At 31.4% G+C, this 72,089-nt stretch overlaps 2 protein-coding genes across 2 annotated transcripts; both read left to right on the forward strand.

Moving 5' to 3' along the window:
• Window positions 1-9,444: 9,444 nt before the first annotated feature.
• Window positions 9,445-24,252, forward strand: LOC129307682 (ABC transporter G family member 32-like). Its single transcript, XM_054948538.1, is given in 25 exon segments — window positions 9,445-9,912; window positions 10,192-10,312; window positions 10,428-10,516; window positions 11,537-11,621; window positions 12,573-12,732; window positions 12,807-12,883; window positions 12,967-13,020; window positions 13,797-13,887; window positions 13,979-14,065; window positions 14,068-14,279; window positions 14,973-15,254; window positions 15,643-15,959; window positions 16,760-16,920; window positions 17,013-17,116; window positions 17,863-18,022; window positions 18,134-18,253; window positions 18,807-18,898; window positions 18,982-19,314; window positions 20,000-20,290; window positions 21,071-21,154; window positions 21,252-21,385; window positions 21,872-22,099; window positions 22,789-22,960; window positions 23,088-23,342; window positions 23,721-24,252. Coding segments are annotated over 25 exon segments (4,257 nt in total). The 5' UTR covers window positions 9,445-9,637; the 3' UTR covers window positions 23,994-24,252.
• Window positions 24,253-55,200: 30,948 nt separating this feature from the next.
• Window positions 55,201-67,442, forward strand: LOC129309467 (uncharacterized). The gene is made up of 6 exons (XM_054951057.1): window positions 55,201-55,543; window positions 56,312-56,479; window positions 58,034-58,250; window positions 59,408-59,605; window positions 66,288-66,559; window positions 67,039-67,442. The coding sequence occupies exons 1-6, from the start codon at window positions 55,280-55,282 to the stop codon at window positions 67,246-67,248; spliced, it is 1,329 nt and encodes a 442-aa protein (XP_054807032.1). The 5' UTR covers window positions 55,201-55,279; the 3' UTR covers window positions 67,249-67,442.
• The last annotated feature ends 4,647 nt before the right edge of the window (window positions 67,443-72,089 follow it).

Genomic DNA, 72,089 nt, shown 5'->3' on the forward strand with positions numbered 1-72,089 from the left:
ACTTTTCAATTTAACACATAATTCCGGACAATTCTCCACCCATAGTAATAAATTACAAGTAATTTCACAAAACATCAAGGGTGATAGAATCAAGGTTTTCTCTTTCCCAAAGCCATTTCACAATCAAGTATTTACCAATATGCATCATCAATTTAAACTCATAAATCATATTTCACAAACACAATTAACAATCAACTATAAAAATTAAGTTTTCCTCGGTTACCTTAAACCTTTGAGAGGTCAAAGGTTTACCCCTCACTATATTAACTTTTCAAAGCTTCAAAAAGCTTGAATGGTGCCAAGACGAATCTCTCTACAACCATATCACAAGGATATCATCATTATCTAGCTCTTTAAGCTTTATCAATATAAAACTCCTCATACACTATTTTAATTGACTCATAATCACTACCCATTTATACCCAATGGGCTCATTAGATTCTATTAATACACATTATCATTAATAACACCTCAAACCATCATTAATGCACATTAACCTCTCTTAAATACCTCATAAATACTAATTTTCAAGCATTCAATACTCCCAAGACCAACCACTTGCAAAATCATCAATGTGGTATTCTAATAAATTAAATCACTCCCATTAATCTTATTTTAACTAATAAAATCAAACCTATACTCCTATGGATCAAAAATCCAACTCCTAACTCAAACCCTACCATAAATAATTATAAATGAAGGAGAGAAAGGAAGAAGAAAGCACCATGATCTTACCTTAGGTGTTTGAGAGCTTCAATCTATTAACAATAGGACCAAAAGTCATGCCCCAGTAGAGCCAAAACCGAGCTCTTTATTTTCTTCCTCTTTTTCTCTTCTGTTTTCACATAGCTCACGAGCTGATTTATCTAATTTTTTATCGTGTGCCACAGCACACGATGCCCTTCGCCGCGACACATGGTATAGAAGAGCCGGTTACGTTTGAATTGCCTCTGTGTGCCATGACAGACCAACCACGCGCCGTGGTGTGTGGTATAAAAGACAACTCTTCAGTTTTTCGTCCTCTTTCCTTGCCCGAGTGGCTTGCCATCAATCCAGATCCACTTCTAAGGCTAAAATCACATCAATTATGCCAAGTTAAGCCCCTCTAGCCATACCTCATTAACTCACTAACTACCTTAATTAGGTTAATAAATCAAGGTTAAAATTTTTTAGATGTAGACTACACTGAGACTTTTACACCAGTAGCTAAGTTAAATACCATCAGAATAATTCTCTTACTAGCAGCCAACCTTGATTGGTTGTTACATCAATTAGATATAAAGAATGCTTTCCTAAATAGTGAGTTGAAAGAAGAAGTATATATGAAGCTACCTCCTAGGTTCTTAGGGAATAAACCAAATCAAGTATGCAAGTTGAAGAAGTCCTTATATGGGCTAAAGCAATCTCCAAGGGCTTGATTTGAAAGATTTAGACAAGTACTCAAAAAGGCAAGGTTCACACAAGGTCAAAGGGATCACACGATGTTCTTCAAACACTGAGGTACTAAAACTACTATGTTGTTGGTTTATGTGGATGATATGGTCCTTACAGGTAATGATCTTAAAGAGATTAAAAATCTTAAAAAGGCACTAGCTCAAGAATTCTAAATAAAAGATCTTGGAGAAATGAGGCACTTCTTAAGTATAAAAGTGGCAGATCCAAGAAGGGAATCTCTATTTCCTAAAGAAAATATGTACTAGATCTCTTAAAGGAGACTAACATGTTGGGATACAGACCCATTGATACTCCTATCTGGATTGACAAGATAAGCAATGAAGAGGACCTTGGCAAGTCTGTTGATGTGGGCAGGTATCAACATATGGTGGAAAAACTTATTCACTTGTTGCATACTAGGCTAGATATTGCCTTTGTAGTTAGAGTGGTGAGTCAACACTCACACGACTCCAAATAGAAACACTTGAATGAGGTCTATAGAATTCTTAAGTACTTAAAAGGTAATCCTAGAAAAGGTTTATGGTTTAAGAAATCTGAAAAATAGAATGTAGAAATATTCACATATGTAGATCGGGCAGGTGATCAAGAAGATAGACAGTCTACATCTAGATACTGTACATTTGTCTGGGGGAACTTGGCTACTTGGAGAAGTAAAAGGCATAGTGTTGTTGCTCGTAGTAGTGCAGAGGCAGAATTTCAAGCCATTGCTTTAGGAATCTATAAAGGTATATGGATTAAGAGAGTACTTAAGGAACTAACAAAAGCTGTCAGCTTGCCTATTACTTTGTACTCTGATAGCATGGCAGCAATTAGTATCTCACACAATCTAATCCAATATGATAGAACTAAGCATGTTGAGATAGACAGACATTTTATCAAAGAGAAGATTGATAATGGCATCATCAAGATGAGGCACATACCAGCAAGGGAGCAAACAACTAATGTTCTCGCCAAAGGATTTCCTAGAGATAAATTTGATTATTTCATTAGCAAGTTAGACATGATCAACATCTGTGTTCTAACTTGAGGGAGAGTGTGGAAATATATAAATAATATTTATTGTAAATGTTTTTCTATTATTAGATTTTATATGATAGGATCATATAGGATCAGATATATTAGGGGATTATTCTATTTTTTATTTCTTTTCATTGTAAATCCCTATAATCTCAACCTAAATAAAGGCTATCACCATGTATATAGTCTATTGACTCCTAAGAATGAAAAACAATTCAGTTTTGTGCATTCTTCTTCACATATAACTCTCATTAGATCTTAATGAAGTCATAGAAGCGACCATTGTACTCATTAGTTTTGGACAACATCAATCCCAACTCCAAAATGAAAAAAACCAAAGAATTAGGTATGGCTTACCCAATGATCTAAAGGCTCCAAAACGCTCCAAAGATGCTTTCCAACGAAACCCTAGTAGAGCACTATCGCCTCCCTCTTAAATCTTTCTCAAAATCCTCAAAATCTATCAACACGAATAACAAAATTGGGCTTTAAAAATTTCATTGTGCTCACCATAGTGAACAACCCAAAATAGGCAACTTCACGTAAGCCTTAATTTGGCCCCAAATCCCAATATGTTACATTCTAAATCCGCTAGAGGGTCCAATAGACCTAAGTAGACATCCACACCCTAATACGAACTTATAATCACTCCAATTAATTAATTAATTAATTAAACCATTAAATTAATTAGGTTAACCCTTAAATTCATTTTGGGATGTTAAAACATACTTTGGACATAATTGCTCCTGGAAACCATTAATCATGATTTATAACCTTGTTTTAGATTTTAAAGTCTTGTTTTAATGGGATCCTATTCGGTTCTCTTTTAACTAATTTAGTTTCTTCCTAAATTACCATGCTAGACCTTATTATTATATTTAATTCTTTCTACCATGGTAATTAATTATGGAAAATGATTTAATATTATGGAAAAGCCTTTTCTACCACAATAAGATTTTATAAAATTGGTTCGAATCTTAATAGCTATGGTAGACTTTTTTTTTTTAATAATGATAGGCTTTTAAATTAATATATTTTATTCTTTCTACCATGGGATTTGTTACATAACACAGAATCAATACAATAAGGAGAAAGCGGGCATGAAATGTGACAAAAGGATAAAAAGAGTAACATATGGAAAGAGGAAACTGAACAATCAAATAAAATTAGAGGGGTGACGTCAAGATTTAATAATAAGGGGGCTGAGATTAAAACAAATATATACTACTAAGTATTCAAATATTTTGAAGAACCGGAAGCATATAATGCTTATAATGCTCATATAAAATTAAGAAAAAAATTAAAATTTTGAGGGAACCATGACCCTATTAGTCCCTCTCCTTTCGCCCTTGAAAACAGGGTCCATCAATCTTCCAGCCAAGTAGCTTCTCGTCTGCCTCTTTATAGTTTAGATTATTGCTCATATAAGTTTTGCATTTCTTCTGTGACTAGCTGGCTGGATCATTTCTTCTCACAAACTTCTTCACGTCATTACTCATTCATTTCACACACCATATCATCACGACACACAAACACCACTAATTCTTTAATTGAAGTGACCCTTGTCATCCATCATTTATTTTGAATATTTAACATCCAAGGGCGTGTTTCACGTGATCCCTTCAGCCACATACTTATTTCAATATCTGTTACAACATATCTAACTATCTCACCAGAATTCATAAAAAGTAATTAAGTTATTAATTTTATTTAAAAATAAAATAAAATAAAATTTTATATCAATTTAAATGAAAAATTTTTAAATTTATATTACATTATAGTTAATGAATTTAAAGAGGGATAGTATTAAAAAAACTTAACCAATACCTATTAGAAATATATAAATAATTAATGATTGATATTTTGTAAATTGCCTTACACATTGAAATATAAAAAATTCCTTGTATATAAAAAATATTAGATATTTTTAATTGAATTACTCCCTCCAATAAATTATAGTTAATTGTCATTAAATTAAATTAATTTTGTCTTTCTATATTTATTCTTATTTTATAGGATGTCTCGCTTAATATTAAATGATTTAGTGATTTATTTAGGATTAAAGAGTAAATTAACTTCAAAACTATAAATTCAGGAGTGTTTAAAACCCCAAACTCAATTTTTGATATAATTTTTTCTTTTAACTTTTAAAAATGATGAAATTTGACCCTACTATTAATAACTTTTACATTTAGTTAATGAGAAAAGAACCTTGAAAATTGCAGAAAAAGACAAAAAAGTTACACTAAATGACTTAAGAACTATGAATAAAGACTCAAATTATTGCAGAAAAAAGACAAAAAAATTATTTTGTCTTTTTTTAATTTTTTGAGGTTCTTTTCTATCATTTATTATTAACTAACAATTAAAATTAATTTTTATTAACAATAGAAGCTAGACTGCACCATTTAAAGGTTGAAAGAGAATATTGCACAAGAATAAATTTAAAATTCTAGATGCTTTTAAATTTATAATTTAAAAGCTAATTAATTACACATTAAAAATTAATAATATCTTATATTTTAAAGTATTTAATTTAAAAAAATATTTTATATTTTTAAACGAAAAGAATTGGGCAGAACTACTAGATAGTTTGTGCAAAGGAAAAGAATTGTAATGTTCTTGCCTAGTATTTTGTTTATATCGGCTTCAGGATCAAATGGACCCCTTTGCGGGTTAATCAAAACGTTCATATTATCTTTTCTGCATTGCTCAAGTGGGTTTGCTGAATCCTCATTTTCCAACCTTCGCCTTCTGCTATTATCACAACTAACAACGCAGCGCATCACATGGATGGAATTTAACGGTCCACGATCACGTTTGTTTTACCTCCATTGACATAACATATACATTCCCTGTAAGAAGAGGTGTCTTGGGACTCGTTTGACACGATAAAAAAATATGAAAAAAAAAAATAACGGAAAAACAGGGGCAGAACCAGCCCAAGATCTTTTTTTTTTTTTTTTCGTTGGGGGGGGGGAATTTAAAGCTTCACATACTCATGTATATGTTAAAAAATTTTATAACTTATAAAATATCATTAAATGAAAAAATTATTTCTAATTATATAAATATTCAAAGATTCATATTTTAAATTATAAAATACTTAGATATAACTTGTTTAGGAAAGAATAAAACTTTGAATGATGCTCAGATTTTTTAAAAATTAGTTTTATAGTCGTCAGATATAAAGATACCTTGAAAATTGAAAAAAAAAATTATAGGATCTAATTAAAATTTATTTTAATGGACAATAAAAAATAATTAAAATAAAAAACTAAAAAATTGAAATGACCTTAGTATGATATCATTGCAAATAAATATAATGAAATATCAACGTAAGAATAATACATCATTTCCTTCAATAAACTTTTAACTTTCTGGGCCAACAAAATAAATATAAGCTTATATTTAACTTGACCCCACCATCATTCCCTCCTCTCCCACTGCCTCCTTCACACGCCATTGATGAGATGAGAAAACACAATGGTCTCGAGTCTTAAGGTCCTATGAAGTTTGATAAAATCTTTTTAAGTCCCTTAAAATTTTTCTAACATTAATAACTTTTACAAAATGACTATAACGCCCCAAATTTAAAATAAAAAAGAAATGATTCAATGACTAAACAATTAGCAAACAAAACTTAGCATTTTCTATCTAGTTTTGGTTATTATTAAAAAAAATAATCATTATTTAAACTAAAGTAATCACTGATATTCATAATATTTAAATTTCAATGATTAAAAAAATTTGTAGATAAGAAGTTGTAATTAGTTATCCAATTTTAGTCATTGCTAATAAAAAAGTAAGCACACTTAAATTAGAATAGTAGATGATCTTGGATTTCAATTAAAAAAATTGCACAACAATACTTGTCATTTGCTATTATGTTTTAGTTATTACTTAAACTAAGTAGTTATTTATATTTTAAATTGATGTCATTATAGTCATTTATAAAAGATATCAATGTTATAAAAGTTTTAAAAGACTTGAGAAGAATCATATCACATTTTGCAAGATGTTATTGTCATTTGTATGTATCAAAAGATTATTTTTTGTCATTTCCTATGAAATATTTGTAAATAATAACTTTAAAGATTTTTTTAATTCATTTTCTAGAAACAAAAAAGATAATTATTAAAAATATTATAAATATTACTCGAACGTACTACAGCACCAGACTGACCAGAGTATCCTTGATTTCTTGTTGAGTTATAAATGGTTCCTTATAATAAGGCAAGTGGGCCAAAAATAAAATAATATTCTTCGTTATAAAATCTAAGTATTCTTATAATTTTTTCATTTTTATATATCTTTCAAAGAATGACATAACTATATTGCTCCTTATAATTTTAACATATTTTAATATAAGTCCTCATAATTATTTTTGTCACTTCATGTCCCTCCAATTTATTTCGCATGCAGGTAATAGTCTCTCTATTTTTTAATCAGAAAAATTATATAAGTCATGTGAAGTTGACTTATTTATAAATAAATTTTATAAAATTTAAAAACTATAATCAAGGCTCTTGAGACTTAAGTGTAATTTAAGATTGAGATAAAAAAATAATAATGCCTATAAACATATATATATATATATATATTACATCAATCATATTCGATAATTTATAATTTCATATATTTAATAATTATTAGATTTATAAAGTTATATTTGTAAAAAGTTAAAATTATAGCTATAAATTATTGATGAAGTAATTATAAATAATTTAATATTAAATTTTGTTAGTAACATATATTAGATATATGAAATTATAGTTGTAAAACATTAAACTTATAGTTATAAATTGCTGATGAAAAAATTATAAACTTATAGGAGTTTTATTATGTTTACAGTCTAATTTTAAATTACATTTAAATCCTAAGAGACTTAGTTATAATTTTTAAATTTCGCGAGATTTATTTATGAATAAATCTACCCTAAAGAATTTATGCATAATGTTTTCTTTTTAATATGTTCAAAAGGAGGATAAGTTGGTACTAACAATATTAAAAATATTTACTTGTGAATAATATTATTATTTTATATTGAGATGAAATTATTATGTGACAGATTGAATAATAATTTCACCACAGCCCAAATATTAATAGCATCAGTCATAAATCAATATATTTAACACTATTAGTACTATCTCATCATTCTTTTGAAAAATTTTAAAAATAGAGAGATTAATATTGCAAATCAAATAAACTAGAGAGACCTAAATTAACTGTAAAAAGCTATAAGAGCTTATATCAAAATACATTAAAACTATAGAGACTAATCCTTGTGTTTTTCCAACTTTTTATATGGTCAAAACAATATTTATTAAGATTTTTTCGGTGATACTATTATTTAATTCCTTCCATCGACTTTAAAACAACATTTATTAAAATTTAAGCAAAAATTTAGTAACGTGGCCAACATTCTTATATGTTGGATTATCTGCCTCTGATGGATCAAACCTAACACAAGCCCATGGAGTTTTATTAGTATAATAAGAAAGTTTGAGTCTTATATGTAATAAACGCGAGTCTTTGAGTGTGATTTTTCCTTCCTGCCGAAGGAGGGGACGTTTTCACAACCGCACAATGCCCGTTCCACTTCTCACATTGTAGGTGAGTAATAAAAGGGGACAAAAAGAAACCGAAATCTCAACTCCTGACAAATTGTGATCTAAGCGTTCTCTTTTCTCTTCTCTTTCTACGTTTTTGGGTACGTGCACCTAAATTGAGTTTTACAGAATAACACTCTTTCTGCATAGGTCCCAGCCATTGATGCAATTTACAAGGTGTGCTTTCAAACTCTATAATATATATCATTCTCTCTTCATATTAAATTATAATATATTTTTAAATAAAATTTTACATATTAATAAACTTTATTAAATGTACTTAACAACTTTATTGTTTTAAAATAAAAATATAAATCTTTAAAAATACTTATCATTTAATGTATTAAAAAAAGGATATAAATTAATTATAAAGAAATAAAGGATAATATTAAAATTAGTGCATTTAATGAAACCTTAATCTATTCAAAGTGTTTTATATTTTGAGATATAAAAAATCTTTTAAAAATGTCTTATAATTTGAGATGTAGGGAGTATAAATTAAAATTGTATTTTTTTGACCTAAGTGAAAGTCCCTTAAGATATATATATATATATATATATAATGTAGGATATTTTTAATTTCTTAATAAAAATTTTAAAATTATTTAAAAGTGATAAATGTTTAGATATATTTTGGGCCAAAGGGTATATTTTGAAACGAAGCAACAATATAACCAAAATCTGTAAAACTGATAAAAGTTCCCATCATTTAAATAAATAATTAAAATTATAATTATAATATTATAGTAACTTAGTTAAGAAAATTGCATCCTTTTATCACCCCATCACGAGGGAGATAAAAAAGGGAGAATAATAAAAAAGTATTAAAAAATTAATTAATTTAAATTAGTTTTCAAATATTAAATTTTAAAAATTTATAAGTCTATTTTTTAATTTTGTAATTATACTGTATTAATTTATAATTTATTTTTTAAATTTTAACAATGTTGAAGAATAAAAAAATTATTTTTTATGTTAAAATTTAGAATATAAATTATAAATTTATCATAATGGATAGTAAATTAAGAAATTGAGTTATAACTTTTTTAAATTTAATATTTAAAATTTAACTTAAATTAAATAATTTTTTTAGATCTCTGTATCATTCTCGGTGAAAAACGGAGCGGCAATACTAATAGTAAACTACTGGTCAAAAATAATAATAGTAAACTAACGGGAGTAAAGTGGATTATAACACGCGAGCGCGCGTGAAAGAATACCAATAAACGCGAAATTTGTCTTTCCCGCGGCTATTGAATGAGGGATGTCACTATACGTACTGTGATCACCTGCAACACTCTTAAACGGAGTCAACTAACTCAATGAAAGAAAGGAAAGGTTAAGGGCGGCCATTAATTCTGAGCTCAACCACCAATCCGCTCTTGGAATTTAGAAGCACTCTCTCTACACACACAGCACACTCCCACTCATTCTTACCGCAACACACTTCATTCTCTCTCCATCTCTTTTTCTTTCTCTTTCTCTTTCTTCGATTCTCATCTTCTTTCAAATATTGAGGACTGGTGGTGTTTGGGAGATCTACGGCGGCCACCATGTGGAACTCCACCAAGAATGCCTTTGCCAGATCGTCGTCGTTTAGGGAGGACTTGGACGACGAGGAGGCGCTCCGGTGGGCTGCACTTGAGAGGCTTCCGACGTACTCGCGGGCTCGCAGAGGCATTTTCAAGGACCTTACAGGTGAGAAGAAGGAGATCGATGTCAGCGACCTCGAGGCACAAGAACGGATTCTTGTTTTGGAGAGATTGGCTAATTCCGTTGATGATGATCCTGAGAAGTTCTTCGATCAGATGCGAAGCCGATTTGACAAGTAATTTTCTCTCCTGATTTTTCTTGGTTACTTTCCGGGAAAATGTGGGATTAGAAGAATATAATGCATAAGTCATTTATAACCTCTCGTTGTCTGAGCAATTCAACAGAAGATCATTGCCCTTGCGCTTCTACATAATGTTCTCATCCCCCCCCCCGGCCGGGGCAACCCCACATTTCTTCTCTTCTACATCTTTTGTTAATACCTTTGCCTTTAGCTTAATCATGTGAAAAGAATTTTCCATTATCTTCTTTCTACTCCATAAATGATCTCTCTCAGGGTAAAACTGAGGTTTCCGAAGATTCAAGTTCGATTTCAACACTTGACAGTTGAAACTTATGTTCATGTGGGAAGCAGAGCCCTGCCTACGATTCCTAATTTTATCTGCAATATGACAGAGGTATTTTCATTTTTCTGTATTTATTTTGGATTTTTATTGGGCTTCTATTTAATCGGGGTGGTTGTTTGGTCATCTGATGACATGGTAGTCCTGTAATTTTGTTATTGTCGTTTAGGCTCTTTTAAGACAGTTGCGACTGTACAGAAGAAAGCGAAGTAAATTGACAATTCTAGCCGACATTAGTGGCATTATTAGACCTTCAAGGTAGGTGGTGAAATACTTTTGATCGAGTTTGGGTTAATATCTTTTTTTTTTTTTTCTCCCGGGTGTGCTGATCCTAGTTTTATTTTATTAATCTTGTTTTACCGAAACTGTATCATTGAAATGACAAAAGCTATTGTACATGCTACTTTGATTCATATGCATGATTAAATTTTATACATAAGACCAACGTTTTGTATTTCAAAATATCTTTGGAAAAAAAACAAAAAGAAAAATGAAAGAGAGAGAGAGAGAGAGTGAAACATTTCCTTCAGTTGCGATTTTGGGTACTTGGTTTCTAGCTTTTTATCAGTATTACAAAAAGTAATTTTTTCTTTCTTTTTTTGAGAAAAAAAACCAACCAAATTTGGAAGAAAAATATTTCTCTCAAAATTTTTCTCAACAAATAGGAGAGTAAATTTAAGAACAAAAATATATTTTCTAAATAAATTTAGAAAGTTCTCTCAAAAAATTTCAAAAGAATTATACATACGAGAATTGTTTAAAAGAAAATATTTTTCATATATTTAAAATTGATGTGTTTCTTCGGTGGTTCCATTCCTAATAATAAAAATTTTAGAAAAAATTATACTTAGGCTTTATACAAGAGAATTTATTATTACGAGTTCTCATAAAATTCATAATATATTTTTAAATCTCAAATTCTATACATTTATAATTTGATTAAAGATATTCATAATTAGATAATAGACATTTATAACTTATTATTATAAATTGTCATTTTTTTTACAAGTTATAAATGTGTGTTAGTTAATTATAAATGTTCTTAATAAAATTGTAAATGCATAATTGAAAATTTAGTAGTATTTTATAAATTTTATAAAATTTTTTAATAATAAATTCTTGTCTGTGAGGTGTAGGTGTAATTTTTTTTTTTTTTCAAAAATTTTACACGCTGCTTTGTGTTACTTGTCACGTTTGTGCATCGTGCATTAAATACTTATGTTGAAATTAGACAAGTTTCATGTTTGATTAGCTCACGTTGGTCTTGTTCTCTTGAAGATTGACTCTACTGTTGGGTCCGCCAAGCTCTGGAAAAACAACACTACTTTTAGCTCTTGCTGGCAGGCTGGGACCTGGTTTGCAGGTACTCAGTTTTTCAATGCTCCAAGTGAGCTGGAATTAGACTTGCTATTTAAAGCTTTAACCCAAGCACACGCATCTTTATATCAATCAAACGGTTCTTTGGAATATTTAATACCTGACTTCGTACCTGGAACTACTATGCGACCTAGACTTTGCTGCACTGGCTTCCATGTTATCCTTGATATATTCATGGGATAAAAAATCTTTTAGTCCCTTATATTTAGAAGTTTTATCAATTTTATCTTCTAAATTTAGTTTATATCATTTAAGTTCTTAATGTTTGTTTTAGTTATGGAGTCACTCATTTGCGTTTTGTAAGACAAAATAACCCTAAAAAAGTTAATGTGGAAATTACATTGCTAACTTGGAATGTGCATGTGGATTAGATAAAACACATTAGCAAAGTCTTCCAAATTGTAATTACTTATCTGTTATTTATTTTGTTATTTTATAATTTTTTTAATTATATTGTCATCACGATCATGAATTTCTGATAAGTAATTAAGACTTAATAGATTTGGCTGATATGCTTTATTTCACCCACGTATATATTATATGTCAACAATCTAATTTCTACATCAATTTTTTTTAGGGTTATTTTGTCTCACAAAATGTAAAAGAATGAATTGATAATTAAATGAAATGTTAAACACTCAAATAACAAATTTGATAGAATCCCAGAATGTAAGGGACTAAAAATTGCTTTATCTCCTATATTCAATTTTTAGCACAATGAGGTTTAATTTTGTATATCTGCCTTCTTAATTTAATTTATTCACGTTATTGACCAAAAAAAGTTTAATTTAGTCACATTGCAGGGCAGTCTAAGTAGTCTAATTCACTGGATGACTTAGACTAGTCTTTAATAATCTGATTTAATTTGATATGTATAGTTAATTCTTTCTTCAATTCTCGTCCGTCTTTGCTTATTTATGTGGTGTGCCCGTCGAAGATGTCAGGGAGCATCACATACAATGGACATAAACTCAATGAGTTTGTTCCTCAGAGAACGGCTGCTTACGTCAGCCAACAAGATTCACACGTGCCAGAAATGACTGTAAGGGAAACTCTTGACTTTGCAGGCCGCTGTCAAGGCGTTGGATTTAAACATGGTATGCTTTCACGAGACCTCGTTAATTAATTTCCACTTTTAAAGGCTAAATTCTAAATTCTCAACCCTTGACAGAGATGCTGCTGGAACTCGCCAGAAGAGAAAAGAATTCTGGGATAAAACCTGATGAAGATCTTGATATATTCATGAAGGTGCTTCCTATGTAATGTTGCTATCATGGTAAATTACTTTAATTTATGGACAATACTAAGTTAAATATATTTTCTTTCTGTAGGCATTAGCTCTTAGTGGACAGGAAACAAATCTTGCGGTGGAGTACGTCATGAAGGTATTCTCTTGTTGCTGTTAGCCTTTTACTTCTGAATGCACAAAGAACTGACAAAAAATGTTGAAAACACAAATATTGGTCCTTATAATTTAATCATATTTTATTATTGGTTCCTATATTTTTTTTTCCTGTTGTTTCAGATCCTTATAATTTTTTTTTATCTATAATGTCAGTCTCTCTATTTTTAAACATTTGCAAAAGAGTTATAATGTAACACTAACAGTGTTAGGTTATCTTATGTATCATTAACATCATTTACTGTCCGTCAAATAGAGGTCAGGTTTTATCTCAATTTTTTTTTTTTTACAGACTTTGAGCCTGTCTCTTAGCCTCTACTTTGGTTTAGTTCACCACTCCAGTTGATCTTGTTACTCTATATTTTGTGATTGCTCTTTCTTCTTTCTTATTTTAACATTCAATTTTCAATGTTAGTTACACGTTAAATGATTTAATATTATTAGTACCACATCATGAACATGAATTGTCCCACACTTTCTTTAAAATTATTCATCATACGTATTAAAAATTATTGTCTACTCTTCTATTTAATATAAAAATAAATTTATAATAAAATGAACTATTATATTTTTTAAACTCCTTATACCATTTATTTAAATTTTAATTATTATTTAAAATTATATTTTCTTCAAAAATATTAGTATTTATGTAAATACAAATATTGCCCCTCTAGTAATTTTTTCTGGATCCATCATATCAACTGTCTTTCTTCTTTATTTCTATAAATCTTCTGAAGCACTTGGATATTTCTGACAAAGACACTAGGTATGGACATATGTGCTGACACATTGGTTGGAGATGAGATGCTCAAGGGCATTTCAGGGGGCCAGAAGAAGCGCCTTACAACAGGTAAACATGCGCGCGCCCGTAGCTTTATTTCGTGCATCATCAAATCAAATGCATTTACAGGATTTTCACTTGGTATGTGTCATTACTATAGGGGAGTTACTGGTTGGTCCAGCAAGAGTGCTATTCATGGATGAAATATCAACTGGTCTTGATAGTTCAACTACTTATCAAATATCAGATATCTTAAGCATTCGACCCGTGCACTTGATGCAACCACTATCATTTCTCTTCTGCAACCAGCTCCCGAGACATATGAGCTGTTTGATGATGTCATTCTTTTGTGCGAGGGTCAGATTGTTTATCAGGGACCTCGTGAATCTGCTCTTGAGTTTTTCAAATTGATGGGATTTACTTGTCCTGGACGAAAGAACGTAGCAGACTTCTTGCAAGAAGTGAGTGGTAAAGATATTTGGTATTAGAATTTACATCAATGGAAAATCACATGTGAAATCCCCATAGTCATTCATAATAATCAAAAATTCACGTGAAATCTCTCGATAGTTGTTAGGTTCTAGGTATTTAAGGGTGAATAATATTGAAATGAAAATGACCAAAACATTCATATTATAAGATGACATGGTGGCAACTTAACAACAGCCATTTATTTTAAGACAAAGTCTATTGACAAATGAGGTATCTACTGGTAATAAGTGATAATTTATTAGGTGTAATAGTTTCCGTCAAAAAAAAATTGGCACTGCTAGCAGATACTTCACTTATTAATAGCTTTTGCAGTAAATAATTTATTACCAAGTTGTCACCACATGGAATCATATGACATTGACATTTTGGTCGTTATGATTTCAAATCTTGTTCACCTTTGAATCTCCAAAACTTCTCATGTATTTTTTGATTTAAGTGGGTCCTTTAATTATTTTGAATAGTTGTTGGGGTCTCTGGTGATTTTCCCTTGTATTAATCACGATCCAAGACTTGTCGCACATATCGAAGTAGCTTAAACTATTTTAAAAAGACTCGCCACATATTCGTATATTTCTCATTAATTCGCCAATTAGATGAGACTAATTTGAACATAACCTCCTATTCTATAATCTTTTAGTCATTGCTCAAGTTCTGGTGAACAGGTTACATCAAAGAAGGACCAAGAACAGTACTGGTCTGTCCTCGGCCGTCCTTACCGGTACATACCTGTTGGGCAGTTTGCTGAAGCTTTTGCCTTATATCGAGATGGCAAGAATTTGTCTGAGCAACTGAAAGTTCCTTTCAATAAACGCTTCAATCATCCAGCAGCCTTGGCAACTACTAACTATGGAGCCAAAAAGCTTGAACTGCTCAAAACCAGCTACCAGTGGCAGAGGCTACTCATGAAGCGAAATTCATTTATTTATGTTTTTAAATTTGTTCAGGTAATCTTATCACCATGAAACCTCTCAACTGTCAAAGCCTAAAAAACAGTTGCCGATCGATTCACATAGGTTATTTTTTACAAGGTAACTCTAATTGTTTTGTCACTTAAAAACAAACAATATAATTCTTGCCCTGCGAGCTAGGTACCTTTTTTTTTTCTCCAACTATTATTATTTTTTTTTACAAGGATACTTAATTTTAATTTCTCATTTTTTTACCCCTTGTTGTCTTTTAGATGCAATTGCTTGCCTTTCTCTATGTCGGTTGGTTTATTATTACTTATATACTTATACGCTCTTGATTATATGGATCCTTTTCCGTGTTGAATCAATTACACTATGGAGTCTAAGATTTTAAAGTTGACCTCAAGTTCAATACTATTTTCAGCTTCTTTTGGTTGCGTTGATCACAATGAGTGTTTTCTTCCGGACAACAATGCATAAAAATACAATAGACGATGGAGGCTTATATCTTGGGGCACTGTACTTCTCCATGGTAATTATTCTCTTCAATGGTTTTACGGAGGTCTCAATGTTGGTTGCAAAGCTTCCAGTAATTTACAAGCACAGAGACTTGCACTTTTACCCTAGTTGGGTTTATACACTTCCTTCTTGGCTCCTTAGTATCCCAACTTCCCTAATGGAGGCCGGATGCTGGGTGCTAGTCTCGTACTTTACCATTGGATATGATCCAGCTATTTCTAGGTAAGTCTAAAGTTATCAGCCCGTTGTTGTATATTACAATTGTTAGGATATATTATTTATGAAAATTTATTGTGTTAAGATCCATTGAGGTTTATATTTTGTTGAGATTTAAGATTATTTTGTATTCATTAAATATTATAAATATTCGTTAGTTATTATTAGATTAATCTATATATTAAAAGCCTTTCATATCAATAGATCACAACACTTTCCTAGTCTCATTTCCTTCTCTTCTGATTTTTTTATGGTATCAAAGCCAGGTTAATCAAGTTTTGATAGTTGTTTGGGCTGTAGTTTTATATAGCAAAGCTCTAGCCCTCCCTCTTTATTTAGCTTTTAGTGTTTGATGATTCAATTTGAAATTTTATCTCGTAATTCGTCTATTTGAGAATCACTCTTGAGTTTTTCTACCCAATGATTCATTCTTTCAATAATCACTCCCGAGTCTATTGCCAAGTGATTCATTCCTCTGCAAAGCAATGCAAGTCCTTGCAAACTCAAGGGCAATTATGGAGATTTATTGTGTTAAGATTTGTTATTTCTTGAGGTATATATTCTATTGAGATTTAAGATTATTTTGTATTCATTAGATATTATTAAGATATTCATTAATTATTATTGGGTTCATCTATAAATTATAAACCTTTTCTATCAATAAATTACGATACTTTTTCAGTCTCATTTCCTTCTCTCTTTTGATTTCTTTCAATACTACTAGTTTATAATGAGTGACTATTACATGACATAAACTTGTGTTTCTTTTTTGCTAATCACAACTATATGTGCTTCTGGATGTGCAGATTTTTTAAGCAGTTTTTGCTATATTTCCTTCTACACCAGATGTCAATTGGTCTCTTCCGTTTGATAGGGTCCTTGGGTAGGAATATGATCGTATCCAACACTTTTGGATCGTTTGCCATGTTGATTGTGATGGCTCTTGGAGGGTATATAATTTCAAGAGGTGAATGAAACTGGAGTTGTAACTTTTACATGTCCTTTAATTTATTTTGACAACTTAATTTTTCCCGCTTAATATTTCCTCCTGTTAAGCAGACCGTATACCTCCTTGGTGGATATGGGGCTTTTGGATTTCTCCATTAATGTATGGACAAAATTCGGCTTCTGTAAATGAGTTCCTTGGACATTCGTGGCATAAGGTATTATCCTTATCGCTTGGAATTATTAGAGATAAAAGAAGTCATATATTTAAAAATAAAAAGATACATAATGAATATATAAAAATTAAGATATGTCTAACTAAATGGCTTGTCATTTTTTTTTTTTTGATAACCTAGCTAACCCTATCCCCATAGGGTGGGGGATCCCATGCACATGCATTCCACACACCCATCATAAATCACACAACAACCAACACACATAATTATTTTCCTCTAACCACCAATGGGGTTTGATCACAGAACTTCTTGCTACAAGAGGGAGGACCATAAGGATGGCAATGGTGTCATTAGACCAAGGATTCATTGGCATCCTTAAGCATACTTAATATAAAAAATCTAATACGATATCAAGAGCTAGTAATTCGGAGACCAAAAAAAAAAGGAAAAGGAAAGAATGAAAGATGAAGAAGAAAACAAGAGATTAAAAAAAAAATTAAAGAGAGGAAGAAGAAAATTGAAATTAGAAGATATATAATGAATATATAAAGTTTGGAATGCATCTAATCAAGTGACTTAAGTTATTTTAGTGAAGCAGACTATTCTTAAACATATTTATATTTCTAACTATAATTATTATCATTTGTGGCATTTTCTTTGCAGCTTACGGTACCTTGAAATTATCATTTTGCGTTGTAGAGAAATGCAGATGCCATTGTTACGTAATGATGATTAGCAATTTCTTTATTGCATTATTGAAGAACATACTCTGTTTTCTCGTTTTATAGAGAGCTGGAAATCATACCACCCTGCCGTTGGGTAAAGCAGTATTAAGAGAGCGAAGTTTGTATCCAGAGAGCTATTGGTATTGGATTGGTGTTGGCGCAATGGTTGGATATACCATTTTGTTCAACACATTATTTACTGTCTTCTTAGCTTACCTTAATCGTAAGACAACTTTGTGTGAAACTCCTCTAATAATCTAATATTACTTTGCCTTATGGTGCTACTAAGAATCTGAAATATTTACCTTAAAATAATCTCTTATAATTTCTTCAGCCTGGGGAAGGCCACAAGCTGTCGTCTCAAAGGAGGATCTAGAAGAGAGAGAGAAAAGAAGGAGAGGGGAAAGTTCTGTTATTGAGCTCAGAGAGTACTTCCAGAAATCAGCATCGAACGGTTTGTCAATTATACATTGCATTTTATGTTGAAAGTATCTCAATAACTAATTAGAATAATCAGAGTAAAATTTAATGGACGTACTTGTGAAACAGAGAAAATCTAGACGTAAGTACTGATCTTGATTACCTTAAGAGTGGACTTACTAGACCCCTTAGCCTTATAAGGATATAGAGAAACATGAGAGAGCGTGGAGACCGTGAGATATTGAACTTATGTGAAACATGATTATCTGAACTTATATATATGATTAATTAATTAATTTTAATTCTATTAAATCCTCTCGACCCAGTCAGCTAAAAGATAGGAAAAATTACAAATAGTTAAAGGTTGTAGGTTGGGTGGCTTCTGCCCAAATGGTTTCACTTATATGGTCCTATTACAGTACACACAAAATGATAAAAAGCCAATCTATTTTAAGCTCAATAACTAATTAATGCAAATTCATAATATATATAAATATTTTATAAGTATTCCAACGTTTTGTCCTTTTGTATTTTCTGCTTCAATACATATTTGGGAAGTGACGTGTTATCCAATTGTCATTTTATAGGAAAACATTTTAAGCAACGAGGCATGGTTCTCCCTTTTCAACCGCTTTCATTGGTTTTCAGCAATATCAATTACTATGTGGATGTCCCTGTGGTTAGTAAAAATGACTTCATTTCTGGATATTTGCTTTGTTGTTCATTAGAATAATTCCTTTTTTAATTCAAATATTGCTTCAGGAATTGAAACAACAAGGGATATCAGAGGACAGATTGCAGCTGTTGGTTAATGTTACTGGAGCTTTCAGGCCTGGTGTGTTGACAGCGTTGGTTGGAGTCAGTGGTGCCGGAAAAACCACTCTCATGGATGTATTAGCAGGAAGAAAAACTGGCGGAACCATAGAAGGGAACATATACATATCTGGTTATCCAAAAAGCCAAGTCACTTTTGCAAGAATTTCCGGATACTGTGAGCAGACTGATGTTCATTCTCCTTGCTTGACCGTCTTGGAATCACTACTATTTTCTGCTTGGCTTCGATTACCTTCGGATGTTGGCTCTGAGATACAGGAGGTAAAAATTGATGCATGGCATATTGATGGGTATCTAGCCAGAATGGGTAACCTCACACTAAAAGCTAACTAGTGATGTGAGAGAACCAAACCACTGAGGTAGTGTTTGGGAGATTTTTCTAAGGACTGGAATGCGATGCCTAGAAGTTTAATACCACTATTTGGGATAATTTTTTAAAAGGGAGTGAAATGGCTTGAGGTAGCCCTCCAAATTATCCTTAGTGATCCTCAACTCATTTTTTGACTCTTTAATTTAGGGGATCGAGAATGGAATGATGTGATATAAATAATATTATTACAAAATTACCTTCATTCTTCTCACCCCATCTTACTGTCACTCCCTCTCATGTTAAAACTGAAAAACATAATTATATCTAATTAAAATCTATTAATTTTATAATAATTTTTTAAATAATGATTAAATAAAATTATTTATTCCTTTAATAAAACTTCTATACAATGAAATGTTCCATTTTATTGCACTCCGCCCCATTTCACTATTCCATTAATGATCATTCCTCTTTGTATCATTATATACTCCTCAAATATACCTTTAAATATTCCATTGAGCATCCCATACTATTCAAAATAAAACTTCGGCATTCCATGCTACCAAATTCTCCATCACATACCTTTTTACCATGCCATGGGCATATAATGATTTTTTCAGAGATTTTGATGGTCAGGCTTTTGTTGAGGAGGTAATGGAGCTTGTGGAGCTCACTTCATTGAGTGGAGCACTTGTGGGTTTACCTGGAATTGATGGTTTGTCAACAGAACAACGAAAAAGGTTAACTATAGCAATTGAACTTGTTGCCAACCCTTCTATAGTCTTCATGGATGAGCCCACATCAGGCTTGGATGCTCGAGCTGCTGCCATTGTTATGCGAACTGTGAGGAATATAGTGAATACTGGAAGAACTATTGTGTGCACAATCCACCAGCCTAGCATTGAAATATTTGAATCCTTTGATGAGGTATTGTTAATGAAAGAGCTAGCTTTTCAAGATTTGTTTCCTTTAATAATGAATGAATACTTGAGGCAGGATTCATATATGTAGTAGTGGCTAACCTTTGTTGTGTTATAACTTGATGTTTTCAATTAGAGCTAGGAATATGGCCTAGTTTGGATTACACAAAGTTAGGAAAAGTATGGATTTGGTTGAGTTCAACCTATTTTCATATAGGTTGAAAAAATCTCAACCCATCTCTATTCTAGTGGGTTATTAGATTAAATGAGTTAATTCACCAATCCATTTTATTTATTTTTTTCTTGATTTTTTTAAAAAATTGCATCTAAAAGAGAGGTTCTAATGCAAAATTTCATGCAATTGAAAGGATTCACATCATAAATTTATGAAATTGATCAATTCTATCATGATTCATTCAAAGATTTGCTTTTTTTTGAGAGGTATGTTTTGGCATCAAAACTCCCTCGATTTTTTAATTTTTCAATTTTATTTTTTTTTGCATAAATAATATTATTTTTATATTGGTCAATTTTTTTCCCAACCTAACCAAACCCTTAAAATAAGTTATTCGAGTCAACTCATATAATTCAATTCATATTCTCGGCCCTAGTTTTAATCATGCTTGGCCGTGAAAACTAAGCTTGCATTAATATTTATCTAGTATCTAATATTCTATCAACTATCCAACTATCCAATTAGATTTGAAGGATCATATATTACCCTTCATTAATTTCTCTAGCATTTCTATCTCCTCACTGTTTCAATCATTTTCCAAAAACACTGCAGCTTCTGTGTATGAAGCGTGGAGGTGAGCTAATATATGCTGGTCCGCTCGGCCCCAAGTCTTGTGAGCTGATAAGTTACTTTGAGGTCTGAAAATGCTCGCTTAGTTTTTATAGAATAATTCATTCATTGATTGAAGATGAAAAAAAATTCATTATTTCTTGTATGAATATTTCTTCTGTAGTCGATTGAAGGTGTTCCAGAGATCAGAACTGGATATAACCCTTCTACATGGATGCTGGAGGTTACTTCTTCATTGGAAGAAAGCCGTCTAGGAGTGGACTTTGCTGAAATCTACCGAAGATCAAACTTGTTTCTGTATATAAAATTCTAGTGTCAACTTTTTTGGTTAAAGGCTTTTAATATGCCTTTCTCTAATGTTACTTATAAAACCTTAACTTCTCAATTTTATTTTTCATTTTTTTAGATTATTGACTTTTACATAAAATAAAAGACATTCTGATATCTTAAAACTCTAAAATGATAAAATTTTGTATTTTTTATAATTTTTTCAAGAAAAATGTTACAATTACATACTTCTATTTTTGAAAAGAACAAAAAAAAAAATACAAAACTTCACTGTTTTGGAATATCAAGATATCAGAATGCCTTTTATTTTATATAAAAGTCAATAATCTAAAAAAAGAAAAGAAAAACAGAATTAGAAAATTGGGATATTATAAAGAGTATTAAAGATAAGCATATTAGAGGCTCGTGTCCTAATTTTTCTACATAAAATTAGAGTTATATAGGAAATAGCTGCTTTCTGTATATTGATACCGACTTTATTCATTTCTTTTTCAGACGAAACAAAGAGTTGGTTGAAAGCTTGAGCCGGCCGAGTGATAATTCAAAAGAATTGAATTTTCCTAGCAAGTACTGTCGCTCATATTTTGAGCAGTTCCTCACTTGTCTCTGGAAGCAAAATCTATCTTATTGGCGTAACCCACAATACACTGCTGTTCGCTTCTTCTACACTGTCATCATCTCATTGATGCTTGGAACTATTTGCTGGAGATTTGGTGCTAAAAGGTCGTCTACGTACTTTGCTTTTTATATTGTTCTCTAGATTTTCATTCTCATTAGTGTCCATTGTTACAATCTGGTTCTTCAAGACAAGTTGAAAGAAACATCATTTATTTATTTTTTATCTTTTATGCTGAAAAGGTTTGGTCAATATGAAGTAAAGACGACCAATCTTCCGTGTTGATATGTACAAGGCTTTATTGATCGATTAACAATCGAAATTACAAAAGAGCAGGACGAAAATAATTGGAACGAAGGCTGTTAAAATAATATCTTCTGTTCCTTGAATGACTTCTTAAGTTGCTACTGGTTCTAATGTTCTTGATAGTGATTATGTAGTATATGATACAAAGTCTCCTATTGAGTATTAGGGATACTCAATGGGATATTGAAGCCGATTGGTTCTCTTACTTCAATAACTAGCTTTTGAGGTAGGGTTTTTCATTCCATTTAGATACTCATTAATTAGTTAGAGCTAGGTTATCGGTGATTCTGAAAAAGGTTACCTACAGAAGGTTTTGACTGGCAGAAAGTCAAATTAAATGCCATGGGGTACAATCACTGGATTTGATAGTAAGGGATACCAAGTCCCATGTAATATAGAATGTTCAATGGGATATTCATCTCATGTATGTCACTTTTTGTTTTTTTGTTTTAATTCAATACTGATTTCGGGTATTGTTGTATTTTCACAGGGAGACGCAGCAAGATATATTTAATGCCATGGGATCTATGTACGCAGCAATCCTGTTTATTGGGATCACAAACGGCACGGCTGTTCTACCTGTTCTTTCTGTTGAAAGATTTGTTTCATATCGAGAAAGAGCAGCTGGAATGTATTCAGCTTTACCATTTGCATTTGCTCAGGTTTAATTTATTTCTTTCAAAACACACACACACACACACACACACACACACACATCTTAATGCACTTTTGATTCATAAAAACTGCCATTTCAGAAAGTCAATAAACTCGTTATATTTGGTTATGCAGGGTGCTATTGAGTTTCCTTACGTATTTGCTCAGTCTCTTATATACTGCTCAATATTCTACTCCATGGCTTGCTTTGAATGGAGTGCTGTTAAGTTCATTTGGTACATATTCTTCATGTATTTCACCATGCTCTATTTTACCTTCTATGGAATGATGACCACGGCTGTTACACCAAATCATCATGTTGCTTCCATTATTGCTGCTCCATTTTATATGTTATGGAACCTTTTCAGTGGCTTCATGATCCCTCATAAGGTATGGCAATTTTTCATTGTTTTAATTTCTTTCGTGTTTACAAATCATGATGTTGAATTTTGCTAAAACGTGGAATTATTCTGTCTTTTAATGTAGCTCATCATGTGGTTTGGTTCGGATAATTAAGTTTGCTTCATGCTTATCTAAATAGTTGAAAGCAATTTCAGTTCAGGCCAAAAATTTTGAAATCTCATTATCAAAACATTGACCAAAACATATAATTTACCTCTAATTATAGGTGGATTATCGCATATATTATACAGAATCTGAAAAATGAACTGTACTGTTTGTCATTTATATATATGTGGAGGCTTGCTAAAAATTTTAATTTTCATGTTGATATTTACATAGATTTATTCGTTTTGGTCCCTTTCTCAGAGAATTCCAATATGGTGGAGATGGTATTACTGGGCAAATCCTGTAGCCTGGACTCTCTATGGCCTAATAACTTCTCAGTATGGTGATGACTATAAACTTGTGAAGCTATCTGATGGAATAAACTTGAGACCCATAAAGCAAGTGCTGGTTGAAGTGTTTGGTTATAAGCATGATTTCTTGTGCATTGCTGCTATAATGGTTCCTGGTTTCTGTATCTTTTTTGCAATAATATTTGCTTACGCAATTAAATCCTTGAATTTCCAAAGGAGATGACAGGGTTGGACTTGCATGCCGTGAGGGTTGTTACTACAAGTGTTGTGTGTCGCATTTTTCCAATTGAGAGTTTGACATTTGTTATTTGTATAGTAAATTTGTCATTATCTAAACCAAACAAATGTTCTTGTATATTTAGGGTTTGTAAACTAAAGTGTTTACGATTGTGTGCTCTACACAATTCAAATTATATTTATTGTAAAGAGACATTATTAGTTACTATCACAAATTTATGAAATCAAGTGTCTTTTTCTGCCTATTTTTATTAGGGAAAATGACAATAAAATTCCAAAAGGGAGAGTTTATGATAGTTGTCATTTGTTGCATTTTACTGATAAAGAATGATGAAAATACTTATAATTTAATATTACGTTGTAGTCATTTGTCTAAAAAAAGTTATTATTTAATTTCCTTTTCTTAAATAGTCATTGTCCTCCATATATTTCATTAAAAATTATAAAAATGGGCTAGCAAATATGTCATCTTGCCAAAATCAATATACTTGACAAGTTTGTAGGGACTAGACTCCAAAATATGGGTTGTACTTGGTGGGCATTGTAACCTCTCTTATATTCACTCAATATAAAAAAAATTACGGTGTTACCATTACCTCACATCAATTACAATAAACAAATTTCATTTCAAAAGCTTTGGCTGAAAACTTATTTTGTAAAATCAATCAATTCACAATACAATCAAAGAAAAATATAGCGGAAGTAAATCATACACACCTCAAATATATAATGGATATAACCCACCAGCATTCATATCCTAATTGCATGTATTTTAACACAAAAATAAAACTAAAATTTGGTCCGTACGTCGTGGGGTGCGGTACAGAGCCATATACTTGCCCTTTCTGTGTTGTGTGTCGCGGCGTGCCTGTCCGAATTTTTGCTGTCATTTTAACAGCAAAATAATGAACTTCCGACGTGTGCCATTTTCACATATAACATCCAATCGAAGTTATTCAAATGCCCACACTAAGCTTAGCTCGTATACTAACTAATGAGATAGGTTTGGACATGATCTAACGATCCGATCAAAATTTAGACACCCAGGTGCAAAAAGTTACTTTTTCTAAAAATTTTGCGCACCCAAGTGCTCAATTTGATTCCTTTCTCTCATTAGACCATACTAGGCCTTAAGCCAAGGCCAAAAGGATTTAAGACACCTAATTAACCACAATTAATCACTATCATACTCATATTTTGAAATTTGACCCTTCTACGGTCAATTTTCAAAATTTACTAACTTTACACACTTCGCCATTTCTTGGCATAATTTAGCCCACTTGGCTATTTCTCAACCCATACATATTCAATCATATTCATAATACAAACTTAGCTCCAAATTACTCATTTCATTATAATTTGTCCCTTGGCTTAAGATTTACCAACACTAATAACCATATCAACACAAACATAAATGATAGCCCCTTTGTCTCAAATAATACATATACGCATAATCGAGCTTGATTTTACAAAATTTCAATTCAATACATGCATGTAACCTATGGCAACTCATATACACTTATATATACAATCTCAGTTCAGTTTATTACACAACATCAAAGTACACGGCTTCACAACTCAAGCAGTCCAGACTCTCTTTTCTTGCCCTGATTACTTCCTGGTCCTGTAAACATGTAACCACGGGGGTGAGATAAAAATCGCAGTAATAGAATAACTCATTTCTATTGATTATCACATGCAATAATATGAAAATAAACATAGTATATCATCAAAACCTGATAAAATGGCATTCATATCATATCCCATTTCCTTTCTCGACTTTTCCTTAATCACAAAGGATTCCATGTTATCTCAAGATATTTCATTATATCGCATAATATACTAGCATGATCTTTACCAACTGAACTCTGAATCACCTCGACACGAAACCATAGGCTTATCTTAGACCAATGTATACTCTCATTAGTCTTGAGCTCACCTGCAATGGTAGAATCACCCAGCCAAAGATGTTTTAATGTACAATACAAACTATGGTTTCACCCAATACACACTATGGGGCGTTGTTGACTCCAATACCGTATCACAAGGATACTAAGGAGTCTCTCATCTCCAACATTGTACCTCAATAGGCACTGAGGAGATCTTCTCAAACACCATACCTTTTAAGGCACTAAGGAGAATTGTTTTCAACACCGCACCCTTACGGGTACTAAGAAAACCTTGCCATATAATTTTTATCATCTCTTACACTCAAGCAAATCCCACCCCTATGATCATGCTTTTTCAAACCATTTAAGGTTTCCATTTATCATTTAACACTTTTTTACACATAACATATACATATAAAACTTTTCATTACAAAACATACATTTTCATGCTTATTTCAATCAAAAGCCATTTCACACACAACGATCACTCAACACTATAAAACATGCTTAGTTTAAAATCATTTCATGCACTAAATAGCGTCCTAATGTATAGTTACAATAAACAGTCAAATAAAGAAAGTTATTTCGTTACCTCAACCTTTTGTCATTAGAAAGATTACCCATAGATTTCAACTATCACACAAGCTCATCTCAAGCTTCCTTTCTCTACTCATGTATCCGATATGCCAATCTGAACACATTTGGCACATTTTAGTAATTTGGTCCATTTTGACCGCTTAGGGCTATATTCATCTGTAAACTCTTTTTCATTTATTCATTCTAAGTCCATGACTACCCAATTACTACTTTACATTACCTCAACCGATCTTATTTCACTTAAATCAAATTTTTGCCCTAACTTTCTCTCTCTAAAGGCTAACATTGAGCCTGCGGGTTCAAAGCTCTACTGTTCAGCTCTAAATCAATTACAAAGCTCTTATTTATCTTTTGAAAGTACTATTGGACAAGAACAAAAACCCTCAAATTTCTCCAATTCAATTTCCCTATAACTTATTTTCAAAGAATTTTATGTAGAATGGAAGATAAGAGTTATATGTGACTTACTTGGCAAGTTACCGATCCGAATCACCTTCCATCACTCTAAAATAACTTGTCTTAGCTCCTCAGCCCTTCTCCTCTCTCTTTCTCGTGTGTTTCTAAATTTTCACTTCTAAAAATTACCCAATTTCATGACTTAAGAAGTGATTTTCTGGTTCATCAACTGCAGTGCATGCAGCACAAGCCACAGTGCATGGCACAGTGAGATTTATTCTCACCACGCACACTTGCTTTGACCTGAAACACACTCCTATCACCCATATATGTTCATACAACATACAAACATGTCAAAATACCAATTAATCATCTAAATCTCTAATCCCACACTAACTTCCACTTCACCCTCAATTAACCTCTAACTTAATATTAAGAAATTCAGGATGTTACAGACAGCTTGTTTAAGCTCTTTTTTAAGGTCTTGGCTTAAAAAATCAAGAAATTTTAGTGTAATTGAGCTTTTAAACCTAGTCTTTTAAACAATGTAAAAATGGGTTTGGGTTCTGGCAATCCCCTCTAGGCTTGCTTTTATGTTATCCCTAAAAAAAGATATTCTTAATTTTTAGATTAAATTTAATCCTTTAATGTCAATATGTTAAAGGTCATATGCAGGTAATGCACATAAAAATCAAAGGGACACTGCAAGTGTACAGGTTACAATTGTAGTAAATGGCAAATTAAGGTCGATTCCATAGAGAATTAAGTAAATTAGCAAATAGGTATTAAATTCTCAATTTCACTCAAGTTAAGCAAGCAACTTATAGTGGTAAATTATTAAAATTAAAAATAAAAAATGTAAATGAGAAACTAAGATTTTGAAGCACTTTAAAGTCAAGAAATAATTAAGAAAGCACCTTAGAGTTCTAATCCCTCATTTGCTTTATTGCACTCAACTTACCGATTAATTGCTTTTAATTTTAGTTTTAAGGTTTGGGACACTAGAATTAATTTGAATATTTTCCAATTACCCAAAATTCTTCTTAATTCTAACCTAACAATTCCTTGCTAAAATTAGATTAAGAGCATTAAGTTTAAATCCCTTTTAACCACCTAGGTCCTTTAGGTACATTAGGTACATTCCCATCCTAAAGGCAAATTAACCATAGTTAATTCTAAGCATTCAATTCCAATGGTCCAAATAGAAATTCCTTTCCCAACTTCATTCTATTCCTCTAAATTATCACTTAATGGTGGCCAATCATCAAGCAATGCAAATAAAAAATGGAATTAAAACATAAAACGTCCATTAATCACAAAGTAATTGGTAAATCAAGATACAATCGAAGCAAATGAGTTCATAGGACTCTAAAGCATCAAGATTCAGCCACACATAGCTAAATACAATCTCAAGACAATAGAATAATGGGACCAAATTAGATACATAGGAGAAAGAAGGAGAAAAGTAAGGAAAACTCAATAGAAACATGAATGGTGATGAGTTATTTTGCTCTCAAACTCCAAAATCATCTCAAGCCCTCCAAAATCACCTCTGGACCTTCAAAGAATGTAAAAAACAAAGCCTCCTCCGAAAAACCCTAGTTTCCTTCTTTTATCAGACAAAAAAATTGATGCCATGCATTTTTGATACGAAACCCATTGTAGCTCATTGTAGCGAGCTCTGTTTCTAGTTCAAAATTTGCCTTATAATATTGATCCACTATGGCAGCTGCTGTAGCGGGTGATCATAATAATTTAATTTTCTCATTAAATTCATTATATTTTCTTTTTTCACCTCTTCCAAGCTCTTGTAGAGTTTCCTAAATCCAAAATGACTTAAATTAATAAAAGAAAATACTCTAAAACAAAATTAAAGCATAATATTTACAAGACAAGCTAACTAACACCAAAATAAACACTAAACATAAATAAATAAATAAAAATAACTAGATGACTCTCTAAAAAATTAATAAAACTCTTCAAAATATATAGAAATATAGAGTCATTAGCAAGGGTCTTCAGTCATATGTAGTGATTTTTTTGATTATATGCATTTCAACTTTCATTATATGCAAAAAAATACTTTCATTTATTCAAGTAACAACTTTTGATATTTTGAAAATTTTTAACTTAAAAGCATTTTGGATACTAGAAGCAAATGTCTTTAGTCATATGTTGTGATTGTTCCACTATATGTATTTGAATTTCAATTATATAGAAGAAAACTTTTATTTATTCAAATAATACTTTTGCATATTATAATATCACTTGTTAATTTATCTCATGAATACTTTTGGAAGCACATACAATCTTTCTTCCGTTATATGAGATTGATCTTCTTTTGTAATTTTTTTCCATATATTCAAATACCATTTTTACATATTTGAATATCCCTTGTTAAAATCCCTGGTGGATACCGTTGTATGCATATGTGATGTTTTTTCCATGATATGCAACTGATCTTTAATAAAATGCAATTTTCTTTCATATATTTGAATATTACTTGTACATATTCAAATAAATGAAGCCAATTTGCAATTTCTTGAAGGGTTCTTGCATATGGTGGAAGAATGATTGCATATGTTTGAAGATATCTACATATGATCCTAAAATATGACACTAAGTATAAATTTTCAAAATGCATATTTGAATATGGCTTAGAACTTGCGGTTGGAATATTGCACTAATATTGTGTTTTTAGTATATTACAAATACATATTCGAATATGGCTTACTTGGGGTTAGAATATTTCACCATCATTATATTTTCAAGATATCACACATGCATATTTTAATATGGCGACTTCAAAATATCATAAATGCATATTTGAATATGGTTTGGAACTTAGGGTTGGAATATTGCACCAACATTATATTTTCATAATAACATAAATGCATATTCAAATATGGCTTAGAACTTAGAGTTAGAATGTTACACCAACATTGTATTTTTAGAATATCACAAATCAAATATGGCTTAGAATTTGTGGTTAGAATTCACCTTATATTCATATTTGCATTTTGCATATTATGAAAATTGTATCATTTTTTTTATAAAACCACCAATGGTTACCTCAATTTTTAAGATATCTTTTTATGAAATTCTAAAAATTTTCTTCATTTTCTATGAAAACTTGTTTTGAAATTTCAAAAACCAAGTATCAAAAATGAAAAAAATTCCCTGAATTATCAACTCATACACTGAACAACTTTATTTCTTTACATTGACATAATGCATGGTCCATGTTTTACACTTTACATTGAGCTTAAAATAAATCTATTTTATATTCTATGTAGCAACTTTTCATCTATACAATCTTAACAAAATATCATCTATACAAACTTTGAGAATATAATTCAATGACACCAAGAAATGTAATTAAGAGTTATTTTGTCTAGTTGCTTTTTCTCAACTTCTTCAATTGGATCCTCTTTAAAATCTTCTTCTAGTTCTTCATCTCCTTTTGAATTTGAGGATCAACAAATTGCCTACCAATCAAATGCTTGGTTCCAAAAAGTTGTTTGTTAGGTTGGTCACAGCCTACCTCTTAGCTAGTATGCTAATAAACAGCTCTCCTTTCTGGTTGAAGGTCACTCCATAAGGTGTTGTATGAGCTCTTTTAGAGTTTTCAATGACTTTGGGATTTTACAAAATGTATAATATTAGACACGAATACCATACATAAAAAATATGTATGAACTATGAAAAAATCAAGAGATAAGTGAAGAATGTAACACATGAATCTAATAAGAAATAAAACTTGAATAGTTAAGACAAACTTGTCCAATTGTGCTAGCTTATGTAAAGCTTTAAGTGGGCTTGTAAGGATTGAAGAAGGGTTAAATTTCAATTGGTAATGGCAACAAAATAAATTTGAACATGGAAAACTTGTAGAACATACTTATAGCACAAAATGCTTTCCTCCAAAAAGGGCCATTAAGAATGACAATATTAACATTGGCCAAAAAAACATAGAAGTCTTAACTATAACATCATATATCTTTAATTTGAAAATTAATTATTAATCATTGATAAATTAGTAAATTAATGAATTAATTGTATGATCATGATTTTGGGTGATGAATTGATATTTTGAATTGTTAGGCAATTGATGATCAGGATCAAAGAATTGTGATCCAAAGTGGAGTGTGTGTGCTATAGTGAAAATTCCTTGACTGTGCCAAGTGCCACGGCATATGCATAATGTGTTGCAGTGCATGGGTCAAAATTGGCTTTTTATAAAGTGATTAAGTCATGATTTTTGGGCAAAAAGGGCAAAGAACATGACTAAGGAGAGGAAGAAGAGTGATCCTTTATTAGGGCAAGCAAATTCGACCATCTGAGGGATAGTTTTGACTTATTACTTGCCAGGTAAGTTTTGTACCTTCCTACTTTCCTATTTTACCCTAATTTCTCTCAGTTTGGAATATAGGAAAATTGAATTAGGGATTTTTGAGAAGTTATTTTCTAACTCAATAGTCGTGAAAGGATTCTTGGAAGTTATGTAATGTTCTCTTTATTACCTCAATACTTAGCTAAAACTTCCATGGTAAGTATGGATTAAACCATATGATTTCCAAACCATAGTTGTAAACTTTAACCAGTTATTAAAAGACTACCTATAGTAGAAAGAAAAAGACAAATAAAAGGTATATTATAATTAAAAGGTTAAAAAATGTATTAGAATACTCACTTTACAATCCAACAACAACTTCATTTAAAAATATAAACTTTTTAAAATTGGGATCTCATATTTAATAACTTAAACTTTGAAATAAAAAAAATAATTTAAAACAGAGTAGAGACATATACAAAATCATGAAAATCATACCACATAAGACAACACATCAATTTATGGTCAAAAGAGCCAAAAATAATTTTTTTGGCACAATATGCCATAGTATAAATTTTACACTAAGGTGTAAAATGTACAACCCTTGTCATGGCAAACTATTTAGCTAAATTTTTGAAGCTCCCCAAATCTCTATTTGATGTTCGATTGAGGTGATTTAGGTGTCCATAGAAAGCTCATTTAGTGAAATAGCTAATAGCACTTGTCACATTTACAAATTCTATCATATAAAAAAGTTAAATACTCAGAACCAAAACTATTACTTTCTCACATTTTTCAACTTCTAAAGTGTTCAAAACCCAACCTAAGTGCCATTTGCCCATAAAATCACCTAGACCACACTCAATAAACTTATGACAATTTTTGTAACATGCCATAATAGCCAAATATCACATATTCACAAATTCAACCCTCAACCCCAAACTCATCAAAAGCAAAGAGGGAGACATTTTAACATCAAATCTTGCAATCTTTAATTATAATCATCTTAAACTCAAAACTCATACTTGCACCAATGTTTTAGACTCTTCCCAAACTTCTCAAATTACAACACACCATTCTAGGCCCTAAAATACAATCGATCAACATAAACAATTCAATGGTCCAAGAAATATCAAAATATGCATTTTTCTAGTTGGCATTATCAAATTAATTACACATATATAAACCAAAATAAAGAGGCCTTCTTTAGGAAAAAAGGTTACTAAGCTTCTAGTGCTTTTCCTTTGTTTTGACATGAGCTAGCGCTTTTAAGATGTTAAATAAGAGGTGAATACAATTACTTAGTAACCAAGGTACATCAAACTAATGCATGTTAATTAATCATAATGATGCAAATAGAATATTCATATAGTCACAAAACTAATAATCATGTGTCATTAGATTATTTAGTAAGGGTCACAACACTAAAAACTATGTGCCCTTTATAAAACATGCAAGACTGTAAAAACAACAATCACATGGCCATATAATGATATGCATGATCGATACTAACTTTATACTCTTCTAATACCTTCGACATGAAATTAGTTGCTATTTAGTAGAACCTCATCCTTGTCATCGGACTATCAAAGCCTTTAACTTGTGAGGATTGCTCAGCTAAGGCTGTAATACTCACGTATGAGTCATAATTTTCTCCAATACTAACAACCATAGGGTGTTATACCCATAAGCTAGCCTCCTTATAAACCAATAGAGACTAATTAGGTTTAAGTCCTCTTAAGAATAAGGGGTACAATCCCTATACAACAATGGGACAATGACTACCTCTTGATTCCAAGGTTAGCAGTCCAACTACCTTCCAATTCCAATAGAAAGCTGCCAATATCATGTGAATTTATTAGTACTCCTTGTGAACACTATATTTTATCCGGACATATTTTACATTTAATAAAAAAAAATCAACCAAAAAATATAAAAATAAAAAATTTAATCCTTTTTAGTATTATATTGTTAAAATAAAAAATATTTAATTAATAGGTTTAATTTTATTTTAATCAAGATAATCTTTTGTGGGTTAGGATCTTATTTCTTTCACTTCATTAAAAATAACCAAAAAATAATAAAAAAGAAAAAAACAAAATTTAATCCTTTTTAGGACTATATTTTAAAAAAATGATAATCTAACAAAATTAAAAAATATATATAATCTTGCTTAAATCTTTAAAAATCTCTCCCAAATTAAGATCTTATTTCTTTTAGTTCATTAAAAATAACCAAAAAATAATAAAAAATAAAAAAACAAAATTTAATCCTTTTTAAATTATATTTAAAAAATAATAATAATCTAATAAAATTAAAAAAAAATAATCTTGCTTAAATATTTAAAAATCTCTCCCAAATTATCTCAATCATTCAAAAATATTGGGAGTCAATTTTTAAGAGTTAACTTTTCTCTCCTTGAATCTTAACTTTCACTTAAAAAAATATGTGTGTGTATGTTAACAAAAAAAATAATAAAAATAAAAAAATAAAATATAGGAGGGCCGGATGAAACGCTGAGTATCAGTGTTTCATACAGCCCTCAAAGGGGCCTCCTTTTATGCACACAGCCATAGAACAAAAGAAAGAAGCCACAACACTGAAATACATAGAAAGAAAGCAGCTCTAAAAGGCTTTTGCTAATACATCAAAAGGAGGAAACAAGAGTCACACAGAAATAAAAACTAGAGCAGAGCAAAAACTAGAACATATGAGCACTTGACTAGGCACAGAAGAAGCATACGTGAGCAGAAGAGCGGAGCAAAAAGCTCTTGCTCAGCGCAGTAGAAGGAAGGAAGAAAACAGAAGGAAGAGACGCATGAACATGGTAAATGGTAGACGACAAAGATGAAGGTGTAACAAAAAGGAAGGGAAAAGAAAAAGACACAGATGGTGATCCGAGGTTGAAAAGTAGAAATTGGTGAGTGATCGCTCTTCCCTTCCTACTCCCTATATAAAGTCTGCAATTGAGAATTTAAAGGGGATCTGAAAAAATTTTCAAGGAAAAGAACAAAAAAAAGAAAATATTTTCTGGAGAAAAGTCATGGAGATTTCTAAAGATTGAGAGATTTTAGATTTTCCAAAAAGAACTCTGCATTTTGGGAGGAGACGAGAAAATTTCTAAAAAGATAAGGGAAGAGACTGAGAGATAGGGATTGCCTGAAAAAAAAGTGAGCTTAGATCGAAAGAGAAAAAAAAATTTCTAGAAAGAGGGACGAGCGAAATCCAGCAATTTTTTGAAGAAGAACATGAAACAGAGAGGAAAGGAGTCGGACGAACAAGATATAGGGAGAGATGAGTTTCAAGTGAGTAACAATTTTTATATTTTCATTCTTCTATACTTATGTGATCAGAATCTCTGAACTGTCTAGAATCCATTTATATGTGAGAATGAGGCAAACAAATTGATCTCTTTTTTTGTTTGGGTGATTTTAAAATTTCATATCTACCTTATAATGTTGAAAAGAGACAATATGATATATAATGCTTGCTTTTCTTTCCAGATCAGTATGCTTAGTAGATGTTTGATCAAATGTTTGAATGTGGAATATTGTGTTGAAAGGAGTTTATGGCATGTGGATATTTATTGTTGCTAGTTTTTAATCTCTTCTTGAGGATCTTGTATTAACGGTTAATTTCATCCTCTTAGGTTGGTTCTCTCAATAAGAGATATAATAGGCTAAAGGCGCACTGTTTATGATTCCAAACGAATTACTTCTCTTCGAAAATCATCTGCATACCTCCTCCTTTATTTTGGTTGAAATTCAAGATTGAATGGGTTATATTTTATTTCCAGTAAGCCTCCCTCAAGGTTTTGTGGGATTAGCACAATGATAATGGAAGTTTTAAAAGTTTTAAATCTTGGACGAATTGTTTTTATGGGCTGATATAAAGTGATGTGTTTTCCTCCAATTTAAGCATGTTCAAATTTACTGTTGCATCATAAAATTTGCCACTCTTTTATTAAGCTTTTTAGTGGTATAATATAATTATGGCCAAACACATTTGATCCCTTCTGCAATTATAGGAACCATTTTTTTTAATTTATTTAAATATTTTAAAAAAAATTTTTATCCAGAGTGTGTTTCCACGGCAGAGAAATTTTTTTTGAAATAAGAAAATAAAATAATAAAGGATATATTTATTCATTATTTATTTGTTGTGTGAGATTTTAAAGGATCTTTGTAGGCATTAAGAATCTAGAAGGATAATCTCGTATCGTGTAAATCAATAAGGTTTTACAGATATGAGAGCAAAACTTATATGTTAATATGGGTTTCAAAGGCCCATCATTAAAATTAACTCTCTTTTTTATAATCCAAATTGATAATTTATTTAAGTCCCTTGTGAGATTTCAAAAATTTTCATAAAGACTTAAATTAATTACATCATCGTGTGGGATGATAAGTCTTCGCAGATGTAGTGATTTTTAATTTTTACAATAAATAAATGATTTTTGTAAATAATCATATAATTCACAATTTTAAAAATTAATTAATTAAATTAATGTATTTAAATTGTAATCATATTTATTGATGATACCTTTTAGTCATGTGAGGTTTTTGAATCTCCGTAGACTTCTATGATAATTGTATTATCGTATGAGTCAATAAGACTCTGTAGATATAATAATTAAGTTTTTTTTAAAAAATACATATGTAAATTATATATTAAATTAATAAAATTAAAAATATATTTAAATAAATTTAATTCTTTTATCGTGTGAGATATCAGAATCTCCACAGATATATAGAATAATTGTATTATCGTATGAGCCAATAAGGCTCTGCAGGTACTACGATTAAATTCTCAATCATAAAATATAAAAAAATAATTTTAAACCCTTTTCTTTTTTTTTATTTCAAAAATTAAGAAAATAATTAAAATTAATTACTTTTTGTAATTTAAAACGCACATATCAAAATTTTAGAAATTATTTTCTTTGCAAAATGGTGAATTATTTTTAATTAATTTCTCTTCAAAAAAAAATTTTCACCAACAATTTTTAAGGTCTGAACTACGTGGACTTTGATCGTCATTACAGAGTACGTAGGCCTAAGAGTCGGATTTTGAGCCAAGTCCTCCCTCATAAATAAATAAATATTTCTCACTTAATTCTTATCATTTTTATATCAAACACATGAATATAAAAGGGATAATTAAAATAATTTTAAAATTATATTAATATAGCACAACAAACTTCAGGTAACCGTTCTCATGAACAGGTGTTATGGGGTGCCTAAAACTTTCTCCACACTTAATCGACTCCTGAACATACTTTCTGATTTTATAGACCATCCTTATTCTCCTTTAATTGGTTTCCCAAGATTTCTCTCAAAATTTTGGTGGCGACTCTCGTTCCATCCGGTTCCCACCCCGAAGGCCGAAACCTTCACTTGCGTGCTGTCCACATCACATTTTCAAGTGCAACAATTGGCGACTCCGCTTGGGACAGTTGGAAAGTCAAGCCTATAAGTTTATTATACTCAAAATATAATATGGTTTTTTTATTAATATTATTATCCCCTTAAATTTATGTATACCTTGTTTCTTCTTCTCTTTCCTTTTGTATTTTACACCATGTTTTAGGATAGATAACATGCGAAATAAACCCTAAGATAGAATATTTTTATTTGTACATATATATTTGTCTCTTTATTTAATTTGATTGATAGATAAGGATTAGGTAGCATATAAGAATAAGATAACATGCTTGCATGCTCTCATCACACATTGTACCCTTACACAATTCGACATGCATATATTTTGGGCCTTATACCCGAGTTTGTGAGTACTATAGGTTAGTAGAGGTTAGTAATAGTTTCTCTGTGGAGTTTATGAACTCTCGGAGGTTAACATGAATACCTCACTCAAACTATTACTTGCTCAATAAATTTGGTCCCTGTAGAGCTTATTTTCTTGTAGGTCAAAATTATTAAATAAGGTCTTCACTTTTGGGTGGGGGCATCTTGGGAGCCTTTTATTTATTAGGAATATACATCTACCCTTGAGTTACACGTTTTAGATGAAAGCTAGTAGCCAACCATTCTTGCTAATGCCCGATTATGAACTTAAGTTTCCTTGAATAGGACACAGAATGAGAGTACTGATCTTTTATTGCATCATTTTCATAACATGTCATAAATGTCATAATAAAGTATTCACATTCCTTTTAAAAAAACAACAAATTAAATAATTTCTCTTGTTATTAGATGACTGAGTTATTTTGCCTTTAAAGTTGAGACTTTAGTTATGTATTAGTTTTAGCTATACATAGGCTAATTTATCCCTTTCTCCTTATAGGACAATAAGCACATTGAGGAGAAAAGGGATTTTTTCTGGTATATTTATTACTAAAATCAATTTTTTTTCCAAAAATAAAATTATAAGGCTAAACCTTTCAACATAAATCATGTAGGGGATTTAAACCTCTTGTCGATTAATTGTTTACTCCATCTCCCTATGATACAATAAGTGTCTGGAAGAGTGGATTTAAAAAAAAAAGGAACCAAATAGCTTGATAAAAATTAGGAGAATTACATATTATTAACCTTTGCTCCACTTAACAGGAACAGTGAGCTATCCAGAATCTTTGTGAAATTGACATAAGGGGTAAATGGCACTCGAAGGTAGTATAAATCTAGATCACATTGGAAAGTTATACCAGGGAAGAGGGATCAAATTATTTGTAAAAGTCGAGCCACTGGAAATCTTAAGTGAGTTAAGCCATCATATCAGAGGGAAGATCATGTAAGATTTTAAAAGGAAGTATGGAAATATCTTGGATCTTCTGTCGGTCACAAGTCATAATACATAATGATGCAATAATAGAATTAAGCCAATATTGGGATGCCTCATTAAGGTGTTTCACATTTCAAGACTTCTAAATGACAGCAACTTTGGAAGAATACGGAGAAATTTTGAGAATGCCCCTTCAGAAGAATATGGCAGTATATCTTTATCTGAGGTATTTGCTATCATGAGGTATGATAGCAAAAATTTTAGGAATTTGTAAGGAAAGATTACAAATTGTTTGCCTAGGATAGACAGAGGGTATCTCAAAAGCTGACGTAGAAGCCTATTAAAAGTTTTGGCAGAAAAAGAGGATTGGTTTACATTTTTGCAGTGTCTTTGCCTTGTGCATATATAGAATAATCTTGTTCCCATCATCAATTGGAATAATTGATTTAAGAGCCATTAGTGTATTTCAAATGGTAGAGTACCATAATGTGAATCCAGTATCACCGATCTTGACAGAAATATACTTGACCGTAACTCAATGTCATAAGAAAAGGAAAGGAAAGGTCAATTGTTGTATTGCATTATTGGATATATGGATGCTTAGCCACCTTTATGGAAAGATGCTTCCTTTTAAAAAGAAGAACAACTTAGACAGTAATCCACTTATGTCTTTTAGAGTCAATTTGTGATTGACGGAATGAACTACATGGATTGGAAAAGAACCTTCACAAAACTCAAAGAAAATTCCATCCTATAGAAACTAGGCTAGTGGTAGAAAGAGGAGATTATTTACTATTGTGATGACTTCCCGAATGTGCCTTTAATGGGACCCAGAGGATGTATCAACTATAACCCTTTTTTTGGACTTGGTTCAAGGCCCAAAGTGGTCTAATGGGATAAAGAATTAGAATTGGACACTTAAGGTGTAAGTTTTTGAAAGAAAAGTGACTTTTTGCACCTGAGTGTCCAATTTTAAATTAGATCATTGGATTGTGTTCAAACTTGTCTTATTAGATAGAATATGTTATAAGCTTTGTGTGGACGCTAGAATCACTCCAATTAGACATCGGATGTGGAAATGGCATGTGAAAAAAAATTCATATTCCGAGCTATCATACGTGCTGCAACACATTGTGTGTCACTTCACGACACATGGCATAGAGAAGAATAGAGTTGTGGCTCTGTACCACATGCTGCGGCCTATGGTGGTGTGAGCTGCAGTGCATGGCACATTTCATAGAAAATTATTTGTGCCTCTTGATTCTTGAATTGTGTTTATGCTTCGGTTAGCCCTCTTATTTAAATGTTTATGTTCTAAAAAGTTGGGATCCTACATTTTAAAAATAAATAAAGAGCTATTACTCTGATATTGATTGTGATTGTATTGTTATATGAGTCGATTGTGTGTTGGGAAGGTGTTAAGCACTCTTTAACATCCATTCATATGAATGGTTACCTTAAGTTAACTATATAAATTTATATAGCCTTAAAATATCTTAATTATCCTTAAAATATAAGGTAAAAAGTAAGAAAATTAGAAGGGAAAAATTTTATTTATTTATAAGTTAGACTTGAACTAAGATGAAACCCTAAGGCCTACATACCCTAAAAAGGGTTCGAAGTCCACGTAGTTTGGGGTAAAAATGCGTGTCCCTTGGTTGAGATTTATTTTAAAGAAAATATTAATTATTAATTAATTTTTTTTGTAAAATAATTTTAATGTTGGTTTGTAGTTTTTTATTCATGAAATATTTTATTTCTTTGTTTGCAACAAAATTTGAGATATAATCTTGGGGCAATATTTGGATAAGATTTATGAAAATTTCATGCATCCCAAAATTCACCTTCCAAATATGATTAATTTATTTTATTTATTTTTTGGAAAATATTTTATCCTTAAATTCTTTGAAATATATACTCACAATAATTTATCACCGTGGAGGATAAGCTAATTGACTTATAAATCTATGAGGATTCTAAAAGTGTCACGCAATGAACGATTTTGAAACCATGTAGATGTGATAATTTATTGCTATATAAAAAAAGTTAATTTCTAGATTTGAATATCAATAGAATTTATTGTATTCAATTATAAAATTAACCAATAAATATCTCTTACACTAATCTATATCAAGTAAACAAATAGAATTTTATAAAGTAAACTATTTTTTAAAGTAAACTAGCTATTAAATATATAAATATCATTCCTACTTCTTCTAGGTAGTTTTATTGATCTTCCTTGTGTGAGATCCACACTTAAAAAATATATTAACATTATTCTTCAATTACCTTATTTATTTTTTCTTTTTTAATTTTTTCAACGTAAGAATCATCATAATACTGTAATATATAAATGGTCTACCATAAAATAATTTTAATATATTAAATTTCTTTTGTAATTGAAAAGTGAATATTGTTAACATACCATCTCAGAAATTATGCTCTCATTATGGATAATGATGTCATTCATGAACTTCATGATGTAGAAGTAACAATCCAAACTATTTTTAATTTGTCTTGGACACTACAAATTAAAGAACCAGTAAATATGTATTAATGCATTACATTTCAATTCAATAAATGATTTTAATTACCTTTGTTATATTTCAAGTGTAGGCTACATCAAAATTTGTAAAGAACCTTGTAATTAATTGTTTTGTGTTTGTATGGTATAACAAAATCACCCTAGTAAAATAATAAAAAATACGTCAGTGTGAAATTTAAATAAATAAATAAATATGTGAAATATTTTATGCACTTACATAATCAACTCCAATAAAATTTGTTGATTCCCTAGTCGCCTTTTAAGAGAGTCGAGATAATATATCTTTAGAGTGTTGCCAAATGATTTAGCAATGATCAACATCCAATGGTCTCTAATATTAACAAGTGTTACAAAATTATAAGTAATCAATTAGATTAAAAATAAAAAAAATTAAGATAAGTGAGAAGTACGTTACCCTTCACTATATGGTATTATGAATAATGTTCCCTTTTGAGCCCTTGCTTTGAAATTTTCACTTTTTGCTTATATTTTTCTCTTGGAATGCATTTCAATTTTATCCAAAAAGAAAAAATTCACTTAACGCCTTTGCTTGTTCTAAAATTTTGTCATTTTTAATTAAGGCATGTGCACCAATCTTATGAGAATTAACGAAGATGAACTTTTTTTATAGATTAAAAGGGATAAAAATTTGTTCTAACTATCATAAATATTTTAAATGGATTAGTTTATATTCAAAATACTAACTATATATAAAAAAATTATTATATGTAAAAGCTGATAACAGTGAGGCTGGTCATATCATGTTGAAGCAATTAGGGAAGGCAACTAGGGAATATGGAAAAATTATACTAGCCTCAAATGGGATTTGCAAGGCCAAGGGATTAGACCTATGAATCGTTGCATATGCCTGAAGTAAATTTTAATATTGGCTTGGCAATTGAGGCTTTTGTTCAAGCACAATATTAAATAAATCATTCCCATGACCTAAAGATCTAAGGATATTGGAAGAAAATGAAGCAAAAAACAAAAAAAACATCACACCTTAGAGCAAAGAGGATTGAAACCCAAAGAGGAAGAAACCCAAATGGCGAATGAGGTGGCGACTTCATGCCGGAGCAATCCACGATGGTCGGCGACAGTAATGAAGGAAGATTGTGAGAGTTCTATTGATTCTGTATGTAAGTGAAGAAGAGAGTAGATGAGAAAGACGATCGGTGTGAACTAAAAAATGAACCAGAGAGTTATTAAAAAGGCATAAATGACCGGTGTTTTAAACACCCATCATTTAAAATTTAATGTTTTATTTATTTTTTGTTATTAGAAATTTGAAATGTTAACAAGCTTTAAATGACAAGTGTTCAAAACACCCGCCATTTAAAGCCCCAATAATATATGACGGGTGTTTTAAACCTTCGTCATATATTATTTAAAATTTTTTCTTTTTTAAAAATTTGGATTTTAAACTTTATATGATGGGTCTTTAAAATAATCATCATTTATTTAATAAATGGCGATTATTTTAAAAACTCATCATTTATTTCCTAACCATCACTTGCCTCTCTCATATATGATCTTTTTTTAACCGTCATTTTTTTGACATCCTATATATAAATTTTTGTAATAGTGTAAGCATATTAAGAACATATGCTTAAGTATATAAGTTTTGTCTAAATTTAAATTTAAATCATTTTTCATAATTTAACACCTATCACTTTCGCATTTAAATCACGCACCGTTCTAAAGTATTTCCAATTTCCACATATTTTGTCTGGATTTAAAATTTTTGGAAATCAATTCCATACTACGTCCATGTGGAGCACAAAAAAAAACAAAGAAAGAAAGAAAAAAGAAATATTAGCGCCCCTTGGGTTTTCAAACCTGTCTTTCTATGAATTTTTTTGTTTTATTTCATATATTCGTTCAAAAAACATCTTTTTAAATTATTTTCATAATAACCTCTTATTTACTCCATCAATTTTAAAGAGTACTCTCTCCAATTTTCATTATAAGATGTCTTCTAGAAATTGTTTTTATTCTTAATTAAGACATTTGATGAAATATTAATTAATTTTTTTCAATATTACTTTTATTAAACTCATTAATTAAGAGAGAAAATATAATACAAATTTAAAAATTTGTTATTTAAAGAAGCGTAAAATTAGAATTTTGTTATATTTTTAGGCATAGTAAATAACTTAACCACATTTCATTGATTTCTATAAAATAGTTAGAGGTGCCTTATATTGAGACCAAAGTGAGTATTTATTAAGTTTTAAAAATAAATTTAATTTAATAATATAATCAATATTTTTATATATTAATAAAAATCATATTTATCCACTTGTGTGCCTAAATTTTAGACACTGTTGTGTAGAGCCGGTAATTTGGGCCAAGCCCGACGGACCAGCCCGAACCAGCCCAAAAAATTTAGGCCCGAACCCGAAAAAAATAATATTTTTTATTATTCGGGCCCAAATAGGCCCGAATAGGCCCGATAAAATTCGGGCCAAGCCCGATCGGGTACGGGCTCGGCCCGAATACCCGAATAGGAAAAAAATAATTTTTTAAAAAATATATAATATAATAAATATTAATTATTTTTTAAGTTTTATATCATTTTATTTTAAAATACCATATATTTGAGTGTATTACTATAGTTATTTTGAAAAAAATAAAAATATTTATATTTTTCCATTTTTATTATTTTTAATCAAATAAAATATCTCAAAATAATAATTAAAATATATTTTAATATTAATTTTTATATTTTAAGACTCAATTTTTTTAAAAAAAATTGAGTCATATAAACCATTTTCTTGTCCAAAAAATTATATTTTATATTTTTTATAAAATAAGATAATTAATTTTAAATTAAAAATAATTTTAAAATAAAATTTGGACATGTATGAATTTTTGGCTCTACTACTAAACAAACATAATAAATAAAATAATATTTTTAGATAATTATTTGATTATTATCCATGCCAGACTTAGTTAAAAATTAAGAATGAACTAAAGTAAATACTTTTTGTATATAGGACTTAAACAATGTAAAAGATTAAAAAAAATCAAAAAAATAGTATTTTACCCATAATTAAATAATTTTATTTTATATAATATAATGATGACTATTTTTTCATATTCTTAAAAATAAAAAGTATAGTTTATCTAATAGTTATTAAAAACTTTAAACTAATCAGGACAATAATTTTAAATTAATGATTTAACCGTAGTTGAATTGAGATTAACTTGATCATAATTAAAATAATATGATTCAATTAAAATATATAAATATTTTTATATAACTATGATAAGAGCAATATTTAAATAAATATGACATTAATTTACAAGTAAAGCAAACATTCATGAATAAATTGCACATAATACAACAAAACAGTAACACTACTTAAATACTTAACTACAAAGTTAATAAGTTATTATTTTTTATTCATTTCAAGTTAAAATAATATGTTATGCTTAATAAAATTATTTAAAAATTAAAATTGATTAAAAATAAAAAAATATTTTTAAAAAAGTTTCGGGTATTCGGGCCGGCCCAAATAAGCCCGAAGCCTGAAGGCGTTAGGGCCGAGTTTGGCTATATGGGCTTTTTCGAAAGAGTAGGATTCTTTAAGCCCAACCCGAATAAGCCCGGCCCGAATAAGCCCAACCTGCCCGAATTACCGACTCTACTGTTGTGAAGCCATGGAAATCCATGTCTTTTGGATTTTTTGGTCAAGTCAAGACATGTGATTGTGAGTTCTGGCTGCCAAAAACAAATGAGAAAAAAAAAAAGACATGTGGTGGTGAGAAATTAATTATGGAAGTAATTATTTGGGCCCATCGTTTATCTCCACTTTCCATGCCACGAAACACTCGTGCCATCGGCCACCTTTTAATTAATTGTTCTTTAATATTGAAATTAAATTAAATTAATAAAATGAGAAATAATTTCAACCATGCAGTATATACAATTATACATATTCTCTACTGTTATTGTTACTAATCATAATATGAAACATTTTCCACAAGTTATTATTAATCTAAAACAACCCATTTTAAAACTAACAAGTAATTCTCAACATATAAACAATATCAATTACAACATGTCCAATTCTAACATGTTATTTGAGTTTATCTAATTTATTCAATTTTAAATGAATTATTGTTAATTATGAATAAATTATTGTTAAAATACGGATGTATTATTCTAAACTTCAATGCTATGTTTAGATACATATGGATTTGAGTTTGAGCCAAATCCATTGTTTGGATAAATAAAAATGTATGGATTTGGATATCCAAGTTCTCCCTTAATCTCTTTGTAATTTGTAATCCTTTCTAAACCCTTATTATTTCAAATCCTAACTCACACTCTTTTGTAATTTGACCTAAATGCATAAAGGCTTAATTGACTTACTAACAGTAATTGCACTAAACCACCAAAGTTAATGGAAACAAGCTGCTACCATTAATCGAGACGAGACAATTGACTTCTACCAAGATCAGACTGATGATGATGATTGGGACAGCACGGTCGACTTCCACCAACACTGGACCGATTGTGATAACAAGGACCGCATAGTCGACTTTCACCAAAACCGAACCGATTGGGATGATGAGGATCGAACAACCGACTTCCACCGAGATTAGACCGATAACAACGACGGGGATCGAATGGTCGACTTCCACTGAGATCGAGCCGACAACAACACTAAGACCGAACAGTAGACTTCCACTGGCACTAGACTGATAGCAATGAAGGACACCGGTCGGTCGACTTCTACCAAGATTGGACTGACAGCTACCACGGACACTAAACAACCTTCTTCCATCAAGATTGGATTGATGGCTATGACAAGGACTGGATCAATGATGACAACAAGGACTTGTCAGTCAACTTGCACCGAGACCGAACCAACGGCAATGACGTCGACCTGATGACCGACTTTCAGTGCTTGCCATCATTATCGGTCCAGCCTTGGTGGAAGTCAACTGTCTGGTGCTCGTCATCACCGTCAATTCAGTCCCAGTGGAAATCAGCTGTTCAATGCCCGTTAGTTCAGTCTCGATGGAAGTCTGCTGTCCAGTGCCTATCATCACCATCTATCTGGTCCTTGTGGAAGTTAGCCAACTAGTCCTTGTCATCCCTGTTGATCTGATCTTGGTATAAGTTAGTCGTCCAGTACTTGGGGTAGCCGTCAGTTCAGTCCTACTGGAAGTTGGTCATCCAATTGTCGCCATCAGTCTGATCTCGGTGGAAGTTGGCCATTCGATCCCCGTCATTGTCATTGATTCGATCCTGGTGGAAGTCGAAGGTCCAATCTCGGTTGTCATTAGTGCCACAGTCATAGTCTGCTTTGTTTGTCTGATCCCGTTGGAAGTTGGCTATTCAAATCATCGAGTTTGACAAATCTTTCAAGTTTTTTTTAGATTCAAATGTAGAATTTAAAATTTAAAATTTTACTTTAGATCTAAACAAAGAATTTTAATATTACAATTTGAAATTTTTTATATCATCCAAACAAATAATTTAGAATCTATGAATTTCAAATATGAGATTTTAAATATAAGATTTTAAATTCAAATTCTCAATTTAAACTCACCCATCCAAATAGAACCTAAGGGTAATTAGACCTTTTATTATAAAAACTTATTTTCATGTAAGTATCATGAGATGTGGTACCATATTAGAATTTTAAGATTTTGGATTATGTAAAACTAGTGAAAGGGGCCTGTGCATTGCGCAGGCAATTTCATGGTCAAATATTTATACCATTGGGTAGCTATATTAATTTTTCATATCATCAACATTTGCCAAATCATGTTAGGTTTCAATGTAAAAGAGATGTAAAGGTCCTATGAGTTAGAATACTCATTCATAAAATTAGGTTAAATAAAATTATGTTGAGTCATATTAGGTTGAAATATAATTGATTGTGTCATAATATTTTACTATTCAAATAATAGATGATATATATTTGTACGCATAATGGTCTAAAAAAATACATTGATTTTTACCGTTCAATTAGATAAAGTAACACATAATTTAAGGAACTATATAGAAATACTAAATTTGAATTAATTCTTCCTTTGCTAATTTCCTAGGGTAGAATAAAAAAATATTAATTAATAATTTTCTATGTGAATTCTCCCTGTTGTTCAAAAAATATATGATACTTTTAATCCAATCACACCTCAAGATCAATAAATTAATTAACTGTCTTTAAACTTTATATCTTGACATGTGATTAAAACATAAGTTAGTTTATTTAGGACCAAACCTGATTAAGGGACCAAACCTTTGAATTTAACTATGTAAAATCATTTATTTTGATCACAAACGGGTCCTTAGTGAGTTTTTAAAGAGTTTATGCAAAAATTAGATTGAAAATTTCATGCATTTTAAATTTTGTCAAATTTACTCCCTTATTCTATCAATTTATTTTATCTTTTTAAAATTTAAAATTTTTAATTTATTATAAAAATTGAAGTTTTTATAATTTATAAATAATAATTAAATATAGACTATTTATATTGCAATCTAAAATTCAATATTCTTTAAGACAATTAGAAACAAAAATATATATTATAAAATTATTATAATTTACAATTATTATACATCAAAATTTGCTTTTGAATTTTATCAATCATATAAATTAAAATTTTTCAAACCAACTTAATAAAAATATTCAAATATAAATCACATTAGAATCTATCAGCATGAAGAGAAAAAAAATTTAATGAAAATTATTTTAACAGGTTACACAACTTCAAATATTTCAACAAAAATATTTTTATTGTTAATATTTAAAATACTTTACTCAACTGCCCTATGCATTCTTGAATTTTGTTTGATGCCTTTTATCTCAATACATTTTCAACCTTCTGTTGCTCCTCCTTTGGCAAAAACAAGCAATTCATTTTGAGCTAATTTTAATTAATTATGGATTTTATTGTTTTATGGTTGAGCATGCACGGGATCCTATGAGCAACTACTACTATATTTAGTCAATTAAGGCATTTTCATCTAGGTTTCAATAAGTTAACAATTTTTGGCACCAAAATAGCCTAATTTAAAGACAATCTCTCAAAATAAAGAACCAATGAGATTGGAATTCTAGAACAATACCTGAAAATGATAAATTTTGAAACATCTAATCCACAAGGGAAACACCAAATATATCTGTTTTATACTCGACTCACTTTTCCACTCCCTACTGAGCACAACATGTGTGCGTGCGTAAGTCATGATTCGTTGATCCATGATAAGAAGGTGATAAGGTCTCTTGATCTCTTTTGAAGCCTTTCAAAATGACCACCGGATCAATTAAGAAAAAGTTCAAGAATTCATGCACATCCTAACAAAAGGAGGAAGAGAAGATCCATTTCAACAAAATATAAAAACATAATGTAGCTAGTACTAGATTCAGTTAATCAGATAGAATAAACAAATAATGCAAGAAAAAGTGAGACTATCATTTATGAAGAAAACAACATCCATTAATCAACTGGAGAAAAACAATTTCATTAGAATGTACGCTTTGTCATAACTCAAAATTAAATAACCTTACTCATCAAACATTAATCTCCAAAAAAGGTAGAACCATACCCCAATCATCGTGAAGCACCAACACTTTTAAATTAAAAAAAAAAGAAGATCACATATTCTTATTCTTTATTTCTCTCATGTTCTAAATGAAAAAGAGACCACATCAAAATAATAACATTTCAACTAATAATATGCAAAATAAACATTTATTACCTTCCAATTTTGCCTCACGCAATAGTTAAGGTCCATTATTAGAAGTAGCAGCAGCATAATATGAAGGAAATGCCAGAGCTTATAAAGTTGGATGGAACAAAGACATTTAAAATGACATAAAGCCTGTTATGTTGGATCAAGCCACATTTTGAGTTCTCAAAGTAAAATTTCTATGCCATCAATTTATGACAAAGTAAAGTGGTTTGGATGAAATCAACACCAGAGTAAAGGGAAAAAAAATCAAATATTTGCATATTCCAATAACTTGCCATGAAAAAGGTCTTCTTCAATACAAATCCAACATGGGGGATAGCTTAAAAAGGTCTCCCTCAAATTAATGACTAGCAAAATTGACAAAGTACATAAAACTTTCATATAATGGATTATGAAGTGGCTTTAATTTGATTAGTGTACATAAAAGTTTTAAGTTTCCATCATTAATGAAATTTTTTGGAATATCTAAAATTTATTCATCAAGAATACCTTAGTTTAGTGCAAAGTATCTTACTTCCTACAAATTGACATCATAAAAATAAATTATCTGCTAGAGAAAAAAAAAATAAGGAGATTTGAAGAAAATTTACCTGCGAACTAATTTAGCTTCAAGGACTCCAAGGGAAGCAACTACCACAAGCCACACTCAACCTGACAAGCATCATCAATTTCATAAAATGCTATAGCTGATAAATATAGAGGGGGAAAAGAAAATAAACAAATCAAAAAACTTTCATAAATTGGCTTTCCCTTCTGCTAAAAGCATATTGAGAAAAAAGACCATTAAATAGTCATGAAGTTGTAGAACACAAGGAGGGAAAAGAGAAGAAAATTGAATCATAAATTACAAACCCCAGTTAAAAAGAGCATTTAAAAAGAATTTGCAAAGTACTAAGAAAAAATGAACCCGAGTTCTTATATATTAGGCATAAAAGTTTTAGGAAAGTCCTAAACTTACTCTACTAGAACTTCAGTAATAGTTAGACAAGATACGCACAACTCTTCAAGCAATAATGAAGGTAAGTCATATTCTTAACCCTTATACTTGATATGCATGCATGAGAACGTACCCTTTATTCTTATTGAATATATGAGAGTTTCATTCCTTTTCTGAATTGTGCTGCTTCCTTATTTCATTTTCATAACCCTCATACTTACATCTTTCTTTGTTATCTCGGTTTCCAAACACAAATTATCTAAATCCAAAATGTAGTTAACAGAGTATCAAAGAAAATATCCAAGATCCCAACAACAGAGGTAAAGAAGAAGAAAATAGCCAAGCTTAGCATACCATCTAGTACATGCATGATGAACATTTCTCTTAAAACAAAGAGAGACTTATTTGCTCAACAAGCTTTATGTTCCTTGCAGCTACTTTGTGTTCCTTGACTTGTTGCATAAAGTTTATGCTAAGTCATGAAAATTAAGATAAAGTTACTAACTCCAGATTTAAAAAGAGAATTTAAATGGTCACAAAGTTGTAGGTAGATATGGGAAAAAGAGAAGAAAATTGAATCATAAATTACTAACCCCAGATTTAAAAAGAATTTGCAAAGTGCTTTGAAAAATTACTAGTATCCACTCCAGTGCAATGCAGGGGCAAGACATTATCTAACACAATTAGTTTACATGTGCTTTCAAATTTTTTTTTGTAGAATACACTATACTACAAAGCACCATAAGCATTGTTGTTGTTATATACTATGTATTTGGAATCGACAATATTAATATGTCATTTAGTTTTTATTTTTTTTTTGGTTTTTTTGCTATGTGTGGCCTTTATTTGGATTGCATTAATTTGCAACTAATTAAACAAACAATACATGTGAATGATATAATCATAATTAATTTTTATAGAAAAGTACAAACCATAAGCAAAATTTAAAAAAATAATCCATATAAAATATAACACAAAAAAGAACTATAATCCATTTTTAATGTTCTTAAATATCTCCTGAAATTAAACATTAGTCATTTTTTAAGATCCCTTATTACTTTTGTCATGTATCAATATCTTTAGACTTATTGTGTACAAATTTATTTTCATTTGACCAAACTAATTACATATACTGAGGAAGTTACAATGATTAATGTCTTATTTTGTAAGTATCAAATGAATTATCCAATGTCTTTGGACAATAATTATTTGTGAAATGTTAGAAGAGAATAAAAACAAATAAAAAGATTGATGTTATTTAGTAATTTAATGTTCTAAAAAATATAACTTTCTCCCATGCCCCAAAAAAATTGTAATTGTTCCATAATAATTAATCAAGTGAATCATAATCAACTATATTATCAACATATTTGGATCGAGCCCTAAGGGCCTTAGGTTCTAGATCTCTTGGAACTTCAAATTCCAGTGTTCCATCACCCTTTAGGCTATACAATTATAAAATTTAATTGAAGGCTTATGCCAATAAACTTAACATATAAGATGATGTGAAAAAAGAACATGATTAGTGTTTAAAACCAATAGTGACCATTTTGTTTTTTTTTTACCCAAAACATTCATAAGGTTTCAATCATTAAAATTTTTATTGGCCAAAGGATTCTTCATTTCTCCCAAGAAAAATGATTACACATAAAAGAAGATTGTCAACACCCCACTATTTAAAATACCCAACAATTCTATAATAATTGAAGCAGATAAATGATATCAAAGTCAGCCTATCCTTATCTTAGTTGGTCTGGTTAGTAAGTAGCTATTCCTAGGTAATAAAACTTTTACCATTAGCCATTGGAAGGAGGACAAAAGGATGCTTAGAAACCATCAAAAGGGGTGGGGAAGACAAAATTTTATGGACCACAGTAAATCACCTTTTCTTGGATGGGAATTTTGTCATCAAAAATTTGTGTTGGATCCTCAGGTTGTAAATATCTCTACCTTCCCATTTTGGATCTTTCCAATTTAGAATGACTTGAACTTACAAAAGGGATTGGATGGAGAGATTAATACATGCCTTATCCATACTAACACTTAAAATTTTATAAAGTTAACTCATTGTGAATTATTTGTCTTTGCCTAAGCTTCTTCCTTTTCCAAAAGACTCCCTTGAAAAACTAAAATGGATTCCATGAAAAGGTAACCCAACCACTCCCTATGACTATCATTCTAGCAGCATCTAAGCTCACCTATTCTCCCTTCACCCTTACTTCTTCCTTTAAAAGTTTATCATATTCTTTCTGAGTTATGACCAATTGTTCCTCTGTTATGCCCCATTTTCCAATCCCTTATGTATCCTTTTGTGTGTTTGGTTGGGACTCATTAGAAGCATAAGAAGATATAAATTTTTGATATTAAATCATTTGAAAGTAACAAACTCTAAGTGTCCATCCATTACCTGCTTAGTAAGAACAACGTAAGTCTCGCCTTCTAATTCCAAAAGTATCAACACTACTACAGCTGGTCCATATGCAAATATGATTCTTAAAACCTACTTAAGGTTTAGGTTTAACATATAATCAAAACAAAATGAAACAAACATGAGGTGCACAACATGTTATTCCTTGAAACAGAAGAAAGATTAGGTGCCTAAACTATAGGTCCACAAATAGTAACAAACAGGTGAATACTTACATCATAACACCAAGAAAAATGAACCAATTATCTGTCCCTCCTAAGTTGCTTTCTTAGAAGAAAAGGGAGAAAAAGTTAAGTAACAAATAAAACTATTGAAAGATGTAAGAATAGGAGAAAAAAATCCAAGAAGATTCATAGTTCACTACTATTGACAAGTTAACACAAATGAATGCTAGAGAAAGTAAATTTAGATGGATGAAATTTTGTGTAGAAAATTGGATACCTTTTGGCCAGTTTCTTTGTCAGCAATGTTGGCTTTGAATTTGAGAAACCCAATTCTCTTTCCAAACATATCAACTCTGTTAGTATGCACACGAAAATAGTCTAACAAATGACAAGGATTTGAAGAAATCAGTGCCACCATATTACCATATCCTCTACATTAAAATGAAATCCTTACAAAGACCATGAAAAATATTTTTACTTACTGTCACTCTATAGTCTTTTGCAATTACATTGAAAATGCATGGCAAGTTATTGTTTGTTTTTATGTGCAGTTTTAGTAATCAGTTCAGAAGAAAATTAAGACATGACCCATATTGACCATGCTTCTATCATTGCTTTGTCAAAGGACTTAATTGCTTATTTCCTCGCATCAATAAAAACATAGATGAACAACAAATTTCAAATAGACAACACAGAAAGAAACCAAAACTTGTATTTTTCTTGGTTAATTTTCAAGCTTCTTTCAATCCTCCAGAAAATATTATCCTCCTCAATGCAAGAGAACCATGTACAGAAAGTAATATAAATATCATCTTACAATGTACATATAGTATGCCACTGCACCAAAATTAAATATCAATGATAGGAAAATTCAATGAAAATTTAAAAGACAAACAATTAACTAAAAGTGCGTGCGCACTATAACTTTATTTACAGAATATATAAGAAAAGACCTTTGTTATTCTAATAGCTGAATAGATTTTGTTATTCCAATAGCTGAATGGATTTTATTATAGACAAGTTTCTTTGCCAAGAAACAAATTGGATATAATTAATATTGTGGCAATAGTTCTTTCCCATAACCAATCTAATATTGGATAGACATAGGAAAGCTGATTCCAATGCTTTGTTAGGCATTTCCTTGAAATTTGTCAAAAACAATATCATTGGCCAAAATTAGTAAAAATTATGCACAAAAAAATTAGTAAAGAAATTTAGTGTCTATAAAATTAAAAACAACATTCACATGTTTTTATAAGGTGATGATGAAAGAAGTGGTATTAGAAATAAAAGCTTAAAAGTTTTTGTCACATACGTGTCTACCACATGGACACATGGTATTGTTTAAAAATCGTTCTCACTAGATTATTGAATGTGGTCCACAATGGAGTACTTAATTGGTTAAGGATGTTATCAATCGAGCCTACTGGCATATTCATTGAGATCGAATCCAGCTACATCACCATCAACTAAAACTTAAGGTCTACATGAACTTGAAAATGCTACTATAGGAAACTTCAATTAAAAGAATTTTTTCTCAAAAGAATGCAAATACAAGTTCAAATTTTTTACTATAATCTAATTTAATTCCCAAGTTTGTGAAGAAGAGAAAGTCCTAATTTACTCATGGCATAACCTCAAAAGAAAGAGATATACTGTAACATCTAACCCAAGATATAGAACTAAGCATGGATAAAACCCACAAAAAAAAAATCTATGGAGCTTCTAAATCAAGGATTGAATACTAAACTAGAAGGAAGCAGAGAAGAAAATTCATAGCAAATATACAAGCAATTCGGTTCAGTACTCTAGGATGGTAGATAAACTCATAATAGCAGCATGTAGCCAGAAATTTTGATCCTTATAAAGACCTGATCGCTAAAGCGAAGAAAAAGTATAGTTTGTGATACACCATATTTCACTTGAAAAACACTACCATTGATACAACTCAAAAATGGTTTTACTTGTATAATGTTTCACAGACTAAAGGAAAACAAAAATCAAGTAATTTGGTTAATAATGTTCCAAATCATTTTGGGAAAAAATTGGAAGATATCAATGCATGCATTGTCCTTTATCGAAAAAATAATAAAATAATGAACTAAGTAATCAATGATGAGAAAGAAAAAGAGAAGAAACAAATTACCCTTAAATAGCACTCCTGCATTGAATAAAGAGGAATCAATAGTGCTCCTATACATGTATCTCAACTTCTGCAGCAAATTTTACAATATGCTAAATTAGTGAGCAATTTAGGATTTAAGATATTGAGCATATCAAATTAACCTCTTTAGTTCACCAAAAAATTAGATCCACGGCTTTAAATTTGCACGAGAAATGATAAATATTAGTAGTAATTGTTATAGTTTGGATAGATAAACCCAGGAATAAAGTTGACGAACACTTTGGGCACGCTCCTCCTTCGTCGAATCTCAATCAGAAGGGATGACAGTTAATAGTATTGATGGAGGGGACGATGATGTCTAGTAGCTGAAAATGACGAGGATGGTAGAGGATCTCTAAGGGTGAATCTCCTTCTACTTCTTCAAGGACTGCATTCAAGATAACATAGATAAAAAATACTACATCCAAGATAGCAACAAAATAAAATGCAACCCTATTAATGATTTATAACTACAAAAACGACCAACCACAAGAAAAATTCAAAATGTTGCCTAGTACCATGGATAAAAATTTAGGCATAGAAAATGAAAGTTTAAACATTAGTTTAGAAGAGGAGAATAAAAACCTAAACCATTTGAATGTCCAAAAACCTTCACAAAAAGACATTGATGATCAATAAAGTCATCAAAAAGTTACGGTAAGGGCTTACTGGCACCACTTGCTAACGAAACTCACGCGCCAATCTCAGATCAGGCTTTTAAGCTGCCAAATCTCTCTCTCATGCTTTTCACATTCGTGACTTTGTCTGGGAATGAAGACGAAGAGGCTGTGTGATGATAATAATAGAAGAGAAGTTTGGTCTGTGGGAGAGATGATGAGAGGGCGGATGATTAATCCCAAGGATAGAAAGGCCTAGAAGGTGAGAGTGAGGAAGATAGGATAATTTTCTGAAATAATAATAATGGACACAAAAAGATGGGACCCACATAAAAAGGATATTTAGGGAAAAACACGGTAGATGAACAACATCAAGTAGGGCCATTTGAGGGAAAACACTGTATATGAACAGTATAACAGTGAAAAATTAGATGGGCTTTAAGATATATAAGATTTCTTCAGGGGTTTTCAGATGTTCCCTAAAAATTATGCTCTGTCTATTACAAAATGGACCTGAGAAACCAAACTGCAGATGAGAAAAATAATGGGCTCAACCAAATAGGCCCAATGACATTGAACCAAACCACAGTGCGGACTTTTGCATTTTAGGATATATGTTCTCTTTTTGTTTTTGGGTTCAAATTACATGTTCAAATATGCTGAGCCTGAACTCCGTGGTTTCTCACTTTTCTCCTTTTCTCCTTCTTGAATTTCATTCACTACACTGTGGCGCTTAAAAAGATGGAGACGGCTTCGAAGGCATCGGAGGAGCCGGAAGTTGTGTTAGAAGCCCTGAGAACAAGAGGTTGGTGTTTCGGAGACCTGCAGCAAGTGAAGGCTACGATCACCATTCACTACGTTCTAGCCATTGATGCAACGAAGGTGGTTGATTCTGTTGAGTCGGAGCTATTGAATTTGGACCTTCGATTAATCGGAGGCAAGTCCTTGCCCGACCCTTCTCGTCTTCGCAAGTCTTCTTATCTTCAGGGCCCCAAAGTCCTACAGGCAAATTATTACCCCTATTTCTACTTTCTATTGAACTCTGTATGTTTGCATTTGTATAGTGGACGAATCAAAATCTGGGATTTCGTGCTTTTTTTAGATACTGTGTGGATTTACTAGTGGACGAAAGTTATGGATTGATGTTGCTTCTAAATCCTGATTACGGTTCTTTAGTTACTTTTTCTTTTAAATGATAAATTATACTTCTGATCATAGTATCCCTCACTTGTTTTAATTTACTTTAGTTCTTATGATTTGAAAACTTGTAATTGAGACCTTATAGTTTTCAAGCTTTTTAAATTAGCCCTTTCTTTTTAAATGCCAATATTTTTGTTCAATTTTATTTGTGTAATTAATAACTATATGTTGTCTTGCTATTCAAAATTCCAAACATTACGATTTGTACTCACGAAAGAGGTAAAAGTATGGATAATGAAGCAAAATCAATCGTATATTTAATAAAAAATTAACAAAACTACGACGAGGGACTACGCTAAGAATTATTTAAACTCTAAAGATTTAATTACAATTTTCTTTTTAAATTATTCGGACTAGATTAAAAATTTATTGGAACAAGAAAGGCCAACAGTTTAATAATGTTTTCATTTTTTTTGGCTAATGCTTTGGTTATTTATTCTCATACCATCAACCGTAGGCAGTGGGAATTGGTTTTCTTGAATCTTATGACTCCAGAACTGCTTTAGTTATACAGTTGCACACTCTCTCTTCATACATCATGACTTTTTTTTTGGTCCTGGTTCGTTTGAGCAGATATCTTCAGTAAGGGACATTTCTAGTAGTACTGTGGATGAATTTTCAAGAAGCTCAGGTGATCGGCGACTTCTTAGATTAGGTCTCACAGATGGGAACTCTGATATAACTGCCATAGAATATTCTCACATCCCACTTACGCCTGATAATGTTGTTCCTGGCACTAAGGTACTGAAATTCTCTTTATACTTGGTTCTCCTAGTAGATTAGACAGACGGAGGAGAGAGGAGGTAAATGTAATGTACTCTTTTCGGTCCTAAATGTAGGGATCTTCTAACTATCTCACAAGGACCAAAGGGGAGGTAGTTAAATCATTAAAATGGTCTAAGAATTAAATGACCTTCCAAGTTTACTCCAATTTGAAAGCATGAATTTTAAAAAGAAAACCCTAATTAATGTTCCACCTTTTTATGTAAAGTGGCTAATATATGGGACCATCTAATTGTTCTAGAAGGTGACTAATATATAGGATTGGAGAGAGTGGCAACTATGCTTTGTTTTTATGTTAGACTTGCATGGGCTTAATCAGGCTGGCTCCCTTAAACATATTGTGAATGTGAGTTAAGCGTGCTATAAGGCATATATTGGGGTTGTAATTCTAAGTATGTTGTCAAATGTCAGGGTAGTTCAATAGTTTTGTCTGTAATTCTAAATGTTTGACTACAGTCAATAACTTGAATTTCAGGAATAAAAATATATGTGGTTGATAAATATTCTGACATGTGACCTGGTCAAAATTAAATTTTTGTTAATGTGGAAAATTTAGAATGGTAGTTTAGTTTGATATGAAATCTGAAAATGTCAATGTTTTAATTTTTAAGTATGATAAATGGGATTAAATCTGAAGTTTGGCTTGCTTTTGGCAATAAAAGCACATATGATGATTGTGAAAAGCTCGTTTTGGTGGAATGACTAGCTTGGGTATAGAAGAGGCTATATCTGGAATTTAAAGCTCTTCCAGTTGTAGTGATGTAGTTGTTTAAGTCATTAGAGAGAGAGGTGGAAGAATTGTTCCCATGGTAGTTGAGGTCTTTGGGGAGTATTGATTGAATGATTGGTAGTTCTGTTTAGAACCAATGGAATGCTTGAGATTCTATAGAAGGGTCCTGCAAATTGATGGGCACTTGCACTTTAAAGCTCCTTTGGTATTGTTGCTCTTTCAGTTTAGCTGGGAAATTCTGGTTTATGGCTTGTAACTATGTGCTATAACGCAGTGCTTATTCACAAAAGCAATATGAAATTATTGGTTTTGTTTGTCAAGTCACTAATTTTTGCATGGTGGTGGACAATAGTAGTAATAAGAGTCAGGTAAATATTGGTGTTTTGTGCTTTGAGCTGCATTGTCAAGCTTCAAGTTGCTGATAGCTCTCATTTCTTTCTTGGGGAAAGTATAAGTTGTGTTATGATGTCTTGTATACAAACGCTGTTATAAGATAACTTCTGGTCTGTAATTTGGTAATGAAAGTTTTCATCAGTTGATGCATGTTTTGAAATATTTTAATTGATACAGTTACTATTTGTTAATTATGATTGACCTAAATATTTGTTTTAATTGGTACAGTTATATTTTCTAGGTTTCTACTACATTATATTATTGATCTATTGTTCTCTTTTTCTTTCTCTTTTACGTGTTTGTTTGCATCATGTATCCTTATTGTGTGCATGTTCTTGATTATTATCATTTTTAATTAATTGATATCGCTATCATATTCTATTTGACAGGTTCGTTTGGAAGATAAAACTGTGATTCGTGGTGGTATAGTTTGTTTAAATTCTGGAGTATTGACCATATTAGGAGGTGTTGTTCAATCGCTTTATGACGAATGGCAGATGAACAAAAAATATTCAGGATTCTCTCGATCATCTTTAAGGAAGGTAGAAGAAAGTGAAGCAGACAGACCTCCTCAATTTGTGAAGCTGCATGTTGGATCTCCCTCAGGTCAGTTTTGCTTGAAAGCATGTTGGTTTTATGCTCTTCCTCTTCTATGGGAGTAAAGCTAAAAGTATAAGAAATTAAGGGAGACTTTCGCATGGGAATTAACGTGGCAAATCATTGTGGCAAGTGCTCAAGCAGAATAATAATAGTATGATGAAGGGAAACTATTAAGAACATAAAGTGAGAATCTCACTCTAAATAATCTTAATAGCCAAAAGCCTAGGAGATTCTCCAAATATGGATGAAATAACTTTTGTTTCAATCAAAGTAGCTTTTGAAGTTTCTAGCCTACTTGTAGAGGTGGAAATACATTAAAATAATCAAATAAATTCAGAAAAAATCCCCTAAAATCTCAGAACAGAATGCAGCAACCAAAGAAATAACAGAATTGAACGTTGGGGGACCTCATAAAGACTCCTAAAATGTCTCGAAAATAATTATTGCCAAAACAGTCACAAAAATATCTAATTCAGCCTTTGACGTATTCTTCTAAAATGAGCCTGAAATGGTCTCTCAACACATTGCCTATACTTGGATAAGGTATTGAGCTTGAATGCCTGATAATCTGTGATCTGTGAAGTTCTCTAGCTATTTAATGTCCAAACTTGATGATACAAGTATACTTAGGGTCTAATATTGGAACCAGAATTGAGGGCTGAAACCTAGGACATTTTCTATTATATGAAAAAGGTAGTATAAAAAAGCACTATAGCTACTACTCTTGGTGCCAGAAACCCAGAAGTGATTCTTCCGTTAGTTTATTGAGAGTTTTATTCATTTTTAAATGATTCTCTTTTGAATATTCTCCACTAGAGTGTGTATTTTTTGCGAATGATGATGGACCTGCTATTAGCATTTTAACTGCCTTAGGTATTATTATTTTTCTTTTTTAATTAATTTTTTGGTTATTAGTCATTGTTCTCTATGGTTAACAATTATGATCTTCATCGGCATTGAATTAGAACATTGATAAAGATGTTCCAGCTTGCTGTTATCTTATTTTTGAAATCCATTTGTTGTTACAATTCGAAGTTTGAATGTATTATGGATTCCTTGTTGTATTAAACTGTTAACAGACATTCAGACACCTAATGGATTTTATGCACTTCAAAACACATGAATAGCTGCATAGAGCTGACAATGAGTGTGATCTCGTGCAGGACCTGCAGGTTATGGAGATTCTAACTTTAGAACACTTAAGCCTATTGCTGTGGCTGGCAAAACTGGGATGGGGTCAACTGGTAGCCAGCAATACCCTCGTCAGAAATCAGAAAGCATGGATGTAAATCAGAAATCTAGATTGCCTCCAGAATCAGTTGAAGATAAGCCTAGCAGTTCGGGGACTAGACCAAAAGAAGGTGCTGCTTTCCTCTCATTCCTTTCTCTGATAACTTTCCATTGTCATGGTTTTCCAAAATTAGATTCATCTGGAGTTGATATCGTTGACTAATGTCTCTGTTGCTCTTGCTTCTGAACTAAGAGAAGAGTGTCTATGTAATAGTCTATTAATTGGGTTGCAACTCATAAATCCCCTAGGAAAATGTTGGAAGCAGCTGTGCAAAAAGGCAGTTTATGGATGGGGTTGCATATGGGTATTAAACCCAGTCGATGCTCCTATTGCCCCATAAATGCTACTTAATTCGTAATTGAATTACTGTTATTATTGATTGAGAATATTGTGTTACTTAGAGATAATATATTTTTGCCGTGGAAAGGAAATATCGGCATAAGTGATAATTTGGATCAAGGAGAATCCACCAGAGAATTGTCAATTATCTTTGAGAGGAACCTTAATGCATTTAGAAGTGAGGAGTGCCCATATATGGAGGCTCAAGGCATAAGAGAATTTACACCAATAAACTTTGGGATAAGGAAAATATACAATATTGTCCCTAGTATTTAACTTATTTAAAATAGCCTTAATACATAAAAAAAGCTTCTAACAAGAATGAATGACGATCTTAAATGCTATAAAGATAAAGTGTAGCCGAGTTAATTAACATCATGCATATGCTGCGCACATAATTATTCACAAGAGAATGACATTTGAGTCCCCTGTGAGGTACTTTAGTCTCTTGAAGCAATGACCCTTTTGAGATCAACAACTATGATACTGTATTGACAACTTTTTTTTTTTTTGGGTTTTTGGGAGTGGCCAAACTGTTAATAATTCCCTTACAAAGGTCCAAATGTCATCTCCCATTATTCAGGAGTTAATTTTTAACCAATTATGAGATGATTGTATTTTGCTTAAGAATTCACCATGGTTTGTAGTAACTTGACTAACTTTGCTCGTATTCAGAAAAGTGAGTTAATGTTAAGCGACATTGAATTTAGCATAATAACAACTAAATCTGGATTGGGAAAACACTCAAATTTAGTCTATTGCTATCAAATTAAAATGAGTTAAAGTGCTATTTTGTCCCTTGATTGTTTTTTATTTCAGGTGCATTGGGCACACCCTCAGGTTAAAGGCAGTGCAATGTCGCCTCTCATGTATTAAAAACGGAGTAATGTTGCTCCCTCATTAAATGTCCTTTAGTTTGACTGTTAGTTAATTTAGAAAATTACATAAATGGGTTCAAAAAATTACAAATTAATACCCTCTAAGAAAATTAATGTTGATAAAGTCATACAAATTACAAATAAATCTTAATTGACCAATGTTATTTCTTACTTACAAAAGACCAAAATATCATTTTAACTAATTATTTTAACCAGTTATTGAGTGATTATCAGACTACCATTGCTGACTGATGAGTAAAAAATATTATATTTGTTTTAAGAGCACCTTATTAAGATATGATACTTTAATATTTAATAATTTAAATTTAAATATGATTATTATTTATAAATCTTCCTCCAAAATTTATAAATGAGAGTACTTTCACTGATAAGGGAGAGTACTTAAATTGAGAAGGATCAAGAAAACATAGCTAGTTTAGAGCTTGGAGTTTGGTTGTTAGTAGTGGATTGAACAAAACGAGAAAATTAATACAGGAACGATGAAAATAGTGAAAGGCTCATAGAAAATTGTTGCTATAAAAGTCTTAGCATTTTTCACTGTATTTTATTAAGAGGTTTTGGCCTGTTAGTTTATCCAATGTTATATATTCTTTCTAAATGCCTATCAGGAAGCTGGGTTCGATCTAAACCAGTCCATTAAGTCATTCCTTTTGATTGACTGGGTGGAGTTGATGTAATTTTTGAAGTATCAGTAGGTTGATGCTATTCCTAGTTGGCAATTTTTGTTGCTAGCTAGTTGTTAGATTGAATGTCATGAGACTTTCTGTTTCTGTTAGCATCCATGTTGTTACAAATAGTCATTGACAATGAACTGCTCATCAGACAATTATTCAAATTATTTGAATGATGCGAAAGTGGAATTATGAGCATGTTTTAAATCATATATAGTGCCCAAGCCTTACTAGCTAACTTAAATCACAGGACTGGCTTCAATCCCTTTTCATTTTCATTTTTGATTATTGATTCCAATTATTGGAATGATATAAAAGTAAAATTACAAACTGATGGGTATGTGAATAATAGTGGGATTGGCATGTCAGCCCAAGTTTATAGGAGATAGAAAAAGATAAAGGTGAAAGGTGAGTTGGCAAAGGAGGAGGAAATCATGTAACGGGTTCTAACATATAGTGGTGGTAGGGAGTGTTTGGAGAGGCATGACAGAATTGGTGAGGAGAGTATTAGCCTCTCGAATGCTAGTGTGGGAGTGAGACCAGTGTGAGGTTCCATTTTGCTTGATGTTTTTCTTTGTGAGAAATCCTTTACTTTTATGAGCCATAAGTATAGGGAATATTTATTTTTATTGTGAGCATTGATTATAAATATTTTTGCCTGCCAAAGAAGTTCCCATACCTTGTAGAAATGGAGGTAATGAATGAAAATACAATTTTCACTTCTCCAAAATTTTTCTCTAGGTCGCATGATATTAGAGTGCGAGGTTCATACATAGCAATTTAGGGTTTTTGGGTTATGAATTGTATGTGGCCTCCTCAACTATGTTTTGGTGTGTTCATTTGCATGATGGTGGATGCATTGTTGACTTCTACTGCCAGCCCCATGAAGAAGAGGAGGTTCCAATCAGCCAACCCAAGTAAAACCTCAATGAATGGTGACATGTGTAGCTCACATGCTCCACCTCAACGTTTTGCACCCACCAACTGACTTCTAGAAGTGCGTGGGCATGCAAGTAGTTCAATAAGGCACCATGACTTGCTTCAGTGATGACTTGGTGATTTCGGCCAGATCCCAACATTTCCCAAGTCTAGGCAACTTTCTTTCAACGCATCTTGGTCATTTGTTTGCCATTTTGTGCTATGGCTTCAAGTTGTGGGGGCGTGGCTTCTAATTTGTCTGTGCTATGAGGGTAATTTTCTGTTTGATGTTGTAGGAGTGATAATACTCTTAAGTATCATGACTAATGTTCTTAGATCTATACCTATAGCATCAGTGGTGGAAAGTGGGTCCTTTCTTCAAGCCTAGAAGGCGTCTCAAAATGCAATAATATGGATTGTTGATTTAGGGGTATCTGATCACAGGACTAATTGTCATTTGTTTTTCACCGCTTACACCCTTTGTGTTGGGAATATTGAAGTAAAGATTGTAAATGGTTCCTTAGCACTGGTTGCTGAGAGAGGAAGTGTTCGTATATCATGTTCTATTGTTTTAGAATTTGTTCTCAAGGTGCCCAAACTCGATTGTAATTTGCTTTTGGTGAGTCAGAATATTGGTAAATTCCAGTGTGAGGTTTGTCAACATTCTAAACACCATTAAACTTTCTTTCTTAGAGCTAAGCATACACCTGCTAAACCTTTCACAGCTATACATGATGGTGACTTGTTGGGACCTCTCGTGTTGACAACCACACCAATAACAAGTGGTTTATTACTTTCGTAGATGATCTTCTTCGTCTTTGTTGGGTCTGCTTGTTTAAGGAGTGATAGTAAATTATAGGTTTAAGGTTTATAAGGTTTCATCTGTGTTCCCCAACTTTTATGCTATGATTAAGAATAAATTCTGATCAGCTATTCAAATTTTACACATTGACAATGGCATTGAATACTTTAACTAGTCTCTGAGTATGTTTCTTTAGGAACATGACATCATCCATGAAAGTACCCATGTCCATACCCGCCTAACAAAATGGAATAGCTAAAAGAAAAAAAAAAAGACATATTCTAAAAGTGACATGAGCCCTCATGTTCACTTGTAATGTTCCAAAATACTTATAGGGGGATGCTGTTCTCACTGCCATATATCTCATAAAAAAATGTTAGGTTGTGTATTGTCATTCGAGTTACTCTCCAAAATTACACCATGTATATCCTGCATCCCATGTTAAGACCAATCTTACCCTTCGAATTTTCTAGTTTACATCTTTTGTCCATCTTCACCAAAGTCCTAAACTTGACCCTGTGTAGTTAAATATATCTTTTTGGGTTATTCACCAACACAAAAGAGTTACAAGCGTTATGAAAGTGAGGAGCCTGATAAAGATAGAGATCCCACTTCAAAACTCACCTCCATTGCTTGAACCTTGTTCAATTGTGCCTGATTCCACTACCCATCACTAGTCCATCTACTTAGGTCAAAACTTGAGGAAAATAGGAAAATAAGAGAAGATATAGAAAAACTACAAAGGGGAATTGTCTCTTTATACTTGAAAGAACAAATCGTAAAATAGTGAGTAACTTTTACCTGAAGCACCAAGAGAGTCATACCAAGAGGCTGAAGTACTAGGAGACTTGGAACCTGGGGAAAATCTTGAGCACCTAGAGGCTGATTCATCCAGCAAGTCAGATGGTCCAAAACAAGTAATCGAATTTACTGATCTTGATCTTCCCATTGCTTTAAGGAAGCAACCTTGCTCATCTACTTTCTATCCTATAAAGATGTTTGTGTCTTGTAAGGCTCTTTCTCTAAGATTATGTGCTTTCACCACTATTATTGATAGGGTAAAAATCCCTAGCAATATCCATGAAACTCTTGAAATACCAAATGGTAGAAAGCTGTTTGGAAAAGAATAATACCTAGGAAGAAGTTGATTTGCCAAGAGCCCAAGAGGAAAGAAGCTTGCTGAAGGCAAATGGGTCTCTACACTAAAGTATAATGCTGATGGAATTTTGAAGGAATATAAAGCATGTCTTGCTGCCCAAGGGTTCATGCAAACCTATGGCATAGACTACAATGAGACATTTGCCTCAGTTGTAAAGCTTAACATAGTTAGAGTACTATTATCTTTAGCTGCAAATTTTGATTGGTCACTTCATTAACTAGAGATTAAGAATGCTTTCCTTAATGGTGACTTAGTAGTAGAAGTTTATATGACCCTTCCTCTTGATTTTGAAAACCAGAGCAAAAAGGGAACGATTAGTGAGGCCAATCTAACTATGCACTCTTTATAAGACAAAAGGAAGGAAAAGGGCCATACTAATTGTCTATGTGGATGATATTTTCCTAACTAGTGATGACATTGAAGAGATGGAGAGACTAAAGAAAGTGTTAGCTTCTGAATTTGAACGAAACGATCCACATCAAATGCATTATTTCTTAGGTATGGAAGTTGCTAGATCAAATAAAGGAATATGTATCTCACAAAGAAAATATGTCTTGATCTCTTGATAGAAACTAGATAATTGGTTGCAAGGTCAAAGACAGGAATGCATATCTCACAAAGAAAATATGTTCTTGATCTCTTGATAGAAACTGGAATACTTGGTTGCGAGCTATGTGATACTCCCATTGCAGTAAAGAAGAAGAAAAAGAAGGTAGAAGAAAGCAAAGATGGGGAAGAGGAAGAAGAGTGGGAAGAAGAAGGCCAGCTAGTTGATGAGAAGAGATCAGAGTTTGGTGGGTAAAGTAAGATACCTATCACTTGCGAATCTAGATGTTGCCTTTGGTGTAGGCTTTGTTAGTCAGCATGCGCACTCACCAAAGGAAATCCACCTACGAGCTGTGTACATAATTTTGAGGAAGGTTCCCCTGTAAAAGGACCATTCTTTAAAAAGGGTGAACAACCCAATGTAAAAATATTTACTAACACTGTTTGGGCACAAACTTCAAAGGATAGAAGATCCGCATATGGGTATTATACCTCTGTATGAGGAAACTTGGTAACTTTGAGGAGCAAGAAAAATGTGGCGGCCAGAAGGGCTGTAGAAGCTGAGTTCAGAGTTGTTGCTCATGGAATTTGTGAAGGCTTGTGGTTGCAAATACTTCTGAAAGAATTGTAGATTGATGTGGAATTACCTGTCAAGCTCTACTCTGATAGCAAGGCAGCCATAAGTATCTCCTATGATCCAATTCAACATGATAGAATAAAACATGTGGAAGTGCAAAGACATTTCATCAAGGAAAAAATTGAAAGTGGAATTGTGTGTCTAATATATGTCCCAACAAAGAAGTAAGTTGCTGACATCCTCGCCATGGGACTTTTAAAAGAAAATTTTGATGAATGTGTGAGCAAGTTAAACATGATCAATATCTATGATTTAATTGGAGGGGAAGTGTGGAAAATCATTTACTTTTATGAACCTTAAGTATGGAGAATATTTACATTTATTGTGTGCATTTTTTGTAAATATATATTTCTCCTATTAAGTTTCCATGCCTTGTAAATTTGGAGGGAATGAATGAAAATACATTTTTCACTTCTCCAAAATCTGTTTCTAGCGCGTACTGTTCCAGTGAGGTCTTCGGCTAGGCTGTGTTTTCTGAATTAAACCTATCAGTTTCTCACTGAGGTGGTTGGTTTGATTGTAATTACTCAATAGTTCACAGTTGTTAATGGGATAATAGTGCAGTTCCATCACAAGCATACTGTAAATTTTATAAAGCTCACTATCTAACTTAAGTTCCGGGATTTGCTTCAATCCCATTTTATTTTTATTATTGATGATTCTTTTCTTCTGTTACTATGTCTAAGTTACAGGGTTGTCTAGATCCCCCCCCCCCTTTTTTCTATAGATCCCATTCTTTTCTCCTGTTGTAATGCTGTGATCTTATCCTTCTTCCATATAGTCGTGGAATCTGTTCCTATTCAAAATCAAGCAGCTGCCCAGAAATTACTTCAGAAACTGAGTCAACCAAATCAGGAGCGTCAGCCCCGCAAGGGTCGGAAACGTAGGGACAAGGAGAAGCGAGAAGATACAACTGTTTTTACTCTTGAAGAATATGAAAATAGAAAACATCAGGCAAAGCATCCTATGACACAAGGGGAGATTCCTGATAACAGTCATGATGAAAATCTTGCTTGGCAGCTTCAGAATCAATTAAACGTGAAGGATGCTCAGGTCAGTATCTTAGAGTTTGATTTTGTTCTCATTTTTTTTTTAAAAAATATATTTTGTAAACCAATTTTTAAATACTGTTTTTCAAAACAAGACGAAATGAAAATTAGTTTGTTCATGTTAATTTGAAAACAATTTTGGAATGGACCAATAGTAGCGGTCGACAATGATTAATGATAATGCTGGTCATAACTAAAGATAATATATTACTGTCAAATGTAATGTGTTTTAAAAATTAAAAAAAAAAAGGTAAACAAAAATAGCTCTAAGTTGTTTAATCTTTTGTTTTTAAAATAATTTTGAAAACATTTAAATCCAAGACACTTAACCATGCAATTTTTTTTTTTTTGTTTTGAAAAACAGAAAACAAACTGGCCCTTATTTTCCTCTAACTAACTTTCACACCATCTTATAAATCCTTTGCTTTCTTCCTTACAATTTTGCTCTGCTTCTTCCAATGTCCATTTTGCAACTTGTTTTAGGTACAGAGGGGTTATCATGAAGCTAATGTGGAAGATATTAGAATGAGTATGTTCAATTATGAAAGAGAGGATAGTAGCCAACACATGGGATATGGAGGACGAGGAAGAGGGAGGGGAGGGGGAGGGGGAGGGGAAGGGGGAGGTGAAGATCTGATTAGCCATGACTCTCTTCTCTTCTATGTTTCAATCACCTTCTTGACTGATTCTTAACTTCTGTGCTTGCCTTTCTTTGGCCTTGCAAAGTACACAGAATGAAATGGAATGTAAAATAGAGTGGAAAGAAATTGACGTCTTCAGAGAAAAATGGTGACCAGATTTTTCACCACTTCTCAAACAGGTGCGGATAAAATTTTGAAACAATGCAAACTCAAGAGAAGTAGAAGGGCTAGCTCATTTGCTTTTAATGTTGTATTTGTAATTAAAAAAACTCCTTAAATATGCAAATGATAAAAAAAATAATAAAAAAGGACCACAAAATGTTAAGATCATTCCACAATTTCTAAGGATTTTCTGGTATTAATGTTTTTCAAGAAATAAAAATTGCCCCTAATTTGATTTGATTATTTTGGGTTATTGACTATAACTTAATAGTTAACAATAACTAATTTTTTTTACAATTTTTTTAATAATTACTTCGATTGTGTTATTGATTAGAATTGAGTGGTAACTAATTTTTCGAAACTTTTTTTAATCATTTTAGAGTAAGAGTCTTAAAATCAGTAATTATTTCTTATTTGTGAGGGGCAACTCTGACTAGGCCAATGATTATAATTAAGTAACAACTAACTTTCTGGAACTTTTTTAATCATTTAAGTGTAAGTTTGGAGGTGAGTAACTTTCAGATTTGTTAATGACTATTTCGACAAGATTATTAGCTGCAACTAATGAAAATTATAACACTAGTGACTACTTTGTTTAAGTCAAATTGCTTGGTCAATTGCAACTGAGTTCTTATTTTATTTTATTTTTTTTATAATTAGAATTCAAGTTCATGGCTCCTAGTAACTATTTCAAATAAGTTAGGTCATGTTTCATTACTAGAAAGGAATTAAATAAAATTGATTAAAAATAAAAATAAAAATTAAATCATTATTTTTTATGATAAGAATGATAAAACTCATTAACATTTATTATAAATGTAGGAATCATAACACTCTCCAATCTCATAAATCATGATTTCTAACCCTATAAATTAATTACCCCTCTCTATTATGAATAAAATTCACTTATCATTTTTTATCATTTTATTTTTACTTTATTTTTTTAATCCATTTCATTTTAATTTTTTTTATTAACCAAACGGGACTTTAGTGATTATTTTGTTTTGCCAATAACTAAAATTACTTAGATCGTGACAACTCAGTTTCAATTTTTTGCCCTCATCGGATTCAAGTTAATAGCTTGATAACCTGGTTGCTTTAACGCCAGTTTTGTCCCAATCCATCATGAATCATTGTATTTGACAATTTATTGGTAATTATTAATAGAAATAAGGACGCGTGTAAGCTTTAATGGGATACAGTAAATGACAGACACTCAACTCAAAAGTACTTGCACGCACAACATACATAAATACTTATGAGAGGTATGTGGAAATCAACAGAAGCAATGTCTACGGAGTAATTGAAAGAAATAAATTATCAAGCACTAGTAACATCTTTCTTCATATGGTATATCTGCTCCAATCATTGGTTCATTTCTTTACGCTAACATTTGATATGAAAATTATTAGTTTGTAATTGTAACTAGTAAATAGTAAGTTCCTTTCTTTGGGCTTTCCAAATACCACTGAAAGAAGTTGGTAAAAAAAAAAAATACCACTGAAAAAAACTCCCTTATAGAGATTTTTTGCTCATGTATGCTAGAATATCTAGAAGAAAAGATGCAAAGTCATTTATTCTGAAGAAAACTATCTTGCCAGGGACATCACCTTCACCTGCACCCAAGACATTATCAATAATCTCAATATGCATTCGAAACTTATCAACAATCATCATTGGACTCATGCAAAATAGTGCTCTATTGATTATGGCTGGATAAGATTAGACATTGACAGTTTTGTTACCAGCAACAACTTTGTTGCCTTTGGAGGAATTATAGAAGACGATCAGAAAAATTGAATTATAGGTTTTTTCTAAATGTCTTGATTATTATCTCAGCATTATTGCAAAACTTATGATATCCTAGAAGGTATTAACCTTTGTTGGAATAGTAATTCACTTAGGTCAACATTTGCTTAGCTTCAACAAATGCCTTCACACTGATTCAACAAGAACCACTTTCTCTTAAATGCTATTAATAAAGATTAGGGACTTAGACTGTAACTTTCAATCATGTGTTTAGATAAGTGTGCGGATTAGTTGACTTGTCATGCTTCAAACAACAATTTAAACTCCACAAATTTTATTTACCCACCCTTAGGGTGTAGAAGTATTATTTGCTTTGACTTGAATTGATTTTGAGAGAGAGAGAGAGAGAGAGGGCTCAATTTTGAATATGTTCTTTAGTGGACTTAGCTTCAATCATTGTTAGAGATGGAGCTGTTATTGGGTTCAGAGAAAGAGGGGGCGAGGGGCGATCGAGGGAGTTGGATCCAGGTTTTGTGAGATAATTACGTTAAAAAAAATTAATTCCACAAAATTTCTCTGGGATCTCAAAGTGATTAGACCATTCTGGGTTCTAATATAGGATTTTCCTATTCATCAAGATTTTCCGATCATTCTTTCTTATTTTATTTTTCAAAAAATATTTTATTATTTATTTCCTAAAAGAAATATTTAAATGACATTTTTTTCTCGATTTTAACTCATGCTTATTTCATTCCATTGGCCGAACATGTATGCAAGTCTGGATTTCATGTGCACACATGTGATCGAAATGTCAGGTATCGGATTTTTTCCCTCTTCCAATTAGTAATTGCTCCATATTAACAAACCTTAATTTTTTTTCCGGCCAATAATGAATTTTGAGATTATGGCTTCAAAGGACTGACTTGGAAATATTTTCGAATATAAAATGATGAACTACCCCTTAAAGTTGGAAAAGTGAATACATCTTGCATCGAATTACAGAATATGCGCATGCGAAAATCAAATATTTTCTTGCAAAAACCGAACAATTTCTTGTAAAAATTTTATCGAAGTTTCTCTAAAAATTAACAAACAAACTCTAATTATTGATAGGGATATATGAATACCAACATTTCCTTGAAAAAACTTTATCGTTTCGCAAAGAATTAACAAGGAAATTCCAATTATTGACAGAGACACGTTCCTTCTTTTATAAGTGCATATATGGTTGCCACGTGTACATGTTCTGTTTTTCTCCAAGTTTGAAAAAAAGAAAAACAGGGTAATTAATAAGTAAACTTAGGTTTTTTACAAGGAATTTTTTTATTTTTTTCCAAGCCTAAATGTAGTTACCACATATTGGAAAATTTTATCTAAGTTTTTTAAAAAAAAATAACAAGAAAACTCTAATTATTGATAAGGATATGTTCATTCTTTCACAAGTGCATGTGGTTTCCATGCATACACGTTCTGTATTTCTCCAAGTTTGGTGAAAAAAAAAAAAAAGAAAAGGGAGAACAAGCAGCATGTATCCTAAAAGAAAGTTAATATCAAATTAGAATTTTGTCAATACTAAAGTTCTCAAATTCAATACTTCTTTCCTCATATTTAGTACTGAAAATTCTTAATTTGACATTAACTTTCTTATAAAGTCTTCATTTGTCATTCTCCCAAAAAAATATTGGAAAATTAATAAGTAATCTTAGGTTTATATAAGGAAATGTTCGGTTTTTTTTTTTAAAAAAAAAGAAATGTTCAGTTTCATGCATACAAGTTATGTATTTCTATGCAAAATGTTTCTCTTTTTAAATCAGTAGTCCTCTAATAATTTCATGTTTGAAAATATTTTCAAGTCAGTATTTTGGGCTTGCAAAGAATATTTAGATTATATTGTTAAATGAAAATTCAGACTATAAATTATAGGTTCAAAGGCGATTTCAATTCTAAATTCATATTTGATATAATTTGAATCCTCAATAATTAAATTTGAAGCAATCTCGCCCCCACCATTAATTTAAAATTAATGTTTGTTTGCTTTAAGCATAGGGGGCACATGCTTCTTTATTTTTAACACTATTTTTGCCATTGTCCTGCTTCTTTGTTTCTAATCCATGCTTCTTGTTGACAGCCGGTGGCAAATCATGAAACTCGTTAGGTTGGCTAGAAGTGTATATATATAATTTCTCACCATTAACTAGACTCTACAACAATTAAATTAAAATCATTACAAAAACATATGAATCCAAATCACCTATATTAGAAATCAATATCTAATTTACTAAAAAAGAAAATAAAATTCTAAATGACCTCGCACGGTTATTTATGAACTTGGCTCCTTTCAAAGCAATCAAAATGACACAAGCTAGTGCAATCTTGAATCTAGCCATCATAGCAAACCCTCTAATGTACCTTTGAAGACATCTTTCATCGTGGTCAGGTCCACACTAAACAGAATGCTCAACCCAAGTCAGTCAATATGATTACTCGCACTAAATCATCCCTGTTTAGCCTCTTGAATGCTTGGGACAAGCCAACCATCATCAACTTGGGCAATGAGTTCAAAGAACAAGGTTGATTAATCGTGATCAAAGCGATGCTATTTGGCTAGCACTAGATAAGTATGAGATTTTTCTTTAGCAACGACAACACTAGTGGACCTTAAACTCGTACATTGAAAAGTATTTAAAGAGTACAAATTGGGATTGTTATCGGAGGATCTGTCCTTGAAGTTGTTATGGGAGAGGAATTTCTGTAGAAGGGTGGGGGAAGAATTTTTATAGAAGGGTCTTATAGAGAGAGGGAGAGGAAGCAAATGCCACCAGGAAATGTAAAGAGGTAGAAATGTAGAGAGAGAGAAAAATCCAATCCCACCTATTCGATGTAATGCTCTCACGACATTATGGTATAACACACAATTCCAACACTTGTATAATTAGATTAAAAAAACCATAAAGGATTGGGATCTCACTTAAAACCTTTTGG

The sequence above is a fragment of the Prosopis cineraria genome, unplaced genomic scaffold (genome assembly GCF_029017545.1).
Source record: "Prosopis cineraria cultivar Desert tree isolate PC_DT_omini unplaced genomic scaffold, ASM2901754v1 PC4, whole genome shotgun sequence".
In the NCBI taxonomy this organism is placed as follows: domain Eukaryota; kingdom Viridiplantae; phylum Streptophyta; class Magnoliopsida; order Fabales; family Fabaceae; genus Prosopis; species Prosopis cineraria.

What these genes read in the sequence shown, in the direction of transcription:
- LOC129309467 (XM_054951057.1), top strand. Translation starts at nt 55,280, where the DNA reads ATGGAGACGGCTTCGAAGGCATCGGAGGAGCCGGAAGTTGTGTTAGAA. An exon ending in AGGGCCCCAAAGTCCTACAG is followed by an intron (nt 55,544 to 56,311) that starts GCAAATTATTAC and finishes TCGTTTGAGCAG; the next exon opens with ATATCTTCAGTAAGGGACAT. An exon ending in ATGTTGTTCCTGGCACTAAG is followed by an intron (nt 56,480 to 58,033) that starts GTACTGAAATTC and finishes TCTATTTGACAG; the next exon opens with GTTCGTTTGGAAGATAAAAC.